This window comes from Jaculus jaculus, chromosome 1, assembly GCF_020740685.1.
Source record: "Jaculus jaculus isolate mJacJac1 chromosome 1, mJacJac1.mat.Y.cur, whole genome shotgun sequence".
NCBI classification, from domain to species: domain Eukaryota; kingdom Metazoa; phylum Chordata; class Mammalia; order Rodentia; family Dipodidae; genus Jaculus; species Jaculus jaculus.
Window position 1 is genome coordinate 187,803,455 of NC_059102.1, and position 72,089 is coordinate 187,875,543.

At 40.4% G+C, this 72,089-nt stretch overlaps 2 protein-coding genes across 5 annotated transcripts in view; both read right to left on the reverse strand.

Moving 5' to 3' along the window:
* Window positions 1–11,354: 11,354 nt before the first annotated feature.
* On the reverse strand, window positions 11,355–52,899 carry Aadat (aminoadipate aminotransferase). Of its 4 annotated transcripts, none has more exons than XM_045130609.1 (13): window positions 52,610–52,899; window positions 51,303–51,502; window positions 50,157–50,289; window positions 47,779–47,853; window positions 40,546–40,755; window positions 38,230–38,295; window positions 36,544–36,626; window positions 35,700–35,796; window positions 34,968–35,029; window positions 34,128–34,192; window positions 31,846–31,952; window positions 13,013–13,114; window positions 11,355–11,703 (listed from the first exon to the last, which is right to left on the reverse strand). In XM_045130609.1, exons 2-13 carry the CDS (start codon window positions 51,482–51,484, stop codon window positions 11,662–11,664), a joined length of 1,224 nt encoding a protein of 407 aa, XP_044986544.1. In that variant the 5' UTR covers window positions 51,485–51,502; window positions 52,610–52,899; the 3' UTR covers window positions 11,355–11,661. The 4 variants fall into 4 exon arrangements, with proteins under 4 accessions (XP_044986544.1, XP_044986546.1, XP_044986542.1 ...); XM_045130607.1 differs by having other exon boundaries at window positions 11,356–11,703; window positions 51,303–51,468; window positions 52,610–52,898; XM_004657139.2 differs by having other exon boundaries at window positions 11,356–11,703; window positions 51,303–51,471; window positions 52,610–52,898.
* A 17,439-nt stretch (window positions 52,900–70,338) lies between these two features.
* The window catches only part of LOC123457746 (SH3 domain-binding protein 5-like), a 2,273-nt gene continuing 522 nt past the window's right edge, over window positions 70,339–72,089 (reverse strand). The window contains exon 1 of the mRNA XM_045142239.1: window positions 70,339–72,089. This exon is cut by the window's right edge and continues 522 nt beyond it. Coding sequence (XP_044998174.1) covers window positions 70,958–72,089 — 1,132 coding nt within the window. The 3' untranslated portion in view covers window positions 70,339–70,957.

Sequence of the window (72,089 nt, forward strand, 5' to 3'; positions counted from 1 at the left end):
CATTTTTTGATTGGCTTGTTTAATTCCTTGTTATTTAACATTTTGAGTTCTTTGGATATCCTAGATATTAATCCTCTATCAGATAGATAGCTGGCAAAGACTTTTTCCCATTCTGTAGGTTGCCTCTTTGCTTTTTTCACTGTGTCCTTTGCAGTGCAAAACCTTTGTCATTTCATGAGGTCCCAGTGATTAATCTGTGGTTTTATTGCCTGAGCAATTGGGGTTGTATTCAGAAAGTCTTTGCCAAGACCAATATGTTGAAGGGTTTCCCCTACTTTTTCCTCTAGCAGTTTTAGAGTTTCAGGTCTGATGTTAAGGTCTTTAATCCATTTGGACTTAATTCTTGTACATGGAGAGAGAGAAGACTCTATTTTCATCCTTCTACAGATATATATTCAGTTTTCCCAACACCATTTGCTGAAGAGGCTGTCTTTTCTCCAATGAGTATTTTTGGCATTTTTATCAAATACCAGGTGGATATAGCTACTTGGGCTTACATCTGGGTCCTCTATTCTGTTCCACTGATCTACATGTCTGTTTTTGTGCCAGTACCACGCTGTTTTTGTTACTATGGCTCTGTAGTATAGGTTAAAAATCAGGTAATGTGATACCAGCAGCCTTATTTTTGTTGCTCAGTATTATTTTAGATATTCTAGTTTTTTTGTGATTCCAAATGAATTTTTGGATTGTTTTTCTATTTCCATGAAGAATGCCTTTGGAATTTTGATAGGGATTGCATTAAATGTGTAGACTGCTTTTGGTAAGATTGCCATTTTCACAATATTGATTCTTTCAATCCAGGAACAGGGAATGTTTCTCCACTTTCTAGTGTCTTCTGCAATTTCTCGCTTGAGTGTTTTAAAGTTCTTATTGTAGAGATTCTTTAGTTCCTTGGTTAGGTATATTCCAAGGTACTTTATTTTTTTTTGGATGCAATTGTGAATGGGAGTGATTCTCTGATTTCATCCTATGTGTGTTTGTTGTTAGCATATATGAAGGCTACTGATTTCTGTGTATTTATTTTGTATCCTGCTACATGGCTGTAGGTTTTGATCAGCTCTAACAGTTTGCTAGTAGAGTTTTTAGGGTCCTTTATGTATAGACTCATGTCATGTGGAGATATTGATAACCTGATCTCTTCCTTTCCAATTTGTATCCCTTTTATCTGTGTCTCTTGCCTTATTGCTATGGCTAAGACTTCCAAAACTGTATTAAATAAAAGTGGGGACAGTGGACACCCTTGTCTTGTTCCTGATTTTAGTGGAAAAGCTTCCAGTTTTTCCCCATTTAGTAATATGTTGGCTGTAGGCCTGTCATAAATAGCTTTTATTGTATTGAGATATGTTCCTTCTATTCCCAGTCTCTGTAGGACTTTTATCATAAAGTGATGTTGGATTTTGTCAAACGCTTTCTCTGCATCTAATGAGATGATCATGTGATTTTTGTCCTTCAACCTATTTATATAATGTATTACATTTATAGATTTGTGTATATTGAAACATCCTTGCATCTCTGGGATAAAGCCTACTTGGTCGGGGTGAATGATCTTTTTGATATATTCTTGTATTCTGTTTGGCCATATTTTGTTGAGAATTTTTACATCTATGTTCATGAGGGAGATTGGTCTGTAATTTTCTTTTTTTTTTGTTATATCTTTGCCTGGTTTTGATATCAGGGTGATGCTGGCTTCATAGAAGGAGTTTGGTAGAATTTCTTCTTTTTCTATTTCCTGGAAAAGCTTAAGAAACAATGGTGTTAGCTCTTCCTTGAAGGTTTGGTAAAATTCAGCAGTGAATCCATCTGGGCCTGGGCTTTTTTTACTTGGGAGATTTTTGATAACTGTTTGGATCTCCATGTTTTATAGATCTATTTAAGTGATTAATCTCACCTTGATTTAATTTAAGTAGGTCATATAAATCAAGGAAATCATCCATTTCTTTCAGATTTTCATACTTTGTGGAGCATATACTTTTATAGTAAGTCCCTATGATTTTTTGAATTTCTCTGGTACCTGTTGTGATGTTACCTTTGCATCTCTGATTTTATTAATTTGTGTCTTTTCCCTCTTTCTTTTGGTCAGATTTGCTAAGGGTTTATCAATCTTGTTTATCCTTTCAAAGAACCAACTCTTTGTTTCATTAATTCTTTGGATTTTTTTTTGTTTCTATTTCATTAATTTCTGCCCTAAACTTTATTATTTCTTCCCATCTACTGATTTTTGGTTTGCTTTGTTCTTCTTTTTCCCACGCTTTAAGGTGAAGCATTAGGTCATTTACTTGCGACCTTTCTAGTTTCTTAATATAGGCACTTAAGGCTATAAATTTACTTCTTATAACTGCCTTCATTGTGTCCCAGAGATTTTGGTATGTTGTTTTCTCATTGTTATTTGAGTCTATAAATTTTTTGATTTCCTTCTTGATTTCTTCATTGACCCATTCATCATTTAGTAATGTATTGTTTAGTTTCCATGATTTTGTGTATGCTCTATAGCCTTTCTTGCTACTGATTTGTAGTTTAATTCCATTGTGGTCAGATAGAATGCAAGGAATTATTTCAATTTTCCTGAATTTGTTAAGATTTGCTTTGTGACCTAATATATGGTCTATTTTAGAGAATGTTCCATGTGCTGCTGAAAAGAATGTATATTCTGCAGCATTTGAATGAAATGTCCTGTATATATTTGTTAGGTCCATTCCTTCTATGACGTCATTTAGTCCAGATGCCTTTCTGTTTATTTTTTCTCGGGATGACCTGTCCATTGAAGAGAGTGGGGTGTTAAAGTCACCCACTACCCCTGTGTTTCGTGCTATCTGTGACCTTAGTTTTAATAGTGTTTGTTTGATGAATTTGGGAGCCCCCATGTTAGGTGCATATATGTTTAGGATTGTAATGTCCTCCTGTTGGAGTGAGCCCTTAATCAATATAAAGTGACCTTCCTTATCTTTTTTGACTAATGTTGGACTGAAGTCTACCTTGTCAGATATTAGGATAGCAACCTCTGCTTGCTTTGTAAGCCCATTTTCTTGAAACACCTTTTCCCAACCTTTCACCGTAAGATAATGTCCATCCTTTGTAGAAAGGTGAGGTTCTTGGTGACAACAAATTGTAGGATCCTGCTTTTTAACCCAGTCTGCAAATCTATGTCTTTTTGTTGGGGCATTGAGGCCATTGATATTAAGAGATATTATTGAAAGGTGTGTATTTTTGTTTGCCTTTTTTTTTTTTTTTTTTTTTTGTGGTTCTGGTTCTACCTTTGCTCTCTTGTGTTAACTAGTATTTGGGTATTGCTTGTTTTTTCCAGGTTCCTTATATGTGTGCTTTCCCTTTTCTTCAGCATGGAGGATTCTATGAAGTATTTTCTGTAGAATTGGTTTTGTCTTCAAATACTCCTTTAACCTGCTTTTGTCATGGAATGTCCTTATTTCTCTGTCTATTTGAATGGATAGCTTTGCAGGATAAAGTAACCTTGGTTGACAGTTGTTATCTTTCAGAACTTGGAATACATCACTCCAATCCCTTCTGGCTTTTAAAGTTTGTGTTGAATAATCTGCTGTAATCCTGATGGGCTTGCTTTTGTAGGTAACTTGATTTTTCTCTCTAACTGCTTTCAATATTTTTTCCTTGGTTTGCGTGTTTGGTAGTTTGATTATAATATGACTAGGACAGGTTCTTTGCAGGTTTTGTCTGGCTAGTGTTCTAAAGGCTTCCTGTATCTGCATTGGCACCTCTTTCCCAGTGTGGTGGAAGTTTTCTTCTATGATTTTGTTGAAGATGCCTACTATGCCTTTGGAGTGGAATTCTCCTTCTACTATGCCCTGAATTCTTATATTTGATCTTTTCATAGTGTCCCGAATATCTTGAAATTCCCACTCATACTTTTCTATAAGTTTGTCTTTCTCTTTGTTGGACTGTATTAGATCTGCCACCTGGTCTTCTAGCTTAGATATTCCGCCCTCTCCTTCATCCATTCTACTGGTGAGATTTTCTACAGTGTTTTTTATTTCATTAACTATGTTCTTCATTGCTAGTAAATCTGACTGGTTTTTCTTTATTATTTCTATTTGCTTATTTACGTCTTGTATTGCCTTCTTTATTTCATTAAATTGGTGTCCTGCATCTTCTTTAATTCCTTTGATTTCCTCTTTGACTCCTTTGATTTGTTCTCTGACTTCTTTGAACATATTTATAATCATTCTTTTGAACTCTTTCTCAGGCATTTCCTCTAACTCGTTCTCACTGGAGGTTATTTCTGATACATTAATATTGTTAGGTGGATTTTTATTGTCTTGCTTTTTAGTGTTTCTTGTGTTATAACGTATATATATTTGCATCTTGGATTAAGGTAATGCTTGGATTTTCTAGCTAGCTAGGTATTCTTAGCTGTATCAATTGATTTGATGTTATATATCTTCAGGATAGGAGCTTAAGGTGTTAGGTGTGGCTCTTAAGACTCTCAGAGTATCTACAAAGGTGTTCCTAGGGGTTGAGTTTCCCTGATAGGTGAGTATTCAAGTAGGCTGAGTAGAATAAAATACAGGTAGATTCTAAAATTGAACTAAACACTGTACACATTCAATCAAAATCAGCACTGAATATTTATGCAAGAGTAGTTATTATAACAACCAGATCCTCTATCAACAAAGAAGTTAAGATTTCTTGTCTGTTGAGGGATCCAAGTCAGCTTGTGACCAAGTGAGACCTTTTCCTGGTGCAATCAATCCCAGTTACCTTTTTGGATGATTTTGGTCTCAGTCAAGTTGCTGGCTGGGTTGTTGGGCTGCTGTCCTGATTTCTGGAGCTGGGCACTGGCTTTTCCTGCAGGGAAAACTGAGGTTGGCAATTATGGCCCTGCAGATCTGTACCCCTGCTGCTGGAACTGCTACTGCTGCTGTTGAAGCTGCTGTTGCTGCTGCTGCTGCTGCTGTAGGTGCCACTGCTGGTTCTGCCCCTGCTGCCTCTGAAACTGCTGCTGCTGGATTTGCTGATGCTGCCTCTGTTGAAGCTGCTGCTGCTGGATCTGCTGCTGCTGCCTCTAAAGCTGCCGCTACTGGATCCGTCACTGCTGGGGATGCTATTGCCGGTGCTGGAGCCATTTATGTTGCTGCCAGACCCTGCTCCTGCTTGGGTCCTGCTGTTGGCTCAAGTTAGCGTGGCTGGTTCTGGGACTGCTGCTCTGTTTGCTGGGGCTGGGCTCAGGCGGTGAGGGAGGGGAGGGAGCCACAGCTGCTCTAGTTCTCTTGCTGCTCCACGTGTTCTACCTTGTGGTCTGCTCCTCTGTTGTTCACTGCCGCTCTCCCTTCACGTTTCTTGAGTTGTGGAGAGCTCGGGTGTGAGTGGAAGCTCCCCTCACCTGGCTTTTCCTGTGGCTCAAGCTGAGCCTGGCGGCTTTCTGGTGCACTGCCGCCATGATTGGTGGACCTGCCGGGAGAGCCTGTCTTTTTTTAGTTGGGAGATTTTTGATAACTGCTTGGATGTCCATACTTGTTATAGGGCTATTTACGTGATTAATTTCATCTTGATTTAATTTAGGTAGGTCATATACATCAAGGAAATCAACCATTTCTTTCAGATTTTCATACTTAGTGGAGTACATGTTTTTATAGTATTTCCCTGTGATTTTTTAATTTCTCTGGTATCTGTTGTGATGTTACCTTTTTCATCTCTAATTTTATTAATTTTTATCTCTTCTCTTTCTTTTGGTCAGAATTGCTAAGGGTTTATCAATCTTGTTTATCCTTTCAAATAACCAGCTCTTTGTTTTATTGATTCTTTGGATTTTTTTTTTGGGGGGGGGTTTCTATTTCATTAATTTCTGCCCTAATCTTTATTATTTCTTCTTGTCTACTGATATTTGGTTTGCCTTGTTCTTTTTACAAGGCTTTAAGGTGAAGCATTAGGTTGTTTACTTGCAGTTAAAGGTATAAATTTCCCACTTAGGACTGCCTTCATTGTGTCCCAGAGTTTTTGGTATGTTGTGTTCTCATTATCATTTGACTCTATGAATTTTTTAACTTCCTTCTTCATTTCTTCATTGACCCATTCATCATATAGTTATTGTTTAGTTTCCTTTATTTTGTGTATGCCCTATAGCCTTTCTTTCTGTTGATTTATAGTTTTATTCCATTGTGGCCAGAGAGAATGCAAGGAATTATTTCAATTTTCCTGTATTTGTTAAGATTTGTTTTGTGTCCTAATACATGGTCTGTTTAAAGAATGTTCCATGTGCTGCTGAAAAGCATGTATATTCTTCAGCATTTAGAGGAAATATCCCTTATATATCTGTTAGGTCCATTTCTTCTATGACCTCATATAATCCAGATGCCTCTCTGTTTATTTTCCACTGGGATATCCTGTCCATTGATGAGTGTGGGGTATTGAAGTCCCCCATTACCACTGTGTTTGGTGTTATCTGTGACCTTCGTTCTAATAGTGTTTATTTGATGAAGTTGGGAGCCCCCATGTTAGATGTATATATGTTTAGGATTATAATGTCCTCCTGTTGGAGTGTGCCTTTAATCAATACAAAATGACCTTTCTTATGTTTCCTAACTAATGTTGGACTGAAGTTTACCTTGTCAGATATTAGGATAGCAACCTCTGCTTGTTTTCTAGGCCCATTTTCTTGAAACACCTTTTCCCAAACTTTCACCCTAAGATAGTGTCCATCCTTTGTGGAAAGGTGAGTGTCATGGACGAAACAAATTGAAGGATCCTGATTTTTAATCCAGTCTGAAAACCTATGTCTTTTTGTTGGGGCATTGAGTCTGTTGATATTAAGAGATATTATTGAAAGGTGTGTATTTATTTTTGCCATTTTTTTGTAGTTCTTCTGGTTTTACCTGCTATTTCTTGTATTAACTAGTATTTGAGTATGGCTTGCTTTTTCCATGTTCCTTTTATGTGTGCTTTTCTTTCCCTTCAGCATGGAGGATTCTTTCAAGTATTTTCTGTTGAGCTGGTTTGTCTTCAAATATTTCTTTAGCCTGCTTTTGTTGTGGAGTGTCCTTATTTCTCTGTCTATTTGACTGGATAGCTTTGCAGGATAAAGTAACCTTGGTTGACAGTTGTTGTCTCTCAGAACTTGGAATACATCACTCTAAGCCTTTCTGGCTTTTAAAGTTTGTGTTGATGAATCTGCTGTAATCCTGATGGGCTTGCCTTTATATGTGACTTGATTTTTCTCTCTAACTGCTTTCAATATTTTTTCTTTGGTTTTTGTGTTTGGTAGTTTAATTTTAGTATGATGAGGAGAGGTTCTTTCTGGGTTTTGTCTGTGTGGTGTTCTAAAGGATTCCTATATCTGCATTGGCACCTCTTTCTCAATTTGGGGGAAGTTTCTTGATTGATGATTTTGTTGAAAATGCCTATTATGCCTTTGGAGTGAAATTATTCTTCTACTATACCCTGACTTTTCATAGTGTTCTGAATATCTTGAAATTCCCATTCATACTTTCCTATTAGTTTGTTTTTCTCTTGTTGGACTGTATTAGATCTGCCACCTGGTCTTCTAGTTTAGATATTCTGTCCTCTTCTTCCTCCATCTTACTGGTGAGATTTTCTATAGAGTTTTTTATTTCATTAACTGTGTTCTTCATTGCTAGTAATTCTGACTGGTTTTTCTTTATTATTTCTATTTCTTTATTTATGTCTAGTATTGTCCTCTTAATTTCATTAAATTGGTGTCCTGCATCTTTGATTTCTTCTTTCATTCCTTTGATTTCCTTTTTGGCTTCTTTGAGCATATTTATAATCATTCTTTGGAAATCTTTCTCAACCATTTCCTCTAACTCATTCTCACTGGAGGTTATTTCTGATGCATTAATACTTTTTGGTGGATTTGTATTTTCTTGATTTTTGGTGTTTCTTGTGTTATAATGTATATATTTTTGTATCTTACATTAATTTAATGCTTGGATTTTATAGTAAGCTGCAGTATTATTAGATGTATCAATCAAACTGATGTTATATATCTTCAGGGTAGGAGCTTAAGGTGCTAGGTGTGGCTCTCAAGACTCTCAGGGTATCTACAAAAGTGACCCTAGGTGTTGGGTTTGCCTGATATGAGAGTGTTCAAGTAGGCTGAGTGGAACAAAATATAGGCAGATTCTAAAATTTAATTAAACAATGTAGACTTTCAATGAAAAACAGCATAGAATATTTTATGCAAGAATAGATATTATGACAACCAGATCCTCTAACAATATCACTGTCCCTTAGGGGCCTAATCCTCTCAACAAGGAGGTTAAGATTTCTGGTCTTTTGAGGGTTCCAAGTCAGCGTGTAACCAAGTGAGACTCTCCCTTAATATAATAAAGATGAGGAAGCAAAGCCACTGTAAATCAAGAAGCAACAAATAACAAGCCAAAATATAGCTTATTTAAGAATGGCAAATCTTACCGTCCATCAGAATGAACATATAATTTATCCTGATATGGAAGGTGCAATTAGTACTTCCAGTTCAGGCCTATATACCAGGCTTAATTGGTGGGTACTGACATGGTGCAATCCCAGTTACCTTTGGGGATGATTTTGTTCTCATTTATGCTGTTCTCCTGCATTGGTCCCTCTTTGGTTCACTGGGGGTTCAATTAGGCTTGCTAGGTCATTGGATCGCTGCTCTGGTCATTGGTGCTGGGTGCTGTGATCTCCCTTTCCCTGGTCTGTGGTGCTTTCTGGGTCTTGCACTGCAGTGGGGGAGGGGAGCCTGTGGATGGTGGCTCCAGTTCTCCAGCTGGTCCATGTTAGTGATCCTCTACCTCATGATCTGCTCCTGCATTGTTCACTGCCCTTCTCCCTTCACGTTTCTTGAGTTTATGAAAAGCTCTAGTGTGAGTGTAAAATCCCCTCACCTGACTTTTTCTGCTTCTTAAGCCGAGCCTTGCAGCTGTGGCACTGCGGACCTGGTGCCGCTGCTGCTGGAGCCACTTCTGCCGGCCTCTGTGGGCTCTGGATGCTCTGGGTCTCTCCTGCTTCTCTGCTGCCATTGGTAATTTCTTATACACCTCACTTTTTAGTAGAAGAATGTATTTTGCTGAGGTTTATTTTATTTTATTTTATTTTATTTTTTTGGCTTTTTCTCCCCTAGGCTGCTTTACCATGGTTCCTGTGCCACCATCTTAACTGGAAGTCTCAATCACCTGTTCCATTTTCAATAGCAACAACAACAACAACAACAAAAATACCTCGGTGTAATACTAACTAAGGATGTGAAAGACTTATACAATAAAAAACATAAAAACACTCAAGAAAGAAATTGAGAAGGACTTGAGAAGAAGGAAAGACCTCCCATGCTCCTGGATAGGCAGAATTAACATTGTGAAAATGGCAATCCTAACAAAAGCAATATACAGATTTAATGCAATACCAATAAAAATCCCAGCATTATTCTTCACAGAGAGAAAAAAATGATCTCAAAATTCATATGGAATGACAGGAGGCCTTGGATTTCCAAGCATATCCTCAGCAAAAGAAATACCACTGGAAGCCTCGCCATGCCTGACCTCAAGCTATATTACAAAGCCATAGTAACAAAAACAGCCTGGTACTGGCATAAAAACAGGAATATAGACCAATGGAACAGAATTGATGATCCAGACTTTAGGTCAAGTAACTACAGCTACTTGATCTTCAACAAACACCCTAATAATGTAGACTGGAGAAAAGACAGCATCTTCAACAAATGTTGCTGGACAAGCTGGATAACCATATGCAAAAAAATGAAACTATACCCATACATCTTGCCATGCACAAAATCAAGCCCAAATAGATCAAAGACCTCAATATAAGACTAGTGGAATTAAAAATAGGAGGAACAAAGGAGACATAAAGGGAAGAGAAAGGAAGGGAGGAGGATACTTAATAGGTTGATATTGCATATATGTAAGTACAATGATTGTAATGGGAAGGTAATATGATGGAGAATGGAATTTCAAAGGAGAAAGTGTGGGGGTGGGGAGGGAGGGAATTACCATGGGATTTTTTTTTATAATCATGGACAATGTTAATAAAAATTTAAAAATTTAAAAAAATAAAAATAAAAATAAATAGGAGGAACTTTCCATGAGCTGTGCATCATACTTACATGGGTTCTGAGTAATCAAACTGAGGTCCTTTGGCTTTGTGGGCAAGCACCTTAACTACTTAGCCATCTTTCCAGCCCCAGTTATATAACTTTTGTAAATTATGTGACATTATGGAAATACAATGTGGCAAATTTTTCTGATCCCATAATCTCCCCTCTTTAGTTATAGTTAACAGGTCTGATGCATTTTCATATGTTTAGTTTCAGAATTTTATTTGAATTTTATTTTTAAGTGTATTATTTTATTGACATCTGTATATATAGACAATATAACATCATCAACTCCCCCCCAACCATCCCTTTTCCCATTTCCTAATTCCCCTACACTGAATTCCTTCTTTCCAACAAGTCTCTCTTCTATTGAATATCATCATTTTCCCCCTCCTATTATGCAGGTCTTATGTAGGTAGTGCCAGTGACTGTGAGGTCATGAATACCATGGCCTCTTTGTATATGGAAAATAGTACTGCAGAGCTCTCCTCCCCTTCCTTTGGCTCTTACATTCTTTCTGCCACTTCTTCCACAGTGGTCCCTGAGCCTTGAATGGTATGATAGAGATGTTTCCTTTAATGTGAATACTTAGGTTAAGAATTTTATGTTATTTTTATTTATTTAGCTGGGAGAGGGGGGGGATATAAATATGGGTGTGCCACTGCAAATGAACTCCATATGCATGTGCTGCCACCTTGTGCATCTGGCTTATGTGGGTCCTGGAGAATCAAACCTGAGTACTTTGGCTTTTCAGGCAAATGCCTTAACCACTAAGCAATCTCTTTAGCCTAGTTTCAAAATTTTAATTTTAAAGGGATTTCTTCAGTAAAGTCTTTGATACTTTGATTAAAAATCATTTGCAATGATCAAATTATAATATCTGTGCAATAAGCTTTCATTAAATTTTCCTAAAAGTAAAAAGATACATGTATGTCACATTGAATAAAATTATTTCCTTAAAAATTGAAAATTTCTTAGTATATCAGATTCAAAGAAAATTTATGGTACAATATAAAGCAATCACAAAGTTCTTCACAATGAAACCCAAGAAAAAAATATTTTTGTGGGTTAAAAATTAATCAAAAGGCATAAATGGGTTATAAAAATATTTTTGTTTCACTGGGTGTGGTGTTACATGCCTTTAATACCAGCACTCAGGAGGCAGAGATAGGAGGATCACTATGTGTTTGAGGCCAGCCTGAGACTACATAGTGAATTCCAGGTCATCCTGGACTAGAGCAAGACCCTACCTCAACAAACCAATATTTACATACATACACACACACACACACACACACACACACGCACACACACACACACACACACACACACACACATATATATGTAATATTATAGATTTATGGGCACTTTAAAGTTATATACTTAACCTACTACATGTGTATAGATATGCCATATGTGATAAAATATATTTTGTCTGGTCAGTTGTCAATAACCTTTTCCACAGCAAAACAGAGAAATAATATATCTGAAAAATGGCTGGGCACGGAACCCCAGCACTGAGAAGGCAGCAGTAGGAAGGTTGCTGTGAGTTTGAGGCCAGCTGAGACTTCATGTTTATTATGGTTTCTTCATAATGATTCTTTTATAAGTTGTGCTAGTTTCTGGAATGCCTAAAACAGAAAAGAGATAAGAATTGATGCAATTAGCTGCTATGGCACAGTCCATCATAACTTTAAAAATTCAAGTAGAAGATTCATCTGAGGTTGAAATGAGGTAATGAAAAGTCAACTTTGGGGGCTGGAGTGATGGCTTAGCAGTTAAGGTACCCAAGTTTGATTCCTTAGTACCCATGTAATGCCAAATGTACAAGGTGGTACATGTGTCTGGAGTTTGTTTGCAGTGGCTGGAGGCCTTGGAATGTCTCTTTCTGCCTCTTTCCCTCTCTTAAATAAATAATAAATGTCAAATTTGACATCAGCTTTGTGTGAGCAGAATGCCATCAATACCTTCTAAAATACATGGATGAGTGCATTGGGATTACAAAATTTCCAGTTTTTTTGTCTTCTTATAACTTTCATTATCATCATATTATATTTTACCAATAATATTAATCATTTTTAGGTTCATATAATCTCTCACCTGCTCACCTGTGAATACATTCAATGTAGTTTGAGCTGCCAAATTCTATTCTTTAAAAAAAAATTGTATTTATTTGTTTGAGAGATAAAGAGGCCCACAGAGAGAAAGAGAAGGAGAGAATGGGCATGCCAGGCCCTCCAGCTATTACAAATGAACTCCAGATGCACACACCCCCTTGTGCATCTGGCTTACATGGGTCCTGGGGAGTCGAGCCAGGATCCTCTGGCTTTGCAGGAAAATGCCTTAACCACTAAGCCATCTCTCCAGTCCCAATTCTATTCTTAAGTAAAAGCACTGAGAACTTATGAAAAACATATTAACATGGGAATGCAAGTAGAGAGAACACACCAAAAAAGCTCATCTCCTAGGGTAAGTATAACACATCTGATGGCTGATGACACTGTTCAATGGTGGCTCTTCCTATATAGATTTCCAGAGAAGCAAGCAGTTCTTAGGCTGTATCTGACCCTTCCTGATGCTTTTTTCTTCAGAGAAAGCTGGATAGCTTATGAGTTTGTACTTTTCACTCATGTTAATGTCAGGACTGAAGGAAAGGGGTTTTCCATATAAATGTATTGGAACTCTCCACATACTGTTCAGTGTTCTGACAACTTGTTCATGAGGACAACCAATTTTAACTCCAACTTAATCTCATTTGCCTACAGAAGTCTAGCCAAAAAATAAAACGTGATGTTTAGCAGGAATTCATGACTGGTTGACTAATATCTGGTCTTTCGACATGCAAGAAGACATTCAATAATATTCTAACTTATAGGGTGAGTACATGCACTGAATCCCAGCATGAAGAGTCTGTCTGTAACACTCTGGGAGAATACTTACTATATCCATCTCTTCAGGAGAAACGAAGGAGAAGGATGCTCTAATGTATGAGGTAGGAACTGAGTTGTCAATGAAGAAATATTCTCCAGGAATCAGTAAAACCTAGGAGAATTGGGAGAATATTTCAAGGCAGAAGATGGGTTTCTTTGTCCTGATTAATGAAATACAAAAATCATCAGTTCTCCCAGTATAGTGGAAATATCTGGGGATGGACTAGAAGTGAAGTGAAGACTAATATTTTTGTCATTGAAGAAAACCTAAAATAAAATGTAATATAATCTAATATCACCTTGAGAAGGATGTTTTAAGTATAAAGGCAGGGAAAAACAGCACAGTAGAGAAAAAAATATGTTAAAAATATATATGTCATACAATAAACAAATCAGCACATAAAAACTAGAAGGGTTTTAACCACAAATATGGACAATGCTATTTCTTCTCCACATATAAAGAAAGCACAGTAACTAAGAAGAGAAAGGCCAAGTTTTACTTATTTACTTATTTATTTGAGAGAGAGAGAAAATAGGCACATAGGCACACCAGGGCCTCCGGCCATTGAAAACAAACTCCAGATGCATGCACCATTTTGTGCATCTGTCTTACATGTATTAGGTACATTTAAAGAAACAGAACAGGGCTGGAGAGATGGCTTAGCGGTTAAGCGCTTGCCTGTGAAGCCTAAGGACCCCAGTTCGAGGCTCGGTTCCCCAGGTCCCATGTTAGCCAGATGCACAAGGGGGCGCATGCGTCTGGAGTTCGTTTGCAGAGGCTGGAGGCCCTGGCGTGCCCATTCTCTCTCTCTCCCTCTATCTGTCTTTCTCTCTATGTCTGTCGCTCTCAAATAAATAAATAAATAAAAATGAACAAAAAAAATTAACAAAAAAAGAAACAGAACAGTTGTAAAATATTTAATACGTGAAGAGAAGAAATGAATGTTAGTGTGTCAACATGGATTACTGAGAACAACTAGCTCCTCTTGGGTGGCTTGCTTGACTGAGTTCTCCACTTTCCCTGCGTCCTGGGCACCCTAGCCCCTTCCTTTCTTTTTTATCCCCTCCCTTCCTTCCTCACTTCTTACCTCTAGTTATTTTTCTTCTTTAGTGCTGAGGATTAAACCCAAGACTTCTAACATGCTAAGCATACACTCTGCTACTGAGTGACACATCTCATACTCTAACCTCTTTCTAGCTAGGTGTGGCCATATTAGCAAATCTTAACTAATATATGTGAGGCAAATTCCTGGATACGATTTCTATTCTTGGCCCCTAGTAACATTCCCATGTCTGGTCTACCATGCCCTTTCCATCTCATAGCAATCATGCAAACCACATGAAGACTGGAGAGGAACAATATGAAAGGAAGCAAGGGCTTTGAAATACTGTGGGAGCATGGTTGTTGCAGATCATAATCTTGAATTTTGTGTGAGTTCAGAAATGAACTTCTATTTTAAGTCTTTGAGCTTTTGGAGCTTTTCTTTTCTAGCAATTTGCAGTAACTTTGAAAAACATGAATTGCTTGTTGTTATATGGTATAAATCTGGGTACTGTTTGCTAAAGTGAGTTGAATTGGGAGTAAAATGATTTGAGAACACTCTTGGGAGAATATTTCAAGGCAGAAGATGGGTTTCTTTGTCCTGATTAATGAAATACAAAAGTCTTCAGTTCTCATAGTATAGTGGAAATATCTGGGGATGGACTAGAAGTGAAGCCTGGTAAGAGGAGGAAGTGGCCCAAAATCTGGGCTAAAGTAGTTGTGGTGAGCTTGGAGATTACTTAGAAACTGTAAAGTAAAAGCAGGGCATAAGAAATAAATGAAGAAAATAGAAAAATAGATAATATATCAAGTCAGTGTCCTTAGCACTTAGCTCAACAATACATACGATTTATTATTTACCAAGGGTGTTTGTTGACAACAGAATTTTAAAAACAAAGAGAAGATCAAGTTAAGTTATATTGAAATACATTTATCTGAAATGAGTCATATACATATAAAATCTCCTAATATATGCTGAAATAAGTCAGCTACATACTTTAAATACCTATTATGCACTGCTTCCAGGGTTATAATGATGAACAAAGAATGCCCTCCATCAGGCGACAAGGTTAGAGAGGATAATTACCTTGTCCAGTTTCTCTTTAAATCTAACCTGTGGAGCAGCTTATGAAGTAGCATGGAATATTGCCTGTTAACCCAATCCATTCATTTATACTACAATCAAGACTAAAGTGGTTCTATAAACAGATATCAGTGTTTACAAAGATTGATAAACATGCTAAATGGGGATTAAATGGGGAAAGGATGATTTATTTGGTCAACTGGAAAACTGCACATAAAATATTCATTTAGAATTTTGTTTATTCTGTACTTATAAGTAAAATCTTAGGAGACTTATGCATTAAGTATAGGAGGAGAAAATAAAGTCTAACATGATCTCATTTGAAGTAAAAGAATCAAGAACTTCCAGTTAAGATTGTGGCATAGGAGCCATGCCAGAGCACCCCAGGGGGAAAAAAGCCAAAATAAATAAATAAAATAAAATAAAATCAGAAAAATACACTGTTCTACTATAAAGTGAGGTGTGTAAGAAAGTGTCAACTCTAGCAGACTAGTAGGAGAGAATCAGAGCATCTAGAGCTCACAGAAGCAGGCAGAAGCAGTTCCAGCAGCGGTAGAAACAGGTCTCTGTAGCCACAGCTACAATGCTTGGCCTGAGCCACAGGAAGAACAAGATGAACAGATTCTCCACTCACACAGGCCTCCTCTCAAACTCAAGAAATGTCAAAGGAGGACAGCAGGGATGAACAGAGTGAGGACCAGCAGAGAACTTCAGCCACCATCTACAGCCTTCCCTCCCTCACTGCCAGTGCAATGACCAGCAAGCACCAGAGACCTGGGTAAGGGAGCGCACCTACACAGTGCCCAGCATCCAGCACAGGTGACCAGAGCAGCGATCCAGCGACCCAGCCAGCCTATGTGAGCCCACCGTGCAGTGAAGAGGGTTCCAAGCAGGAACACAGCATAACTGAGACCACAACTATCCCCAAAGGTGACTGGGATTACACCAGTTCAGTACCTACCAAATAAACCTGGTATATGGGTTTGAATTAGAAGTGCTGATTGCACTTTCCATGTCAGGGAAATTATATGTTAAATCTGATGGATAATCAAATTTGCCATTCTTAAATAAGGTATATTTTGGGCTTGTCATTTGTTACTTCCTGATTTATAGTGCCTTTATTTCCTCTTCTGTCATTTATTAGGGAAAGGTCTTACTTGGTCACAAGCTGACTTGAAACCCTCTAGAGACCAGAAATCTTAGCCTCCTAGCTGACAGGATTAAGGGTGTGGGGCAACATGTATCTTTAGGGACTGTGATTTTGTTAGAGGATCTGGTTGTCATAATACCTAGTCTTGCATAAATACTCTGTGCTGTTTTTCACTGAATGTATATATTGTTTAGTTAAGTTTCAGAGTTTGCTGTATTTTGTTCCACTCAGCCTAATTAAATACTCTCATAACAAGCAAACACAACACCTCAGATCACAATGTGTTTACTCTGAGAGTCTTAAGAGCCACACCTATCACCTTAAGCTCCTACCCTTAAGATATATAACATCAGATTGATTTATATATCTAGTAATACTGCTGATAATTAGAAAATCCAAGCATTAAATTAATCCACAATTCAAAAATGGCTACATTATAATACAAGAAACACAAAAAAATCAAGACATTATAAATCCATCAAAAAGTATTAATGTATCAGAAATGACCTCCAGTGAGACCGATTTAGAGGAAATGCCTGAGAAATATTTCAAAAGAATGATTATATACATGTTCAAAGAAATCAAGGAAGAAATCAGAAGAATGAAAGAGAAAATCCAAGGAATTGAAGAAGACACAGGAAACCAATTTAATTACATAAGGAGGTCAATATAAGGCATAAATAAGGAAATAGAAAAAAATAAAGAAAAAACAGTCAGAAATACTATCAATGAATAACACAGTGAAATGAAAAACTCTGTAGAAAATCTCCATGATGCTGAGAAGAAGTGAAAGAGGAGTGCTCAGCACTGAAATACCTCAATCACACCTTCCAAGGCTCAGGGTCTAATGTGGAAGAGGTGGAAGAAAGAATGTAAGAGCCAAAGGAAGGGTAAGACTCCTTACAATGTGCTCCCTCCAGGCAGAAAATGGCCCAGATAGCCATGACCTCACAGTATCTGACATTACCTACACAAGACCATCATAATAGGAAGAAAAGATCATGACATGAAAATAAAAGAGAGACTGAGAGGGCGAGGGGATATGACAGAGAGTGAAGTTTCAAAGGGGAAAGTGGGGGGAGGCAGGGAATTACCATGGGATACTGTTTATATTTGTGGACATTGTTAATAAAAAATTGAATAAAAACTTAAAAGATAAAAAAAAATTACCACTAGAATGGAAAGACAGAATGTCTAATCTAGAAGACCAGGTGGCAGATCTAATACAGTCCAACAAAGAGAAAGACAAACTAATAGGAAAGTATGAATGGGAATTTCAAGATATTTCAGATACTATAAAAAGATCAAACATAAGAATTCAGGGTATAGTAGAAGCATTTCAATCCAAAGGCATATTAGGTGTTCTTAACAAAATCATAGAAGAAAACTTCCCCCAAATTGGGGAAGAGATGCCAATGTAGATACAGGATGCCTTTAGAACATCAAACAGACAAAACCTGGAAAGAACCTCTCCTCACCATATTATAATTAACCTACCAAACATAGAAACCAAAGAAAAGAAAATATATTGAAAGCAGTTAGAGAGAAAAATCAAGTCACATAAAAAGGCAAGCCCATAAGGATCACAGCAGATTACCAACACAAACTTTTAAAAGCCAAAAGGATCTGGAATGATGTATTCCAAGTTCTGCAAGACAGCAACAGTCAACGAAGGTTATTTTATCCTACAAAGCTATCAATTCAGACAGATGGAGAAATAAGGACATTCTACAACAAAATCAGTCTAAAGGAACATTTGGAGACAAAACCAGCCCCACAGAAAATACTTCACAGGATCCTCCATGTTGAAGAGAAAGAAAAGCATATATATAAGATATCTGGAAAAGACTTCCGGTTAAGATGGCGGCGTAGTTACCACGCCAAAGCAGCCTAGGGGGGAAAAAGGCCAAAAAAACTCAGCAAAATACACACTTTTACTAAAAAGTGAGGCGTATAGGAAATTGAAGCGGCAGCGGAGAAGTAGAAGAGTTCCAGAGCATCCAGAGACTGCACAGGCGGGAAAAGTGGTTCCAGCAGCTCGGCCAACTGCTGCGGCCGCGGCGCACCAGAAAGCTGCCAGGCTCAGCTCCAGTCGCAGGAAAAGCCAGGTGCGGGAGCTTTCCCTCACACCGGCGCTATCCGCAACTCGGGAAACGTGAGGGGAGAGCGGCAGCGAGCAACGGAGGAGCAGACTGCGAGGTAGAAGAACGCTTGGAGCAGCGAGAGAACCAGAGCAGCTGCGGCTCCCTCTCCTCCCCCAACGCCTAAGCCTAGCTCTGCGAACAGAGCAACGGCTTGGAACCCGGCCACGCCAACTTGGGCTGACAGTGGGACCCAAGCAGGAGCAGAGTTTGGCAGCAACATCAGCGGCTCCAGCACCGGTAACAGCGGCCCCAGCAGCAGCAGACCCAGGAGTGGCAGCAGCGGCAGACTCGGCAGCAGCAGCTTCACGGGGAGCAGCGGCAGTGGACACAGCAGCAGAAGCTTCAGCAGCAGTGGAGGCTCCAGCAGTGGCAGATACAGCAGCAGCAGAGGCAGCAGCAGCGGTGGGTACAGCAGCAACACCTTCAGCAGCAGTGGCTACAGACCCAGCAGGGGCAGCTTGAGCAGCAGCAGTTCCAGCAGCAGGGGTGCTGATCTGCAGGGACACACTTGCCAGGCTCGGTTTGCCCTGCAGGAACAGCAAGTTCTCAGCTCCAGAAATTGGAACAGCAGCCCGACGAACCAGGCAGCAACTTGACTGAGACCAAAATCATCCAAGGTAACTGGGATTGCACCAGGGAAGGGTCTCACTTGGTCGCAAGCTGACTTGGATCCCTCAACAGCCCAGAAATCTTAACCTCTTTCTTGATCGAGGATCTGGTCATTATAATAACTACTCTTGCATACATACTCGGGGCTGTTTTTGATTGAATATGTACAGTGTTTAGTTAAATTTTAGAATCTACCTGTATTTTATTCCACTCAGCCTGCTTGAATACTCCTATAGCAGGGAAACTCAACCCCTAAGAACATCTTTGTAGATACTCTGAGAGTCTTAAGAGCCACACCTAACACCTCTTAAGGTCCTACTCTGAAAATATATTACATCAAATCAATGATACAGCTAAGAATACACAGCTAGCTAGAAAATCCAAGCATTAACTTAATCCAAGATGCAAAAATATATACATTATAACACAAGAAACACTAAAAAGCAAGGCGATATAAATCCACCTAAAAGTATTACTACATCAGAAATGTCCTCCAGTGAGAAAGAGTTAGAGGAAATGCCTGAGAAAGAGTTCAAAAGAATGATTATAAATATGTTCAAAGAGGTCAAAGAACACATGAAAACAATCAAAGAAGAAATCAAAGAGGAAATCAAAGGAATCAAAGAAGATGCAGGACACCAATTTAATGAAATAAAGAAGGCAATACAAGACATAAATAAGGAAATAGAAATAATAAAGATAAACCAGTCAGAATTACTAGCAATGAAGAACACAGTTAATGAAATAAAAAACTCTGTAGAAAATCTCACCAGTAGGATGGATGAGGGAGAGGACAGAATATCTAAGCTAGAAGACCAGGTGGCAGACCTAATGCAGTCCAACAAAGAGAAAGACAAACTTATAGAAAAGTATGAGTGGGAATTTCAAGATATTCGGGACACTATGTAAAGATCAAATATAAGAATTCAGGGCATAGTAGAAGGAGAAGAACTCCACTCCAGAGGCATAGTAGGCGTCTTCAACAAAATCATAGAAGAAAATTTCCTCCAAATTGGGAAAGAGGTGCCAATGCAGATACAGGAAGCCATTAGAACCCCAGCCAGACAAAACCCAGAAAGAACCTCTCCTCGCCATATTATAATCAAACTTCCAAACACACACACCAAAGAAAAAATATTGAAAGCAGTTAGAGAGAAAAATCAAGTTACCTACAAAAGCAAGCCCATCAGGATTACAGCAGATTATTCAACACAAACTTTTAAAGCCAGAAGGGCTTGGAGTGATATATTCCAAGTTCTGAAAGATAACAACTGTCAACCAAGGTTACTTTATCCTGCAAAGTTATCCATTCAAATAGATGGAGAAATAAAGACATTCCATGACAAAAGCGGGTTAAAGGAGTATTTGAAGACAAAACCAGCTCTACAGAAAATACTTGATAGAATCCTCCATGCTGAAGAAAAGGAAAAGCACACATATAAGGAACCTAGAAAAAACAAGCAATACTCAAATACTAGTTAACAGAAGAGAGTGCAGGTAGAACCAGAAACACACACACACACACACACACACACACACACACACACAAATGGCAAACAAAAATACACACCTTTCAATAATATCTCTTAATATCAACAGCCTCAATGCCCCAACGAAAAGACATAGATTTGCAGACTGGGTTAAAAAGCAGGATCCTACAATTTGTTGTCTCCAAGAAACTCACCTTTCTACAAAGGATAGACATTATCTTAGGGTGAAAGGTTGGAAGACGATGTTTCAAGCAAATGGGCCTAGAAAACAAGCAGGGGTTGCTATCCTAATATCAGACAGGGTAGACTTTAGTCCGACGTTAGTCAAGAAAGATAAGGAAGGTCACTTTATATTGATTAAGGGCACACTCCAACAGGAGGACATTACAATCCTAAACATATATGCACCTAACATGGGGGCTCCCAAATTCGTCAAACAAACACTATTAGAACTAAGGTCACAGATAACACCAAACACAGTGGTGGTGGGTGACTTTAACACCCCACTCTCTTCAATTGACAGGTCATCCCGAGAAAAAATAAACAGAAATGCATCTGGACTAAATGACGTCATAGAAGGAATGGACCTAACAAATATATACAGGACATTTCATTCAAATGCTGCAGAATATGCATTCTTTTCAGCAGCACATGGAACATTCTCTAAAATAGACCATATATTAGGTCACAAAGCAAATCTTAACAAATTCAGGAAAATTGAAATAATTCCTTGCATTCTATCTGACCACAATGGAATTAAACTACAAATCAGTAGCAAGAAAGGCTATAGATCATACACAAAATTATGGAAACTAAACAATACACTACTAAATGATGAATGGGTCAATGAAGAAATCAAGAAGGAAATTAAAAAATTTATAGAGTCAAATGATAATGAGAACACAACATACCAAAATCTCTGGGACACAATGAGGGCAGTTATAAGAAGTAAATTTATAGCCTTGAGTGCCTATATTAAGAAATTAGAAAGGTCGCAAGTAAACGACCTAATGCTTCGCCTTAAAGCCTTGGAAAAAGAAGAACAAGGCAAACCAAAAATCAGTAGATGGGAAGAAATAGTAAAGATTAGGGCAGAAATTAATGAAATAGAAACAAAAAGAACAATCCAAAGAATTAATGAAACAAAGAGTTGGTTCTTTGAAAGGATAAACAAGATTGATAAACCCTTAGCAAATCTGACCAAAAGAAAGAGAGAAGGGACACAAATTAATAAAATCAGAGATGAACAAGGTAACATCACAACAGATTCCAGAGAAATTCAAAAAATCATAGGGACATACTATAAAAGCATATACTCCACAAAGTATGAAAATCTGAAGGAAATGGATGATTTCCTTGATCTATATGACCCACCTAAATTAAATCAAAATGAGATTAATCACTTAAATAGACCTATAACAAGCATGGAAATCTGAACAGTTATCAATAATCGCCCACCTAAAAAAAGCCCAGGCCCGGACGGATTCACTGCTGAATTTTACCAGACATTCAAGGAAGAGCTAATACCATTGCTTCTTAAGCTTTTCCAGGAAATAGAAAAATAAGGAATTCTACCAAACTCCTTCTATGAGGCCAGCATCACCCTGATACCAAAACCAGGCAAAGATATAACAAAAAAAAGAAAATTACAGACCAATCTCCCTCATGAACATAGATGCAAAAATTCTCAACAAAATATTGGCAAACAGCTGGGCGTGGTGGCGCACGCCTTTAATCCCAGCACTCGAGAGGCAGAGTTAGGAGGATCGCCGTGAGTTCAAGGCCACCCTGAGACTACAGAGTTAATTCCAGGTCAGCCTGGACCAGAGTGAGACCCTACCTCGAAAAACCAAAAAAAAAAAAAAAAAAAAAAAAAAATATATATATATATATATATATTGGCAAACAGAATACAAGAGAATATCAAAAAGATCATCCACCTGACCAAGTAGGCTTTATCCCAGAGATTCAGGGATGATTCAACATATGCAAATCTATAAATGTAATACATTACATAAACGGATTGAAGGACAAAAATCACATGATCATCTCATTAGACGCAGAGAAAGCATTTGACAAAATCCAACATCCCTTCATAATAAAAGTCCTACAGAGACTGGGAGTAGAAGGATCATATCTCAATATAATAAAGGCTATTTATGACAAGCCTACAGCCAACATATTACTAAATGGGGAAAAACTGGAAGCTTTTCCACTAAAATCAGGAACAAGACAAGGGTGTCCACTGTCCCCACTTTCATTTAATACAGTTTTGGAAGTCTTAGCCATAGCAATAAGGCAAGAGACACACATAAAAGGGATACAAATTGGAAAGGAAGAGATCAAGTTATCATTATTTGCAGATGACATGATTCTATACATAAAGGACCCTAAAGACTCTACCAGCAAGCTGTTAGAGCTGATCAAAACCTACAGCAATGTAGCAGGATACAAAAGAAATACACAGAAATCAGTAGCCTTCATATATGCTAACAACAAACACACAGAGGATGAAATCAGAGAATCACTCCCATTCACAATTGCATCAAAAAAAATAAAGTACCTTGGAATAAACCTAGCCAAGGAAGTAAAGAATCTATACAATGAGAACTTTAAAACACTGAAGCGAGAAATTGCAGAAGACACTTGAATGTGGAGAAACATCCCTTGTTCCTGGATTGGAAGAATCAATATTGTGAAAATGGCAATCTTACCTAAAGCAATCTACACATTTAATGCAACCCTATCAAAATTCCAAAGGCTTTCTTCATGGAAATAGAAAAAACAATCCAAAAATTCATTTGCAATCACAAAAAACCTCGTATATCTAAAATAATACTGAGCAACAAAAAAGAGGCTGGTGGTATCACCATACCTGATTTTAACCTATACTACAGAGCCATAGTAACAAAAACAGCATGGTACTGGCACAAAAACAGACATGTAGATCAGTGGAACAGAATAGAGGACCCAGATGTAAGCCCAAGTTGCTATAGCCACCTGATATTCGATAAAAATGCCAAAAATTCTCATTGGAGAAGAGACAGCCTCTTCAGCAAATGGTGTTTTGAAAACTGGATATATATCTGCAGAAGGATGAAAAGAGATTCTTTTCTCTCACCATGCACAAGAATTAAGTCCAAATGGATTAAAGACCTTAACAGGTCAGACCAGAAACTCTGAAACTGCTAGAGGAAAAAGTAGGGGAAACCCTTCAACATATTGGTCTTGGCAAAGACTTTCTGAATACAACCCCAATTGCTCAGGCAATAAAACCACAGATTAACCACTGGGACCTAATGAAATTACAAAGATTTTGCACAGCAAAGGACACAGTGAAAAAAGCAAAGAGGCAACCTACAGAATGGGAAAAAATCTTCACCAGGTATATATCTGATAAAGGATTAATATCTAGGATATACAAAGGACTCAAAAAGTTAAATAATAAGGAATCAAACAAGCCAATCAAAAAATGGACTATGGAGCTAAATAGAGAGTTCTCAAAGGAAGAAATACGAATGGCATATAAGCATCTAAAAAAATGTTCTACGTCACTAGTCATCAGGGAAATGCAGATTAAAACTACATTGAGATTCCATCTCACTCCTGTCAGATTGGCCACTATCATGAAAACAAATGATCATAAATGTTGGCGGGGATGTGGAAAAAAAGGAACCCTTCTGCACTGCTGGTGGGAATGCAATCTGGTCCAGCCATTGTGGAAAACAGTTGGAGGTTCCTAAAACAGCTAGAGATTGATCTACCATATGACCTAGCTATAGCACTCCTAGGCATATATCCAAAGGACTAATCTCATTTCCTTAGAAGTACATGCTCTACCATGTTTATTGCTGCTCAATTTATAATAGCTGGGAAATGGAACCAGCCTAGATGTCCCTCAACTGATGAGTGGATAATGAAGATGTGGCACATTTATACAATGGAGTTCTACTCAGCGGTAAGGAAAAATGAAGTTATGAAATTTGCAGAAAAATGGATGGACCTGAAAGTATTATACTAAGTGAGGTAACCCAGACCCAGAAAGCCAAGTGCCACATGTTCTCTCTCATATGTGGATCCTAGCTACAGATGACTGGGCTTCTGCATGACAATGAAAATACTTAGTAGCAGAGGCCAGTAATTTAAAAAGGAGACATAAAGGGTAGAGAAAGGAAGGGAGGAGGATACTTAATAGGTTGATATTGTATATATGTAATTACAATGATTGTAATGGGGAGGTAATATGATGGAGAATGGAATTTCAAATGGGAAAATGTGGGGAGGGAGGGAATTACCATGGGATATTTTTTTATAATCATGGAAAATGTTAATAAAAATTTAAAACTTAAGAAAAAAGAAATAAAAGTAAGTAATGTGAAATATATGGTCTCAAAATTCAACCAAAAAAAATTCACTAAAAAGAAAACTCCAAGACCTGATGGGTTCTTAGCTGAATTCTGTAAGACCTTAATTGAAAACGTGAAACCAAATTTTCTCAAACTATTCTGCAAAATCAGAGACCATGGAATCTTCCCTGACTCCTTTTATGAAGCAAACATGACATTAATACCAAAACCAGACAGACATGCAACAAGGAAAGAAAACCCTAAGCCTATATCCCTAATGAACTTAGATGCAAATATCCTGAGCAAAATCCTTAGAAACCAAATCCAACAACACATCAAAATCATTTTGCATCTTGATCAAGTAGGCTCCATCCCTGGGATGCAGGGATGGTTTAACATACAGAAATTGACCAATATAATACACCACATAAATAAACTTAGCCATAAGAACCACATGATCACCTCAATTGATACAGAGAAGGCTTTTGACAAAATACAACACCACTTCATGATCAAAAACTCTTGAAATACTAGGCATGGAGGGTTTATATCACAACCCAATAAAGGCTATACATAAAGCCCCCAAAGCCCACATAATACTTAGTGGGGAAAAACTCAAAGAGTTCCCACTGATATCAGGAACAAGACAGGGGTGCCCATTCTCACCACTTCTCTTCAACATTAGAAGTACAAGCCCAAGCAATAAGACAGGAGAATGAAATAAAAGGGATTCAAATTGGAAACAAAGTCAAGTTAGCCCTATTTGTAGATGATATGATGCTATATATAAGTGATTCAAAAGACTCCATCTCAAAATTTCTAAAAGTGACAAATTCCTTCAGCAAAGTGGCAAGATACAAAATCAATCACAATAATCAGTAGCTTTTCTATTTGCAATAGAAAATCACACAGAGAAAGAAAACAGAAAGGCTGTTTCATCTTAAATAGCAACAACAACAACAAAAAAAAAGATTAAATACTTTGGAATAATACTAACCAAGGATGTGAAATACCTTTATAATGAAAACATTTTTTAAAAACTCAAAAAAGAAATTAAGGGGGATTTGAGAAAATGGAAAAGCTTCCCATGCTCCTGGATAGGTAAATTAATATTATGAAAATAGCAATTCTACCAAAAGCAATATACAGATTTAATACAATACCAATAAAAATACCAGCACCATTCTTCACAGATTTTGGAAAAATGATCTTAAATTTCATATAAAATGGCAGAAGGCCCCAGATATACAAACAAATCTTCAGGGAAAAAACAAAAAACACCTCTGACAGTATCACCATACCTGATTTAAAGCTCTATTACAAAGCCAGAGTGGGGTGGGGAGGACAGCCTGGTAATGGAATAAGAACATAAGCATAGACCAATGGAACAGAATTGAAGACCCAGGCCCTCGGTCAAGTAACTACAGCTACTTTATCTTTGACAAAGGTGCCAATAATGTAGGCTGGAGAAAGAATTTTCAACAATGTTGGACAAATTGGATGGCAATATGTAGCAAAAAAGAAATTAGACCCATTCATTTTACCACAAATAAAAATAAAAATAAAAACCCTGATACCAAAACCAGGCAAAGATATAACAAAAAAAAAAAAAAAAAAAGAAAATTACAGACCAATCTCCCTCAGGAACATAGATGCAAAAATTCTCAACAAAATATTGGCAAACAGAATACAAGAGTATATCAAAAAGATCATCCACCTGACCAAGTAGGCTTTATCCCAGAGATGCAGGGTTGATTCAACATACGCAAATCTATAAATGTAATACATTACATAAACGGGTTGAAGGACAAAAATCACATGATCATCTCATTAGACGCAGAGAAAGCATTTGACAAAATCCAACATCCCTTCATGATAAAAGTCCTACAGAGACTGGGAATAGAAGGATCATATCTCAATATAATAAAGGCTACTTATGACAAGCCTACAGCCAACATATTACTAAATGGGGGAAGACTGGAAGCTTTTCCACTAAAATCAGGAACAAGACAAGGGTGTCCACTGTCCCCACTTTTATTTAATACAGGTTTGGAAGTCTTAGCCATAGCAATAAGGCAAGAGACACACATAAAAGGGATACAAGTTGGAAAGGAAGAGATCAAGTTATCATAATTTGCAGATGACATGATTTTATACAGAAAGGACCCTGAAGACTGTATCAGCAAACTGTTAGAGCTGATAAACACCTATAGCCATGTAGCAAGATACAAAATAAATACACAGAAATCAGTAACCTTCCTGGATGTTAACAACAAACACACAGAGGATGAAATCAAGAATCACTCCCATTCAAAATTGCATCAAGAAAAATAAAGTATCTTAAAATAAACCTGACCAAGGAAATGAGGGATCTCTACAATGAAAACTTTAAAACATTCAAACAAGAAATTGGAGAAGACACTAGGACATAGAAAGACTCCCTTTGTTCTTTGATCAGAAGACTCAATATTGTGAAAATGGTAATGTTACTGAAAGCAATCTACACATTTAATGAAATCCCCATCAAAATTTCAATAGTATTCTTCATGGAAATAGAAAAAAAACCCCAAAATTTCCTGTGGATGCCAAAAACCCCTCTAATATTTAAAACAATTTTGAGCTACAAAAATAAGGCTGGTGGTCTCATCATACCTGATTTTAGCCTATATTACAGAGCCATAGTAACAAAAACAGCATGATATTGGCACAAAAACAGATATGTTGATCAATGGAACACAATAGAGGACCCAGGTATAAGTCTAGGTAGCTATAACCACCTGATATTCGACAAAAATTCCAAAAATACTCACTGAAGGAAAGATAGCCTCTTTAGCAAATGGTGCTGGGAAAACTGGATATGTACCTGTATAAAGATAAAGATGGATCCTTATCTCCCTCCATGCACAAAATTAAAGACCTTAATATCAGACCTGAAACTCTGAAACTACTACAGGAAAAAGTAGGGGAAACCCTTCAACATATAGGAATTGGCAAAGACTTTCTGAATATAACATCAATTGCTCAGGAGATAAAACCCACAGCTTTTGTACAGCAAAGGACACTGTGAGTAGAGCAAAGAGGTAACCTACAGAATGGGAGAAAATCTTTGCCAGCTATACATCTGATAGAGGATTAATATCTAGGATATACAAAGAACTAAAATTAAATAATAAGAAATCAAACAACCCAATTAAGAATGGGCTATGGAACTAAATAGTTATCAAAAATAGAAACACAGATGACATAGAAAACATTTAAAAAATGTCTACATCTCTAGTCATCAGGAAAATACAAGTTAAAACTATGTTGAGATTCCATTCTTACTCTTGTCAGATTGGCTACCATCATAAAAACAAATGACCATAAATGCTGGCGAGGATGCAGAAAAAGAGGAACCCTTCTCCACTCTTGGTGTGAATGCAACCTGGTCCAGCCATTGTGGAAATCTGTGTGGAGGGTCCTGAGACAGCTAAAAATAGATCTACCATGTGACCCAGCTATACCATTCCGAGGCATATATCCTAAGGACTCGTCTCACCACCTTAGAGATACTTACTCAACCATGTTTATTGATGCTCTATTCACAATAGCTAGGAAATGGAACTACTCTGGATGTCCCTCAACTAAGGAGTCAATAATGAAGATGTGGCACCTTTACACAATGGAGTTCTACTCAGCAGTAAAGAAAAATGAAGTTATGAAATTTGTAGGAAAATGGATGGATCTGGAAAATATTGTACTTAGTGAGTTAGCCCATGCCCAGAGAGCCAAGCATTACATGTTGTCTCTCATATGGATCCTAGCTACAAATGATTGGACTTCTATGTGAGTAGGAAAAAAATTCAAAAGCAGAGGCCAGTAAGCTAGAAAGGAGATATAAAGGGAATGGAAAGGGAGGGAGAGGGGATTTAATAGAATGGTATTGTGTATTTGAAAGTAGAACAGATTAATGGTGGTGAAAAGGCTTAAGTGAGGTCAGTGGACGAGATTGAGTAAAGGAAAGATGGAGGGAGGGCTAATCAAAATCTATGAGGATATAAATAAGTCATATGGAAACCCACTTTTTTGGACAATGGAACCCTCAGAAGCCATAGATTGTTACTAGAAAATTTTCAGTACCAGAGATGAGATACCTTCCAGTGAGTTGTTGGCCAGGCAGGTCCCTGATGCCCCCAACACATTACAGGCCATTGCTGATGTCCTTAGCTTCCCACCACGAATAGATGGTAAGACCCTTTGGCTGAAGACTCCACCTACTTGGGTAGCGAGGTCACTGAGAAATCTTGCTGGAGCTGAGCTGAAAACCTCCTCCATGTAATTGAGCTGACAGAAAGCTATAAAAAGTCACACTATGCAGTTCAATGGGAGAGAGAAAATTTACCAGTGAAGATACTCACCATGGACACTGCTAGCCTTATATTTGGCCAGCCAGGCCAAATGAGACAATGAGTGCAACAGTGGCATGTCTGTAATAGGGGAAAACAACCACCCTCTAATATGACTGGAGGCCTGCTCCATGGGAAGAAATACATGACTGATACTGAAAACCTACAACAGGGGTAGTCATGAGCCCTAGGAGTGTAATGTCTGTTGCTCTCTGGTTAAATGTGTATACTATGCTCATCAAACTGTCCAGTAAGCACCTCTCTTAATGTTCATACCCATATATTAATGCCGCTCTCACTTTTGGTTAGAGAAGCTTCTCTTTTCATATGACAGTGACATTGGGATGAATCAGAAAGCCCCATAGTGCTTAGAAGAAGTGATATAGGAGTGCTCAGCACTGACATCTCTATCACTACTTCCAAGGATTGGGGTCTATTGCAGAAGAGGTGGTGGAAAGAATGTAAGATCCAAAGGAAGGATAGGACACCTTACAACATGCTCCTCCACACAAAATAGCCTGGATATCCATGACCTCACAGTGCCTGACACTATCTACACGAGACCATCACAATAGGATGAAAAGATCACGACATCAAAAATAAAAGAAAGACTGATTAAGAGGGGAAGCGGGATATGATGGAGAATGGAGCTTCAAAGGGGAAAGTTGTGGGATGGAGGGAATTACCATGGGATATTGTTTACAATTATGGAAGTTGTCAATATAAAAATTAAACAATAAAAAAGAATTAATAAAAAAACAGAAACCAAAAAAATAATGAAGACAAACTTTTTTCTGCATAATGTTAGCCCTGTAAAATAACTGCACAACTGGAAAACTAGAAATGTATGTAAGTTCATCAGGAAATGATTACAAAATCTGTGTATTAAAATGATGAACCTCCTGTTTCTCTCTCTCTGTCTCTCTCTCTCTCCCTCTTTTCTCTCATCTCTCTATCTCTATCATATTACCTATGTTTTTCTTCCTTCTTTTCTTTGGCACTGACCTGTAACTCCCAGTACCAGCATGTGGGTAACATCTACAATGAGCTCTTGATCAGAAAGACCTACAAGCTTTCCCAAAAGAAGACAAATTTCTGTCAGAGTACTTGATGACCCACCAAAGGTTAGTGGTAAGAACCTATTGCTGAAGATACCATATGCTGATGGTACAGAACATGGAGTGACCTGGCTGGAACCTGGAAGAGAGTCAGTTCACAGACAGTTAGCTTGTCTAATGCCAGAAGATGCTACATGAGAGGCTGGGGGAAAATGACCAACATCTGTTGAAGCAACTCATGGTCTAAGCTATTCAGCAGCAAACAACCTGATGTGATGCTCACACAAGTGCAATAGTGGCACACAGACATGGTGGAAAACTAACTGCTCTTGTTCTGCTCAGTGAAAAGGAACCCATAGCTAGAGCTTGGAAACAAGTCAGAACCATACTCAAAAATGAGCCCTCTCTCCATTATCAAGCTTCCACCAATTGTGGGCTACAAGAGGGCCTACACCTATTAAATTCTCTCTAAAAAAAAATATGGTTATCCCATTTATCTGGAAGTAACTTTATGTTGGAGAATTTGCTTCTCTTTTTCAGATGGACACAGAGGCTAGGGACAGAACCTGCCCATCACACCACAAAAGGGCCTCAGCTAACACTAAGAGTAATTGGGGAAATGAACAACAGTGCTGCTTTCTTGGTGAAAAAGATAGACACAGAGAATACTCAACTCCTACCAAACCAGATATCCAGAGACATAGAGGCTCCCAAGACCTCATCACTGAAGCAGACCTAAAATGACCCCAACATGGCTCACAGAAATTTGCAAAAGAGGGAGTGGAAAGAATGTCAGAGCCATACATTGGGTCATTATGCAGAGAGACATTGCCTCTTACCCGTAACTGATGGCTAACCCCAGAATGCATGACCCATACTACCCATTGAGGAGGGTTCCTGTGGAGGGGGGAGGACAGGGAGGAGGCTAATGATGGTACCAACATGACTGTATACACTGTTTACATAACTAATAAAAAATGATGAGCTATTAAATTTCCATGCATTTTACAATTTCCTCACTATGGGTTATACTTCATTTTCATAATCAAGAAAAATTTGCCTTCATTTCATGTACTAATGGCTAAAGCTCATTGAGCATTTACTGTGTTTCAGGTAGCTAGGTATTCATTTAAGCTCTCTACACACATTAAGATGGCATCAACCACCATAGCACCCTATTCAGGACAGAGTCTTACTGTCTCTATCTTACAGATAAAACACAGGGAAGGGAAGGTACCCAAAACTACACGTGTGGTAAGATGAGAAGCTGAATTCAATCACAAGGAAGGTGGCTACAGTTAGCCACTATTCTAAAAATTATATGATGGACTATAATTTCATTAATTTAGATCAACTGAGAAGTTATATAAACTCAAAAATTATCATAACTTTAATGATGATGCAACTGATATTCCAACATTATGAGTTGCTGGGCAATCAAAATATCTCTTTCCATCTTTTTCAAAGAAAAATTACTTTAAAGAAAAAGCATAACTTTTCTTAGGCCACCCTTTCCACCCATCTCTCAGTTTTACCTCTTGCTTAATAGCTTTTTCTTCAATCAGTTGTTTTGTATCTGGAATGCCTTTAACTTTAATCCATAAAAACATGCCTGCTTTGGGGACATGCCATTCTGCCAAACCTATAAAGAAAAGGTAGTATCTTCTAAAGGCATTTCTGGTGATATCAACTATATCATTCTATGATATAGGTGCAGTGTTTATAAACAAGCATTTCTGTAACAGTTCCTTTAGTGAAAACATTTTAAAAACTATAATTATATGAGACTTAAAAATGATGCCCTGTGTTTACTTCAAAGAGTCAGAGGTTGGCAGGGAGAGAATAGCTCCTGTGGGTACAATTATGAGTTTAATCAATCAGTGGAGAGCAAGAAATATAGTCTGTTCCTCTTTTACATAGTTAGGCTCACATTTAAGACAAATATGACTGTTTCATGTTTATAAGAGAAAATTTAAAGTCTTTTTGGAATCTGCTGGTGTTTCATAAATCCTGTTATTTATGTAATGGTTTGGAAGTCCAATGGATTAGTTTCTATAAGAATTTAATTAAGAAAAAATTGTGGGCTGGAGACATGGCTCAGCAGTTAAGGCACTTGTCTATAAGCCTAATGTCCCAGATTCATTTTACCAGTACCCACATAAAACCAGAAGCACAAAGTGTTAAAAGCATCTGCAGTTTGTTTGCAGAGACTAGAGGCCCTGGCATACTCATCATCATCTCTCTCTCTTTCTGCATATAAATAAATAAAATATTTTGGAAAAAAAAGTGTTAAGCTGTGGTTTCCTGCACAAAACTGAGCCCAACATTGCAACATGGATGGAGGACGGGCTTGCATGATCCTACTCCTCCCAGAGTAGTTTTTGTACTTAATGGTTGCTAGGGAAGGGAAAAGTTTGTTCTACAGTGGTATAATTGCTGCTAAGTTGCCTAAACTACAGTAAATAATTCCCCACCATGCTCATACAAGCAATCCCAATTTAACTCAGTGGATCACCAAAAAAGCCGCATGAAAGTCGAAAAGGGATTTGTGGTGAAAAAGAAGGGGTTTGGTGGCAGGGAGATAAAAAAAAAAAGGGTAATGGAGGGTGAATATAGTCAAAATATATTATATATGTACATGAAATTGTCAACAAAAAAATAAAATAATAAAAAGTGCTTAAAATCCAAGAGTTCCAGATGCATTTGTTGGGTTTATGTTTCATTGAGTATCAGGAGAAACTAAGTAGAAATGATAACTATTTTGATTTTAATTAACTAAAAATAACTTAGGGCTAGAGGGATGGCTTAGGGATACGAAGCCTAAGGACCCACATTCAATTCCCCAGTACCCACGTAAGCCAGATGCACAGGTGGTACATGTGTCTGGAGTTTGTAGTGGTTTGAGGCCCTGGCATGCCCATTCTCTCTCTCTCTTTCTAATAAATAAATTAAAATTAAAAAAATTCTAAAAAACGTGCTGTTAAGACTTGTTAACACTGTTACACAAAGTGGTAAGTAAGTATTCCTATCAAGTAAATAATATTTATGTTTTTAAAATCGACTATAGGAAATGAGATATGACATAAATAAGGCATTCTCTGATGCTCTATGGGTTCATTAATCGTCATATAAAGATACTTTTAATGGTATAATTAAAACCGGGCAATTCATCTGACTTTCTTTTATAATAGAACATGTCTAAATTATCTTATATTCAATTTAGTAGCAGATAATATTTAATATTAGACAGATAAATGAGGTTAATGAGTAGAAGGCACAGAGTTTGCAATGAGAGATCTACTTGATGTGGTTTATACTGTTTTGTTAGAAACAGAGTGTACTGTTTGGGGCAAAATTGTAAAATAACTAGAAGATCACTGTTTTTTACTTTCAAGTAACTTACTGCTGGTTGATTTTTTGTTTAATTTTTTTGTTTTTTTTAGACTCCTGCAAGCAGATAGTAGTTATGGTAGAACTCTACTGAGGTTATGTGTGAGATTCCTTCAGGGCCATATTTTCTTCACAAGATGGTTTCTACACTCTTTTTTCTTTCTTTTTTTTTTTTTTTCTCGAGGTTGGGTGTCACTGTAGCCCAGGCTGACCTGGAATTCACTATGGAGTCTCAGGGTGGCCTCAAACTCATGGCAATCCTCCCACCTCTGCCACCTGAGTGCTGGGATTAAAGGCGTGAGCCACCACGCCTGGCTGGTTTCTACACTCTTGTTTCTTGTTCACCCAGGTTGTTGGTCCTATGCAGAGTTTGTCATCCACTCTAAAGGGACTATTGTTTATCTTCAGGTCAGATACCCTCACTCACCACTTAACCACTTGTCTGCAGCTGCCAGTATTGCATCCCTCTGGTTTCTGTAGAAATCAATGACTCTGGAAAACAGTGGAAGGATATATTCAGTGCATGGACCACCAGGTAGGGAAGGTGGTCTCGAGTCCAGCTTATAAGAATTTTTCTATTTTGACTAAAATATTGAATACTTAGTAAGAGAACAGAGTGGAGTTCTGTGACTTTTCCAGTAACAAATTGTTTAATTGTAGTTTTACCTTTACCATAGAGTAAAGAGCAAGAAAACCCATTTCTATATAAAATTTGGGACTTACATATAGCAAAAGTGGCAACAGGATCAGCCTTTGTGTTTAGTTGTCTTAAATAATGATGGTTATTTGCAAGGTAGGAGAATGCAAGATTAAAGAAAACACTATTGAAATGATGAACCACTGGTATGGGAAGGAAGAGACCCTTTATTTTATTTAAATGGGCTATGAGGCACATTTACATAACCAAAGTAATTTATAACTTGTTCCATTATACTGACTAAGCAAATTAAGTTTTTACTCATCCACACTTGAGCCAATTCTCATGCCCATGTGTCCTTTTGAGTTACAGATTATATGCATGGATAGTTTATCCTCTAAACTGCTGAGAAGTTCGGATTATTTTGGGAATGGGCGGGTGCTAATTTCAGGCTGTACCTTGCACACAAAAGACTTTCTATGTTAGACACTCCTAAAAAAAATAAGACTCTGGATTTCTAAAAGAATATTCCTCTGTCTTTGGATGCTTAGGAAGGAAGAATAATAAGTCAGGAATTTGGGTATTCTTGGGAGATTTTGCTCGCAAACATGGTAATAAATGACTCCATACTTGTGAATATGAGCCAGGAAGCCATTTTCTCCCCACTGGTGTAGAAGCTGTGATATCATGAACTGAAAGAGATAAAACAGTAATTATGTCCTGGTTCAGTCCTTAAACAGGTTCACATTTTCCAAACACAGATGCAAATCACTTCTGATTACATGTAAGAACATCAGATAATGCCTTATTTCTGTCATATCTCATTCCCTATAGTCTTGATTAAAGAAAGATAGAACATGGCTGGGCGTGGTGGCGCACGCCTTTAATCCCAGCACTCGGGAGGCAGAGGTAGGAGGATCGCCGTGAGTTTGAGGCCACCCTGAGACTACATAGTCAATTCCAGGTCAGCCTGGACCAGAGTGAGACCCCACCTCAAGAAACAAACAAAAAAAAAAGGTTGGAGGGATGGCTTAGTGGTTAAGGTGTTTGTTTGCACAGCCAAAGGACCCTGGTTTGGTGTTCTCCTAGGGATGTAAGATGAGCATAAGATGCTGGTTCTCAAGGTGTTTGGGTGAGGCTACAGGATAACACTAGGCAAATTCATTTTTCTCTCTCTCATTTTTTTTTTTTTTTTTTTTTTTTAGAATAAGCATCTATAGAATCGGGCCTAATTCAGCCTGTTTTGGAAATGGAGATTCATCACTGCTTTCTTCCCTGGCATGTTAAATTAATCTTACCTGCCAACATCCACTTTCTTCTCTGATCTGATTTTTAAAATCCTATTTCATAAATTGTGCTTACCTGTGAGAAAGTGCAAGGCTGCAGTGTTGAAACTTCTGTGTGTAAAACAATTCTCTGTATCAAGGATTTTGGACCAGTCATAAACCCTACTCTTAGCCTACACAAAAAGAGAAAGAATATCAATCTCATATCAAAAATTAATTTGTACACTTTGCTTATTTCATTAGAATGAGAAGTGACCTGAGGACAAATGGATCTGGGTAACTAAAATATTCTAAAACTCGATTTATTTCAAATAAAAATTTACATCTACATGTTTATTCATGAAATAATACAAGTATGATTCAGTATTTCTAAGTATAGTCTTTTAATATAAAACATCAAAATTTTGATGGTGGTCTACAACTTTAGACTAATGACCAAGCATCAAGGACTACTGGAGTAAAGAGAGTAAAGGCTGGGCTGGAGAGATGGCTTGGTGATTAAAGGTGCTCGCTTGCAAAGCTTGACAGTCCTGGATTGATTACCCAGTACCTATGTAAAGGCAGGTACATAATGTGGCATATGCATCCGAGTTTCTTTGCGGTGGCAAGAGGCCCTGGCACACCCACTCTCTCCTTCTCTTTTTTCTGTTCTGTTTTTTCCCTCCCTCCGCTCTTCTTCCTTCCTTCCTTCCTTCCTTCCTTCCTTCCTTCCTTCCTTCCTTCCTTCCTTCCTTCCTTCCTTCCTTCCTCTCTCTCTCTCCTTGCAAATAAATAATAAATGAATGAGAGTAAAGGTTTATATGCCCATTAACAATCAGTATGTTTTCAGACAAGTGAATCACAAGCATTTTAAATGAGAAAAATTGCTTGGACTGAAAGACTCAGAGGCTAGCTTCAAGGAAGAGAACGTGGGGCCTTACCCAGAGGAGAGGACTTTTGAAAAGGAGTCAGCTCTGATGACACGCCCATCAACATCCATGGAAAGGAAGCTTGGTATCCAAGGCTTAAAATGTGAGGAAAATTACTGTTGGTTTGAAATTTTCTGAGTCCCTGTACGGCTATTTTGTAGACAGTGGAAAAGGTATACATGCATAGACTTGGAATCCAACAGCACAAGTATCCCTTAACATGTCTCATCCCCTGAAGTATGTGTGTTTTTTACTAGCATCTACCTGTCTTCAGGGCTTTTCTGCAAAACACACTCACAAGAACTTTCTTATTTGCTCAGGATGGCAGAGCTATGAATTTAGAGAAACTTCAAACAGGCCCTCTGGCTCTAGGGGCTAAAATCTGGGAGTTTTAGATTCAGATAGAGAACTCAAGAGAAACAAGCTCAGACAAGATCAAAAGAAAGAAGGTATAGAGACACAGTACTGATCCTTTGAGCCAACTCAGAAAGCTAAAAACAGATGAGAATACAGGTGAGAAATTTGGTCAATATGACATACTGAATTCAAGGTTTTCTTCAAAAGCAGGGCCAGATGAGAAAGGGGTTCACAGTTATTCTAAGGGTGGAAGGACAGGACAGAATCATGCTCAGCAAAACCATACAGACAAATCAAGAACTTCAGTGTCTTCTCAGTGGGTTTAAAGGGAAGGGCAAAATATATGTTCCCGATTTTTCTGAAAGCAGCAGTGTTGGATTCTGAGGTGTTCCTAGTCTGCACTGGCAATAAGTCCATTAGAATAAAAATCCTGAGAAGTAGCATAACAGAGTGAGGGTAAATCTAAAATAAGATATAGAACACAGGGCTGGGGAGATAGATCAGTCAACCAAGTGCCTGCCTCACAGGCGTAAGGGCCTGAGTTTGATCCTTAGTACTCACATAAAATGCTGAGAATGGTGGTGCATGCTTATAATCCCAGTGTTAAGAGGTAGACAGGCAGATACCTGGAGCTCACTACCCAGGTAGTCTCGCTTTATAGGTAAGCTCCAGGCTAACTGGAGATCCTGCCTCAAAAAGAGGTAGATGGTGCACAACATCCTAGGCTGTCCTCTGGCCTCCACATGCACAGGCACCATACGCACAAACACATACATGTGCTCCCACATACATATGTGCCCGCATACTCACATACCCCCCACACACAAATAAATGAAAAGGATTCAGAGAACCAGAGACAAGGAAGGCGGATGTGGGGCTGTGGCACCTTCTATGTTCTGTGAAGAGCTTTAACTGAGAGTAGCCTCTTCCCCTTCAGCTTTCAAGCTGCTCCCAATCCTCCTTACCCACCCTGAGACTGAAGCTGGTATCCAAAATGAAGCGCACTTCACGTCTCTGGTATGATGCCCAAGGAGCTATGGGCTAGGATTTGAAGTTTAACATCATCTGCTTGTCTAAATGTATGGTATAAGAGAACTAGCTACTATTTCCAAGGTAACTCATTCTAGAAGAATTGACACCAAAAATGAAAAAACAAGCAGAACAAAACCCTGATAAAGCCGGAAGACTTAAACACTAAAATGATGGTAAATTAATAAAAATTCATTCAATTTTAGTGTGAGAGTGGGTGGCTCTGACCTAACAGCCATGTTATTTTCAAATGCAGATGAGTAACTCACAATAACTAATCTGATAGTGACACATACTCACACCATCACTTACCTTGCTGAACTGAATAAAATAGTAAGGATCGTCTTCTATTATGAGGAAATCATATTTTCTTGCAAGCTAAAAGATTCAAGCACATATTTACTTAAGAGCTGACTAAAAATAAAATTATTTGGAACTATAATTCTATGCACTCATTTGATTATTCATTCAAAAAACTTTTGGGTTCCTGTTATCCTAGGCAATGAGGAGAGAGATGGGGTTTCAATGACTTTTTTTCTCATGGAACTTATATTCTTTGGGGAAAGAACGTACACCAGACAGTGGATAATGGAGACAGGGGTTAAATTTTTGGCAGACGGGCTTGAGAAATGGCTTAGCAGTTAAGACATTTGCCTGAAAAGCCAAAGGACCCAGGTTCCATTCCCCAGGACCCATGTAAGCCAGATGCATAAGGTGGTACATGTGTCTGGAGTTCATTTGTAGTAGCTGGAAGCCTTGAAGTGCCCATTCTCTCCCCGTCCTCTCCCTCCCCCCTCTCTCTTTTATAAATAGACAGTAATAAAATATTTAAAAAACTTAGGTAGAACATTAAACAAGATTACATTTGAGAAAGAGAAGAAGAAAGCTTGCTATTCAGGACCAATTACTGGGAAGCCCTTCCTGTCAAGGTAACATTAAAACTCAGAGTGACAGAATAAGTTAGTTAAGTAAATATTAGGGAAGAATATTCTAGACTGAGAGATGAATGAAAATAAGGATCCTAGGGCAAAGAAGAAAACTTGACATGTTTAAGGGACAGAAAGGAGGACAGTGTGGGATGCAGGTTGGATTATGAGGGTGGAGGCATGAGTGCAGAAGTGATGGTGTCACACAGCCTTGAGAGGTTGACAGAGCAATATGTACATTAGCTGAAAGAGGAAGCCACTGGAAACTATAATCAGGAGAACCATCTGGCTAGCTTTTCTTTTACTCTGCAGCAGGGCTATCATTGGCTTCCATGTAAACTGTGACTGGTTGGAGACTAACAGTGAAATTGAACAGGGTGAGAGAAGATGTCATGTTGTCCTATAGGGAGGACAGATGGTGGGTTGGAAGACAGGGCTAGCAAGGGTGGTAGAGAAAAGGGATGGGCCTGGGTGAGCTTGGTGGGGTCAACAGGATGGTCTGGATGTAGGGAAAGTGAAGAGGGGATAGAAAGAAATGAAGGGATCAGGGACACTCCTTACAAAGGTGGAGAGCATGGAGGGCTTGTTCATCAGAGGCTGGGGTGGTGCCGGGGAAAACAGTGAGTTCTACTTTGGCCAAGTTCAGTCTGAAATGTTACTGGACATCTATGGAGATATCATTCACAGAAAGGTGGCTGCAAAAGTTGGCTTAGTGAAGAGAGAAGGCTAGACAGCTGGCGGCTCATCATATGCAAAATGGGACTTATAATCATGGAACTGGGTGAGACTGTCTCAGGGCCATATGTACATAGAACAGAGAACTCAAGGGGGAGCCCAGGGGAGCATAAAAGAGCATAAAAATGACAAAACAGTATCTATCTATCTATCTATCTATCTATCTATCTATCTATCTATCTATCTATCTATCTTTTTGGTTTTTCAAGGTAGAGTCTCATTCTAGCCCACACTGACCTAAAATTCACTATGAAGTTTCAGGGTGGCCTTGAACTTACGGTGATCCTCCTACCTCTGCCTTCTGAATGCTGGCATTAAAGGTGTGCACCACCACACCCAGCTACCAAGCAGTTTCTTGAGCCTTCACATTTTCCAGATAAAAGGAACAGGCTAAAATCTAGCTTATGATTCTACTCCACACAATTCAATTCCATATGGTAGATCATGGGCTTGGTACTTTATTTAAAAAGTTATTTGTCAGAGCACAGCCAGGTAAGAAGGAAGACTTTATAAGAGGTCTATTTAACTTATTTTTTGAAGATTTATGTATAGCTTAGTGTATATTTAATGTTTTAAAACAACGTTTATAGTGAAGCTGAAACATAGGTTCCTAAAGGAGATTTTATGAGAAAGGAGTGTCCTTCTTGGCTTTAATTCTTTGTAACCTGAAATGACAAAGTATAGGAAGCAGGCATGAAAAGTCTAAAACACAACCCAAAACAAAATGATGAAAACCAATTCCCATAACAACATGTCAAGGATACCATTTATGTTGAATTAAAATATGAAGTAAGGGAGGAAATTTCAGAAACAAAGGATATAGTAACTTATTGTGCCTAAGTTGAATAGGGCCCTTGGCATAGATAAGCTCCTTTCATTACGTATCTTGAAAAAGGAGGGTAATAAGGAAACGAACTTGCACAAGAGTCTTCTACAAAGTCAAAAAGAAATAGGAACATAGAAATACCTCATAGATTTCCTTCTTGCGCTCAATTGTTAATGAGTTGCCTGTAGGGTTGTTGCCATTTGGAACAGTATAAAGAAACTTGGGGGTCTTTTTACTGGGGTCCTTGGAATCTTCTGGTTTCCAGTTAGAAAGAATTTTTTTGAGGCAATTTGGAATAATCCCATGTTCATCACTGGGAACACTGATAATGTTGCTGCCTAGTGGTTGAATCTGGGAGGCAAAGAGAAAGTCCAAGAATCAGGCATAATTACAAAACAAGAGCATAGGCTGGAGAGATGGCTTATTGGTTAAGGCACTTGCCTGCAAAGCCAAAGGACCCAGGTTTGATTCTCCATGACTCATGTAGCCAGATGCACAAGGTGGCACATACATCTGAGAGTTCATTTGCAGTAGCTGAAAGCCCTGACATGCCCATTCTCAATCTCTTTCTCTCTCTCTCTCCCTCTTTCTTTCTCTCTCTCAAATAAGTAAAATAAATAAAAAGCCAAAACAAAATAACAGCACTTTCTTTTTTAATATTTTATTTATTTATTTAATCTTGAGACAGAGACAGGGAGAGAGAGAGAGAGAGAGAGAGAGAGAGAGAGAGAGAGAGAGAGAGGCAGAAAGAGAGAGAGAATGGGTATGCCAGGACCTCCAGCCACTGCAAATGAACTCCAGATGCATGTGCCATGTTGTGCATCTGGCTTATGTGGGTGCTAGGGAATGGAACCTGGGTCCTTAGGCTTCTCAGGCAAGCACCTCAACCACTAAGCCATCTCTCCAGTCCCAAATTTTCTTTCTTAAAAAATATTTTATTTTATTTATTTGAATGAGAGATAAAGAAAGAGACAAGAGAGCATGGGTGTGCCAGGGCCTCTAGAGGGTGCAACTGAACTCCAGCTCATGGACTACCATGTGCATCTGGCTTTACATAGATTCTAGGGAATTGAACCTGGGTCTTTTGGCTTTGTAGGCAAACAACTTAACTGCTAAGCCATCTTTACAGCTCCATTTTCTTTCCTTCTTTCTTTCTTTTTTTTTTTTTAAGTTTTATTGATTTATTTATTTGAGAGCAACAGACACAGAGAGAAAGACAGATAGAGGGAGAGAGAGAGAATGGGCGTGCCAGGGCTTCCAGCCTCTGCAAACGAACTCCAGACGCATGCGCCCCCTTGTGCATCTGGCTAACATGGGACCTGGGGAACCGAGCCTCGAACCGGGGTCCTTAGGCTTCACAGGCAAGCGCTTAACCGCTAAGCCATCTCTCCAGCCCTCCTTCTTTCTTTCTTATTTTCTTCTTCTTTTCTTTTTCGAGGTAGGGTCTCACTGTAGCCCAGGCTGACCTGGAATTAACTATGTAGTCTCAGGGTAGCCTCAAACTCATGACAATCCTCCTACCTCTGCCTCCCAAGTGCTGGGATTAAAGGCATGTAGCACCATGCCTGGCTCCATTTTCTTTTTTTTTTTAAATTTAATTTATTTATGAGAGAGAGAGAGAGAAGATGGGTGTACCAGCTGCTGCACACAAACTCCATACACATGCACCGCCTTGTGCATCTGGTTTTATGTGGACACTGGGAAATCAAACCTGGGTCCTCAGGCTTTGCAAGCAGACACCTGAACCACTAAGTTATCTCTCCAGCTCCTATCATTGGCTTTTGCATAGTTACCAAAGAACTTTACATATACCCTTAAGCACAGAAACCTGTTCTCAGCTCCAAGGTCCAGAGGGCTGTGGTTGTCTGTTACAATTCTCGGCCCCCTGATAGGCTCTATTTCCAAGGGAAGGGTTACATTCTCTTGCCCCATTTATGTTCACCTTGGGTTTTGCTTTGGTTCTTAAAGTGATGTGCATGTGTTCCCAGCAGAAGCTGTGAAAACTTAGCTTGTGATTTACTCTACACCTTTTCAACTTGTCTTAAGACTGGCAGTGTTTCAGACAGGCTCCTTCTGTCAAGGGGTTATGGGAGGAGGAATCCATGGAGCAGGGTCCTAGAGTGGACATGTAGTGTGAGACAAATAAAGCTTTGAGCTGCAAGCCACTGAAATATTGTCAACATTTCTGGACTACAATAATGACCTAGGATCTGACTCAATCATCTTAATAGAATTAGAACAGGTTTGTCAAAAAGGTAACTGCGGGGCGGGCAGAGTTGGTAATGTGCTTACTTGGAAGCATGAGGATATTATTTCTATCCCCAAACCCCAAAAACTATGTAAAAATTCCACACATGGTGGCACACACTTACAGCCCAGTGCTGAAGACAGGAGGAACCTGGAGCTTGTTGGTCAGTCAGTCTAGTCTCCTTGGTACACTCCAGGCCAAAGGGTCAGAAAACGTTGAAGGTGTTCCTCAGGATGAAATCTGAGGGGGGGGTCTGTTGACCCGGCACGTATGTACACACATGCCCATGTACACTCATGCATACATGTGCACCCCTTCACACACAAATACACACATGCATGCACTTAACAAAGTGCAACATTGCACACCTGCAATCATAGGCAATGTCTTACCCCTTGTATTCATTCACTTTACATAGCTGTGACAAAATGTGTGGGCAGAGCAACTTAAGGGAGGAAAGATTTATTTTGGTGTATGGTTTCAGAGATTTCGGTCCATCTTGGCAGGGAGAGCATTGAGAGGTAGATCAGCTGAAGTCCTGGTGGTTAGAAAATACAGAGAGGAGGGGTGGACAGAAAAAGGAGGGAGGGAGAGGGCAAACAAGCTAGCACTGTAGGTTTTCTCCTTTTTTAACGGCTATTCCACCTTTTTTCCTGACCTATGTAAGATGGTGCTAACCACATTCAAGTTAAGTCTACTAGCTAATCCTATTTGGAAACATCCACAATGATGCCCCAAGAAGCACGTTTAGCTAATATCCCAGGGGTTTCTCATGCCAATCAAGATGACAATCAACATTAACCATCATACCCCTGCAGGCAGGTTGGTAAGTAAGTCAATAGGTAGGAAGTTGTTGAAATTCTTTCCTGTAGTTTCCTAGCCTGCAGTTCTTCCACTCTAAGGGCATGGATAAATTCCTGTACCTGAGGAGAATTTTCATGCTCTCGCTGAGTCTCCCCTGCAGTTCCTGTAACCGTTCATTGCATTACTGAGCGGCTTCTAACTCTGCTCATCCTGCTGCGGTTGCCGGCACATGGTCCAGCTTATGGTCACAGCTGACCTAAAGTAGAGTGCCCCCAAATAAACCTCATCCTCTGCAGCAAGGCTGATGACTGGCCTGTCATTGTGACCAAACACTGCAGTGGAGACTCTGCATTAGTGTAGAGTTAAAGCAAAATGACATACAACATGGTTATACTTAGGAACATTATAATGAAAACATGTTTATATAAATTAAGCCATATTTCAAGTAAAATTTTAAGAAACTGGACATGCTATACTTTTGTCATTTTTAGCACATGTATGCATCCGTGTGTGAGTGTAGAATATCTGTGGCCTGAGATGTGATCTGTGTGCAGTGTGTGCCCCGTGCACACCAGTGCAGGGGGTAGAGGACCACACCACATCTGGTGTCCTCCCCTTTTGCTCATCCATTTCCTTGGGTTGGAGTCTCTCATTCAACCCAGAGCTGCCTTTTTTTTTTTCTTTTGCCATTTTTCCAGTCAGCAAGCCCCAGCTATTTGCCAGTCTGCTCCCCTCCACTCCTCTAGACTGACAGAACTAGGGTTACAAATGTGTGCGGCCATGCCCAGCTATTTACTTGGGTGTTGAGGAATAGAGCTCAGTGGTCTCCAGGGCTTCTTAGGTACTGATGCATGTGCATGTGTGGCAAGTGCTATGATCCACTCTTCTCAGCCCCATGAACAGATTCAATTACTTTGTATAGAAGAACTACATGAGGCAGAAGGTGCTTTTCATATAGCTTGCATACATAATATAAGATTCTCCTGTTTACAGATGAAAGATGCTATCCTGTTTTTCAGTGGACAGATATTACTTTTGTTTATTTTTCATTCTTATAATGCTGTTAATTTGGATGGGGAGGGTATACAGAGGGCATAAAATCCAATCTATTCTAGACATATAAGTGTCATTTCTAGTATATAACATTCAACATACCTCCCATGTACAGTGCAGTACAGTACATCAAACAATGAAGTCAGCCCCTAAAGCAATGCAGGCATACAATTCACAATGCTTTCCTACTAGCTTATCAACACTGACCCAAAGAATTTGATCTCACTGAATAACCTGGTTGTGGTGGCACTTGGGAGGCAGAGGTAGGAATATCACCATGAGCTTGAGGCTACCCTAAGACTACAAAGTGGATTCCACGTCAGCCTAGGTTAGACAGAGATCCTACCTAAAAACACACACACACAAAAAACTATCTCAATGATATGATAAAATACTCAGATCAATTAGAAAAATTAATTAGGATAATTTTCTGTACTCAAACATTTTTTCTAAACTAAAACTTTCATCTACACCTCACTTCATTTCCTTTCCCCATAACTACACTCCTAAGTGTTTCAACATGTGCTATGGTAATTTATTTATTTATTTTAAAATATATTTTTGAACTGAGCCAGGTATGATAGCACACACCTTTAATTCCAGTATTCAGGAGGCAGATATAGGAGGATCACCTTAAGTTTGAGGCCATCCTGAAACTACATGGTAAATTCCAGGTCAGCCTGGCCTAGAGTAAGACCCTAATTGGAAAAACAAAAAAAACCCTATTATTTACTTGAGAAAAAGAAACATATAAAAAGTGTGTGTGTGTGGAGAGAGAATGGGCATTCCAGGGCCTCCTAACACTGAAAATGAACTCCAGAGGCACAGTGCCACTTTGTGTATCTGGCTTTATGTGGTTTCTGGGGCAAGTGCCTTAAGCTGGTAAGCTATTTCTCCAGCCCAGTAATTTAATTTTTTTTGTTTATTTTTCTTTATTTATTTCAAGTGACAGACACACAGAGAGAAACAGGGAGAGAGAGAGAGAGAGAGAGAGAGAGAGAGAGAGAGAGAGAGAGAGAGAGAGAGAGGGAGAGAGAGAGAATGGGTGTGCTAGGGCCTTCAGCCACTGCAAACGAACTCCAGACATGTGCGCCCTCTTATGCATCTGGCTAATGTGGGTCCTGGGGAATCGAGCCTCGAACAGAGGTCCTTAGGCCTCACAGGCAAGTGTTTAATGACTAAGCTTTCTCTCCAGCCCCCAGCCCATAATTTAAATATAAATGTATTACATTATTTTATGAAGCATTAACCTAAGCTTTTAAAAAAGAAGTTCTTATATTTATTTATTTATTACAGAGAGAGAGAGAAAGAGAGAGAGAGAGAGAAAGAATGGGTGCACCAGCGTCTCTAGCCACTGCAAACAAACTTTAGAAGCATGCCCTACTATGTGCATCTGGCTTTACTTGGGTTCTGGGGAATTGATTCTGGGTCCCTAGGTTTCACAGGTAAGCACCTTAACTGCTAAGCCGTCTCTCCATCCCTAAGCTGCTGCTGCTTCTTCTTTCTTCTTTTTTTTTTTTTTTTTGGTATTTTCTTTAGTCTAGCAAAGTTAGGACTCTGAACCCAAGCCAAATATTTAACTTACTCTGCTGCATGCCAACATTATTCCCCACAGCAAAAATCAATCATTTCTGCTCATACTTAGGATGGGAAAGACAAACCCCTTAATCCTTAAATTTATGGTCATTCAATCATAGCTGTTCACTGCTGTTGAGAATAGCAGTCATAAAAAATACATTCAGGTTTCCAGATAACCTCACTGCATGTTAGTAAACCAAAATTTACCTAGAAGCAAGTAAATACATAGACTGATTTCTTTGAAACACAACAAAAATAACAGGATTGAACTTAGTGACATAACACTGATATTATTAATACCATCTCAACATCCTCAGAATGTAGACTTCCTGTTATAATCAAGCATAATGCTAAATAGTCAGTTATAAAATGGCTGGGGTGATACCTGGTAAAGTAGCTGGTTTGTAAGCATGAGGACCTCAGTTTGGTTCCCAGAATACACATAAAAGAATAAAAAACAGTTAGACATCCTTTCATCCTTTCATAATCTTGGTGCTTGGGAGGCAGAGACAGGTGGATCATTATGGCTTGCTGGCCAGCAAGTCTAGACTAGTTGGCAAGCTCCAGGCCAATGAGAGACCCTGCCTAAAAAAAAAAAAAAAAAAGGCTAGAGACATGGCTTAGTGGTTTAGGCACTTGCCTGTGAAACCTAAGGACCCAGGTTCAGTTTCACAGTACTCTTGGAAGCCAGATACACACATGGTGGTAGATGTGTATGGAGTTCATTTGCAGTGACTGGAGGCCCTAGCATATCCATTCTTTCTTTTTATCTACCTCTTTCTCTCTCTCTCTCTCAAAATATAATAAATTATATATATATTTAAAATATATATAATATATATGTATATATATATTATATATATGTATGTATATAATATATGTGTGTGTGTGTGTGTGTGTGTGTGTATATATATATATATATTTTTTTTAAAGATTCTGAGGAAAAAGTGATAGAGGAGTGCTCGACACTGAAACATCTCTATCACACCTTCCAAGGCTTAGGGTCCTTTGTGGAAGAGGTGGCAGAAAGAATATAAGAGCCAAAAGAAGGGTTGGACTGCTTACAATGCACTCTTCCAGACACAAAATGGCCTGAATATCCATGACCTCACAGCACCTATACTATCTACACAAGACCATCATAATAAAAGGGTATGGTGACAACAAAAATAAAAGAGAGACTGATTGAGAGGGCGAGGGTATATGATGGAGAGTGGAGTTGTGAAGGGGAATGTGGCGGAAGTGAAGGAATTACCATAGTTTATTGCCTATAATTATGGAAATTGTCAATAAAAAATAAAATTTAAAAAAGAGATGGATGGCGTTCCTGAGAAATGATACCTGAGGTTGTACTCTGGCCTCTACATGCATGTGCACACACATGCACATGTGTATACTTGTATACTGTACACATTTGAACATGTATGCATGCACACATAAACAAATGAATAGAAAGGGCGAGTTCACAATGAGAGACCGATTAGGGAACAAATACCTGATGTTTGTTGAAACCTTTGTTCAGAGTACAGTCAGCCACACACACTGAAACAACATGACATTGTTCAGAGTTTGTATAGCAAAAGAAGAAATCTTTCCTCAAGCAGAGACTTTGCAATGACATATTCTAAAGGTAGAATGTTTTCCTCTGTTCTCTGTAAGAGAGTTACTGGGTTATAGAACTGTGTACTTACAGCTTGAAGGGTTCCTGGATAAGCAGGTTCACTTAAGAGTATGTTATCTCCTGGATTAATGAGCATTTCAAATACCTAACAAAAGAAGCATAGGTTAGCTTGGGCAGTGCTCTTCCCTTGCTCAGAGCCCCTTCCTTTAGTTTGAGCTCACAGGATTCTAGAGTGAGAATATTCCATAAAGTGCCACACAGTAACTATTTTGTGCCCCATGCTGTTTCAGTTGCAGCTTCCCATCACTGCCTTTATGAGAAAATAGTCACAGGCAATATGTATGTAAGTGGCTGAGTTCCAATCAAACTTTATTTACAAACTTAGACAATGGTCTGAATTTGTCATTCAAGCCACAGATTGTCAACCTATGTCCTAGGGTAAATGAAAAAGAACATAATTTGCATGGCTCCTAATATTTACTTGTTCCTTTTACTAAAGTTTCTTTGAAAATATGTGTTAGATGTCTACTATAAGCCAGGTCAGTAAAAAGTACTGAAGTTATAATCATGGGGAAAATGAGATGTTCTAATGGATTTACTATTTCCCTGGGAGAGCTAGATACTAATCAAATAACTACTCAAATAGAATGATGAAATCAGTGGCAAGTGCTGTTATTTTTAAAAAATATTTTATGTATATATTTATGAGAGAGAGAAAGACACACACACACACACACACACACACACACACACACACACACAAAGAGACAGAGACACAGAGAGAAAAAGAGAATGAATGCATTAGAGCCTCTTGCCACTACAAATTTCAGACATATGTGCCCTTTTGTGCATCTGGATTTATGTGGGTACTGGGGGTTGAGCCCAGGCCAGCAGTTTCTGCATTTTTGAATTCTTATAGAAAACAGTGTGCTGCTCTAAACTGTTCCAAATTCACTCTGCCTTTACAACCAAAAAAAATAATCACTTGGATAGCATTGGTGTTACCAACACATCAAATGAAAACCTAACTATGTAATTTTCCATGTCAGTTAGAGGACATATACATGCCAAGTATGCTAAATTAAAAGAGAAGTGGACTCTTGTCTGGCAGTAATGTTTAAAGAATACAAACACAGACTCTGTATGGTAGTGCATACCTTTGTTTCCAGTGCTCAGGAGGCAGAGATAGAAGGATCACTGTGAGTGTGAGCCCAGCCTGAGTGTGAGGCCAGCCTGGGAACTCCAGGCAATCATGGCCAAGGAGAGGAGGACAACGTGCAGAAGGCCACACAGGTTAGAGTGAGATCCTACCTTCAATTAAAATTCATTAAAGTGAACTCTACTGTAGTTTTCACAAAATCAAAGACAAGAACAGATCCACTCTGATTTAAGGTAAATAAGACTCTTATTTTAATTTAGACATGAAGACTGAATATAGAGAATCTTTATTTAAGACTAATTATTCACAGAAAAAAACCAAGTAGGGAGAGAAGGGAGAGAGAACGAAGCCATAGCAGTCATAGATCCATGGATACTGTGGGTGGCATCATTCTATGGGCTGAGTTATGCATTCACCATTCTTCACTTCTTAACTGCAGATTGAATGTGACCAAATGCCTCATGCCTCTGCCACTGTGCCTTCTAAGCCATCACCAACTGCACCTTCAAACCAAAAGCTTTCTCTTTTAAGATGCTTTCTGTTAGTTTGTTTTTCTTTTGCCACAGCAACAAGGAAAGCAACAAGTGCATTAAGCTATGATATGCATTGTATTAAATACCTTCCTGACAGCATACTTACAATGGACTTGTCAGTATGGGTCATGTAAGTACAGGAACACCTGTGTATAAACTTAGAGAACTTTGGCCAAGAAGGAGACCAAATGCCAGCATAGATAAGCACAGAGAGTCTATGAGAAAGCATGTCAAGGAATATGATTTTCATCTCAGGAATATGAGGGTATAACCTTTAAAAATTTAAACATCATATTGAAATTTCATAACTACAGGCAGAAATAAAATTGAATCTTTGAGCTGGATGATATTGAGTAGTGTTCACAAAGGTTTTGGTATCAGCTGTATACTCCCTTGGTGAGAATTTGGTTTAAGGACTCACAGTTTCATGTTATGGGTCATGTGTTTTGTATTTAAGAAAAATTGGGCTAGTGAATAGAGTAGATAATTTTTTGGGCATCTTCATGCCACAATAAAAGAAACTAGAAGAAAGTGTCAATGGATTAACCTAGTGTTCTTACCTTGCTTTGGCTTACAGTGAACCGTACCCATAATCCTCTGCTCCCATGATATGTTTGTCTTTTTGAGTTCCCTATTTGTAATTCCAGGTGAATGAGAGATCACCAGTAGTGCACACAACACTGCCCTCTTGTGGTTATGTATGAGAATTCTATATTTAGGAATATACAGGAGAACTCCTTTCCTCTTCAATCCTACCTTATTCAGTCCATCTTGGGAGCCTGATGTGATACAGATATCCAATTGTCCTTCACTGGTTGGGTGGTAGGCAGTGGGGGGATTATGAAATTTTATCTGTAACTCTCTTAACCAGGATATCAGTTCTGGAATGCTAATATAGAAAATGTAGTTTTAAATTTATAGTAGTAACAATTGCAGAAATAGTAGAGGGCAAAATAAAGCTAGCTTAATACCATACTCATTACACATTCAATTGGAAAGCTCTCAACTGCGTTTTTTTCTACTGTCAATATGCTCATTAAAACAATAAGGTAACAGTTTTAGAGTTAAAAATCCACATAAATTCAGTTAGCTGGAAAGATCAAATAGTCAGTCATTTAATCAGTGAGCTGAAATTTGAATCTATATATTACTTATTCCAAATCCTGGAAGTTTTCTTTCACACCAGAATTTTATTACATAGTATATCCCTTATCCCACTGAGAAGATTTCTATAGGGCACTTAGAAGTTTATCAGCTTAGACTTAATAAATATTCACAGTAATGGCATATATCTTGATGGACTCTTCAATGCCAGAACAAAGAATTTTTTAAAAAGTGATTTGTGTAGCTCAAGCTGGCCTTGAACTGGCTGTATACCCCATACTAGCCTTAAAGTACCAATCCTCCAAACCCAGGTTCCCAAAGGCTGGGATTATAGGCATGAGCCACTACACCTGACTACAAAGCATACTTTTAATAAAATATAATTTACAAATGTTATAAATTAGCATTGATCATTGGAAGAAGACCTCTGAACCTATGAAGATAATATGGCTGTATAGTTGCCTGTTCAACAAGAGACATAATTATAGAAAATCACCCAGGTCTGGGTCCTGCACCTGCTTCTTTCTCCAGTGCACGTCCTCACCTAGCCAATCTTAAAAGTGTCACACTTAGTGCCAATGGAACTTCCTTTACATTCTTCTCTTGCTTCTCCACTTCCTTAAGGTTGAAAGGCAGTCACTGAGAAGTGCTAGCATTTAATATTCATTTTCCTCTTAGTATTGGAAAGTTTCCCTTAATCTTTCTAATCAGTAAACACCCCATTAAAAAAGATACAAGGAAATTGATCAATGACATGAAAATGAGCCAGTAAGATGACATTATCTGTTGAGACATTACCCATAGCTTGGAGAGTACTGAAGTGCTCTGCCCATCAGTTCGTTTTCAATTTTGATGAGTTTTCCGTTTTCTAAAGTGATGGTAGCAGTCTTAAAGGGGAATGTGTTTGGATTTGGACACCCAGGTGCCAAGGAGATGAGGGATTTTGGTGCCTTGCTTATTATATCTGCTATGATCAACATGGAAGAGAAGAAAGGCTCCTATTGAAACATAAGCAATTCAATATACATTGTATTCTACTATTTCTAGTAACAGAATGTACCTTTGTATGAATGTAGGTGTCTCCCACCAAACTTTTATGTTGGAACTTAACAAATATGTCACTGAAGGACCTCATTGATCATGAGGGAATGGCATTAGTGTCCTTCAAAAAGAGGCCCCAGGGGCTGGAGAGATGGCTTAGCCATTAAAGGTGCTTGCTTGCAAAGTCTGATGGCCCAGGTTCAATTCTCCAGTACCCACATAAAGCCAGAGGATGCATGTTGTCTGGAGTTGTTTGTGGTGGCAGGAGACCCTGGTGTGCCCATACTCATTTTCTCCCTGTGTCTGCCTTTCTTTCTGTGTCTCTCATAAATAAATAAATAATAAAAATTAAAAACAAAAACCCAAGGCCCCAGGGAGTGCCCTTTCTCCTTCCACCATGTGAAGACCCAGCAACAAGGCCCATCTCTGAGGAATGGACTTCACTGGCATGGACTCTCCAGGCACCTTGTGTTGGACTTCCCAGCCTCACGGGTGTGAGAAATGAATTTCCATCATTTCTACATTGCCAGCTTATACTGTTGGATACTGCAGACCCATGGGATAAGACAGAATTTTAGCCCAAAGTAAATACAGGCTAACTCTGGGCGTTCTCACTAGTGGAGAGACAGGAAAGAGAGGATATGGCCAAGGGGAAGTCAGGGGGTTCTGGAATTAAGCAAAGGGCCACAGTAGCAGAAGGTCTCTCTCTCTCCAGTGGGGCTTTTGTCTGTCTGTGCCCTTCTCAGCTCAGCCTGGCTTCCCACTGCCTAGGCTGGCCCCAATGCAGCCTTGTTCTAACAGCTGCGCTTTCCAGGGATTTGCCCCTGGGCAGGCAGTTGAGCTCTTCTCAGGCTGCTGCTCCAAGCTAGCAAAAAACTCCCGGCTCGCCTTGGGGCACACGGTGGCCCGCTACAGCTGAGCTAGGGCTGCAACCCAGCCTTGACCTGACAGGTCCCCATCGCAGCCCACCGCGGACCTTTGACCTTGCAGCTGTGCCATACAGCTGTCAGGGCTCTGCGTGGGCAGTTCCACCCTGGCCAGGCAGGGACGGCCCGGTTTCTCACCCGTGAGTCTGATGGGAGAAGTCTTTCTGGCCATGCTGGTTGCAGTGAGGAACCGCGAGTAATTCATGCCTCTGCTAGCTACGCGGCACGCTCTGCAGCGGCCACCGGCTAGGGAAAAACAAACAACCCAGAACCAGGTCGAGAACCGCTTGCTCCTCACTCTGACAGCAGCACCTGCTGTCTGACTCCGTCGTGCTGGGGAAGCGTCTCCGAAGTCCCCAAGCAACAGGCTGCGTTTGGGCGCTGGGTCTTAAACGGTCCGGCGGTGGGTGGCCGCAGGGGGCGAAAGTCCACGGGTGGATGGGGCCCGCGCCGCCGAGGCCCGGATCCGCCGCGCCAGCCACGCCCTCTCCCGCCCCGCGCCTCGGCCTATGGCAGCCGCCCCGGCGGGCGCCTCCTGCCCTGGTCAGTGCGCTCGCTCGCTCGCTGCTCGCGGCTCGCTCCTGCGGAAAGCAAGTGACGCCTTGCGATGCAAACCTGGGACCAGAGCCGCACACTATGCAAAGTCCGCAGGACGCCACTTTGCACGTGGGAGGGCCAGGGCTTTTGGGAAGGGGCTGGTGGAAGGGGTAGCTGAAGATCACATGGATCCTAATACTGCAGTACCATCTTGTGGTCGCGATGGTCTGTTGCACTGGACTTTCCCGGACACTAGAATGAACATTTTATAAGCTCAGACCATGGCTGTGCTAAATTCTCATTTTTCTCTTTTAATGTATTTTAGTTATTTATTTGAGAGAGAGTGAGTGAGTGAAAGAGAGAGAGACAAAGAGAGAGAGAGAGAGAGAGAGAGAGAGAGAGACAGACAGACAGACAGACAGACAGATATTGGGAGAAGAGGGGCTTGCCAGGGCTCCAGCCACTGCAAACGAACTCCAAATGCATGTGCCCCCTTAAGCATCTGGCTTATGTGGGTTCTGGAGAATCGAACCTGGATCCTTTGGCTTTGCAGGCAAATGCCTTAAATGCTAAGCCATCTCTCCAGATCCTCATTTTTCATTAATAAAACTTTTGGCACCTTCCCGGGCAGGGAACACATATTATAATTGGATAAATCCCAATAACATCCTTTCCAAGATCAGAACACGGAGTGTTGAAAACATTTTTGGAGGTTCACTCTGAGCGTCTCCTCAATTTTAGGGTTCCCTGTGCCTCTGAATTTCCCTACTTTTCCTTATATGAGAATTGGATTGACACTGTGTTGGATATGGCTGAAATGAGATGACCAGGTGGATTTCATGAATTACCTGGTTAATTACTAAAGACCTTCTAGTACTTTAAACTAGAGACCAAGTGTTTAAACATAGAGCCTGTGGGAGGCGTTTTACATTCAAACCATAATAGACCAGCAATGGTTAAGTGGGGAAGAGCTTACTGTCAATCTGAAGCAGAAAGTTGAAGGTAGCATTGTCAGGAAGGCCACACTGTGACCTTGTCCACAGCAGCCATGCTCTTGAGAAAGTAAGATGAATGAATTTGGCTCATCCATCAGGTGTAGCAAGCACTCTGAGGATAAAGCCAAAGTGGCCAGATTCTTCTCTAAACAAGTATTGAACCCTTGCTCTGTGTAAAGAAGTGTTAGGAACTTAAAAGATAATGGAGATAAGTCACCGCTCTGGAAGAGCAAACAGCTTTAGAGATTTCACGGAAGGCAGGGTCTGGCAGACATAGATGCAAGCTGCTTTAAAAAGTGACAGACAGGAGTGAGTGTAAGCCAGGTGTGCTGGCACACGCCTTTAATCCCAGCTCTTGGGAGGCAGGTGGAGGTAGGAAAACTGCTGTGAGTTTGAGGCCAGCCTGAGACTATAGTGAATTCCAGGTCAAACTGAGCTAGAGTGAGACCCTACCTCGAAAAATTGACCCCCCCCCAAAAAGGCCCCAGTAATATTATAATAGGTCCCATTCTTCTTATGACTTTTTAACTTTACTTCACATCTTTAAGGTCTCTATTTGCAAAGCCTCCGTCAAGATAATAGGGTGGACTGGTCACCACCTGAAGGCTAGGCTGCTACTGGAAGTATTGCTTCCAAAGAGGTTCATTCAAGCCATGTGTCAGCTTCTCACAGTCACTGTGACAAAACAGCCCAAACTCTGTGGTTTTGCATAGTAAATATTCATGTGTCCTGGTTTTGAAAGCTAGATGTGCAAAATAACAGCATTAGCAGAGTTGGGATTTTTTTTTTCTTTTCTGAGAACCATGAGGAAGTGTCGGTTCTGTTTGTCTTCTAGACTTTGGTGGCTATCTTACAAACTTTTGGGTTTTTTTTTGGCTTATGTGTGTGTGTCTGAACTCCATGTTCATCCTCACACGCTATCTTTCCTGTGTGCATATTTATGTTCAAATTTCTTTTCCTTATTTGACACTAGCCATGTTGGGTTGGAGCTCAATTTAATAATTTTTTAAAATTTTATTTATTTATTTATTTATTTGAGAGCGACAGACACAGAGAGAAAGACAGATAGAGGGAGAGAGAGAGAATGGGCGCGTCAGGGCTTCCAGCCTCTGCAAATGAACTCCAGACGCGTGCGCCCCCTTGTGCATCTGTCTAACCCGGGACCTGGGGAACCGAGCCTCGAACCGGGGTCCTTAGGCTTCACAGGCAAGCGCTTAACTGCTAAGCCATCTCTCCAGCCCAATAATTTTTTTTTTACTCATTATCTTTGTTGAAATCCTCATTGTCTCTGTTCAAATAAGGTTGTGTTCTAAGATAATAAGAGTTATGATCACAACCTAGTTTTGAGGGTTGTGAAGCCCACTTGTGATGTGGGCAGCTTGTTTTCCTCAGAGTGATCTAAAAGATAGAGAAGGCCTCAGTGTCTCTTAAAATTTTCGAAAGTTTTATTATTCATTTGTGTGTGTGTGTGTGTGTGTGTGTGTGTGTGTGTGCATGTTTGGTGTAAGCATGGCTCATGTGTGCTGGTGCATGTGCAGAGGGCAGAGGACAACTTTTGGGTTCGTCTTGCCTGCCCACCTCATTTGAGACAGGGTTTCTCTCTCTGCACTCTAGCTCTGCTCTTCTTGGCTGTGCTCCTGCCTCTGCCTTCCATCCCGCTCAGTGTCAGCATGCTGGGATGGCAGGAATCTGCCACAGCTCTCAGCTTCTGGTGTGGGGTCTGGGACTTGACCTTGGGTACTCCAGGTTAAGCTGTACCTCTACTCACTGAGCCATCTTCATAGCCTGGGCCTCAGTGTCTTTTATGGCAGCTCTCAAAAGCCACGTGTCCCCACTTCTGTCATGTTCTTTTCATTAGAAATGAGTTGCTACGTCTAGCCCACACTTGTGGGAATGCAAAGGATTGTGGGCTCTACATTTTGAATGAAAGAATGATATGTAATTTGTGGAAATATGTGGTAGTTTGAATGTAAAGTATAGTTTCATGTGTTTGTGATTAAGCCTCATTCCCAGTCCCCTGCTGGTGGCAATTTAGGGTGTGTCACTGAGGGGTGGACCTTGAGGGTTGTTAGTGCCGCTCAGCTGGGCAGTTAGAGTGCATATGAACCGGCTTCCTGCTTGGCCCTGCTCGGCTTTTCCCTGCCATGATGACGTGTCCCCTTTGCTGCTGTAAGAGGAAATAAACCCTTTCTTTCCACAAGCTGCTTTAGGTCGGGTGTTTCGTCCCAGCAATGAGAAGATCACTGCTACAACATATTTTTAAAGTCATGACTGAAGGGAACTGGGTCAGAACACACTAAAGAGGGGTTTTGGTCATGGCAGTGGAATGAAATTCAGGTAGGAATTAGGCCAGGGAGCTCTCACTTGTCAAAAATGATTCAGACATTGAAACACTCAGACAAGAAGGAAGTGAATACTTGGATGTCTGCAGTGGGTTGGCGGTGACCCTAAACAAAAGAAAAGTTACTGTGTCTAAAACAAGAAGAATCTTGGGACTGGAGAGATGGCTTAATGATTAAAGGTATTTACTTGCAAAGCCTTATGTGTTGGGTTCAATTCCCCAGTGCCCATGTAAAACCAGATGCACAAAATGGTGGGTGCATGAATCTGATTTTAATTTGCACTGATAGGAGACTCTGGTGCATCCATTCTCTCTCCTTTGCATTCTCTCCTTGTCTAATAAATAAATTATATACATACACACACATATATATAAAAATATATATATTTATATATTATATAAACAGTAGTATATATTATATATTATTAATTATTAATAATAATTATTAATATAATATATTATATATACTATTATATTTATTATTATATATAATATATAATATATATATATATTATACCTATCTATCTATCTATCTGTGTATATATATATACATATATATATATATATATACACAGATAGATAGATAGAGAGAGAGGGGGTGGGGGAGAGAGAGAGAAATCTGAAATCTTCTGAGGAAGAAAATTGCACCAGTAAGGCCACTTTTTTTTTGTTTGTTTGTTTTTTGTTTTTCAAGGTAGGGTCTCACTTTAGCTCAGGCTGATTTGGAATTCACTATGTAGTCTCAGGGTGGCCTTGAGCTCACAGCAATCCTACCTCTGCCTACTAAGTGCTGGGATTAAAGGCATGCACAACCATGCCCAGCTAAGGCTGCCTTTTTAATTTCAGATATTTTGTTAGTGCTATACTTTCCACTTATTCCTTCATAAAGTTTCCTTTTTTGTTGAGAATATCTTTTTCATTCATTGTGAATATGATTTTTTTTTTTTTTTTTTCGAGGTAGGGTCTTACTCTGGTCCAGGCTGACCTGAAATTAACTCTGTAGTCTCAGGGTGGCCTTGAACTCACAGGGATCCTCCTACCTCTGCCTCCTGAGTGCTGGGATTAAAGGCGTGCACCACCATGCCTGGCTTGTGAATATGATTTTTAATGAATTTAGCAGTTTTGTTTAACATTATTGTAGCTGGTGCTATCAAATCCCTGCCTGCTAATGCAAACATTGGAGTCATCACATTTATTTCCCTCATTTCTTGCGGCTATATGGTATGTTTTCTGTTTTTCTATATGCTGAGTAATTTTGAATTTACCACGAAAGGAGATTATTATGCTGTAGGGACTCAATCCCTTAGAGTGCTGAGGTTTATGTTTCACTTGGATGGCATCCAGGTGTCATTTCTCTGCTTACTCAGCAGCCCAAGTCTGAGTCCAGCTCTTTCATCTTCAGCTGGGCTGAGCTGAGTCTTTCCTGTGAATACATGGTTCAAGAGGAGCCAAGAAGAGCCAGGTCTTGGCTCAGGCCCTTTATTCCAGCCAGTCGGCATTATGAGGCCACAGGATCACAAGTTCAAGCACAAGCAACTAAGTGAAACCTTGCCTCAAAATTAAAAATAAGTAAATAAATAAATAAAAGAGGGCTGGGAATCTAAGCGGAAGAGTGCTTGCCCAGCATGGCCATGAGGTCCTAGGTTCAATCTCAGTAACAAACATGCATGGATGTCCTGTGCCTGTGCTCAGGCTCACGTGGGTGCCTGCATGCCCCACTCCAGTCAGCCAGGGTGGCTTTTTGCTTGCTTGCCTTTTGTTTTTCAAGGTAGGGTCTCACTCTAGCCCAGGATGACCTGGAATTCTGTACATAGTCTCAGGCTGGCCTAAAACTCACAGCTTTATATGTAGAATTTGGGATGTCTTCCCTCAAACTTTATCCTTTTCAGGATTTCCCCCTCCACTTACTAATAACTGTTGTTTCCCTGAGCTCTGCCCTTCTGTTAGGCCATGGAGACTGCAGGCTTTCTGATATAGTCAGGTTCCCCTGCACTGTGGACTTGGGCCTGCTCACAAGCTAGAAGTAGCAGAACAAAAATGTCTTTTTCCAAGAATGACTATCAGATTTCTGTGGGCTTTTGTTCACTTTCCAGTGAACTCTCCAAGTTTCTCATTTTCTCTCCCCTTCCTTTCCCCTCCCCTCTTCTTTTCTCTTTCCTCCTTCATTTTTTTCCCCCTCTTTCCCTTTGAGGCACATGGGCACAGGGAAATGCTTAGAAACCTGGAACTCTACTTGCCCTGGGCAGCAAATACACTTATTTCCGAAAGTGCAGGAACCTGGGGTCCTCATGTGCACCATGCTGCATGTACACCTACTTAAAACAATAGAATAAGTTACCCCCTTCAGAAATCTTTTTGTAACATCGAGGTTTTACTTAAACATGTTCTGGGATATATCCTGGATCCAGAGACTGGTGGCCAATCCAGCATGTACTAGTTTTGGTTGCATGCACAGAAAGGTAAACTTTTAAGGTTGACCCCCCAATTTACCATCTTATGCCTATGCAGGATTTGGTGAATATGATTAAAATCATATGGCTCATGGGAAGAGACATGTGAAGTAGAAAAAATCTGATATAACCTAAGCCTGTCAATTAAAATAGAAAACCACCCAAACTATACCCCTGAACAGCCAACTTTTTCTCCTGGCCTATGTATAAAGAAGCCCTGTGAATTGATCCATTGCTCTTGAGTGCCTCTCAGGTGGCATGCTGTCTCTCTTAGAAGTATAGCCACAACCTGTACATGTACTTTGCTCTTAATAAAGCTTGATAATGCTTTAATTTCTGTATTGACAACTTCCATAATTATAGACAATAACCCATGGTAATTCTCTCCCCACCCCACTTTCCCCCTTGTAACTTCATTCTCCATCATACCCCTTCCCCCTCTCAATCAGTTTCTCTTTTATTTTTATGGCATCATCTTTTCCTCCTACTATGATGGTGTCATGCAGGTAGTGTCAGGCACTGTGAGGTCATGGATATCCAGGCCATTTTGTGTTTGGAGGAGTGTGTTGTAAGAGACCCTATCCTTCCTTTGGCTCTTGCATTCTTCCTGCCATCTCTTCTGCAATGGATCCTGAACTGTGGAAGGTGTGATAGAGACATTGCAGTGCTGAGCACTCCTCTGTCACTTTTTCTCAGCCCCGTTGTGTCTTTTGAGTCATCCCAAGGTCACTGCCATCTGAAAAAAGAAGCTTCTCTAAACAAAAGTGAGAGTAGCATTAATATATGAGTGTGACCATTAAGATAAGTATTGTGGTGGTTTGAATAGAATAGGTGGTCCCCAATATATTCAGTTGTTTGTTTGTAGTTTGCATCTGCTGGCTACCTGGCTGGAGGCAATGTCACTGGGTGATCTTAAGTTGTTGTGGTGGGTTTCAGATTTCAATCTAAAGATATGCAAAGTGTGCCTAGCTGGAGTTCCTGAAGTGTGCTGTGGCTTTTGACCTTTAGGCTTGTATTTCTTTCTGCTTGGGCCTGTGAAGGCAGGCCAGCTTCTTCTGCCATTATGGAACTTCCCCTGGATCTGTAAGCTTCAATAAAGATCCCTTCCTCCATAACTGTGCCTGGTCTGGAAGTTCATCTCAGCAAACCTGAAGCTGTCTGCTACAAGTATTTACAAGTTTGGTGAGCATAGTGTCCACATTTAGCTAGTCACCAGTGGACATTACAACCTAGGGCTCATAAATACTCCTGATGTAGGATTTCAGTATCAGGCCTCCTGTGGGGCAGGCCTCCAGTCCAATTAGAGAGTGATTGGTTTCCCCCATAACAGACATGCCACTGTTGCACTTGTTGACCCATTTGGCCTGGCTGGCCAAATTAAAGGCATGAAGTATCCACTGTTGAGTATCGCTACTGGTGATTTATCTCTCTCCCACTAAACTGCATGCAGCATAGCTTTTTCCATCTTTCTGTCAGCTGGTCTACATGGAAGAAGTTTTCAGCAGGATTTCTCAGTGACCTTGCAGCCCAAGTATGTGGAGTTGTTAGCAATAGGGTCTCACCATCAATTCCTGTGGGAGACCAACACCCTTGGCAATGGCCTGTGATGTTTGGGGGCATCAGTGACCTCCCTGGCCAACAACTCACTGGCACTGAAAATTTTCTAGTAACAATCTGTGGCTTCTGCATGTTCCATTGTCCAAAAAATAGGTTTTCATATGACTTACTCATATTCTCTTAGATATTTTTAAAATTTATATATTTTTTATTAATTAGTTTGGTACTCAGTGAATATAGTCAAGTTAGTACCATTGTTAGGCTCATCCATGTCCTACCCCCTCCCCCTGTCCCCTCCTTGTTGAGGTATATGGGTCATGCTTTGTGGAGTTAACCCACAGTTAGGGGTAGGAGAAATGTCTATGCATATCCATGAACCAATGTGTGGCTCTTACATCTTTCTTCCCCCTCTTCCACAAAATTTCCCTGAGTCATGTTGGGTTCATTTTTGGTCTGCTTCAGTGATGAGGTGTTGGGAGCCTCTGTAAATCTGGATATCTGATTTGGTAGGGGTTGATTGTTCTCTGTGTGGATATCCTTCATCCTTATGCTGGTACCCAACTCACCAAGAAAATAGCACCCTTGCTTGTTTTGCAAATTATTCTTAGTTTCATCTGGGGCCCATTTGAGGTATGATGGGCTGTTTCTCTCCTTAGGATCAGCGTCTATCTGAAAAAGAGAAGCAGATTCTCCAAAGGAGAGTAAAGTTAACACCAGACAAATGGGATAACCCTTATGTTTTTATAGAGAATTTAATAGGTGGAGGTCCTCTTGTAGCCCACAATTGGTGGTAGCTTGATAATGGAGAGTGGTCTTATGTTTGGATATGGTTCTGACTTGTTTCCCAGCTCCAGTTATGGGTCCCGTTCCTCTGAGCAGATCAGTTAGCCAAATCAAGAGCAGTTGGTTTCCCACCAAGTCTGTGTGCCACTATTGCACTCGTGTGAGCATCACAACAGGTTATTTGTTGCTAAGAAGGTTAGACCATGAGTTGTTTGGACAGATATTAGTCATTTTCCCCCAGTTGCCCATGTAGCACCTTCTGGCACTAGACATGCTGACTGTCAGGGAACTGATTCTCTTCCAGCTTCCAGCCATGCCAATTCCATTTTACATGTCAACCACATATGGTGTCTTCAGCACTAGGATCTTTCTGTTAACCTTTGGTGGGTCATCAAGTACTCTGACACAAATCTCTCTTTCTTTTAGGAAACCTTGTAGGTCTCTGATGACAAGCTCATTGTGGATGATAGCCACATGCTGGTACTGGGAGTTACAGGTCAGTGCCCACTAAGAAAAGGAAGAAAAAGTTAACTAATATAAAAGAGTTAGAGAAGAGAGAGAGAGAGAGAGAGAGAGAGAGAGGGAGAGAGAGAGAGAGAGAGATTGAGATTGAGAGGCTGTAGAAGATTAAGGGCAGTCTTCATTGTACCCTTTCCTGTGCCTTGTGGCTCAGAAGTTCCCTCTAAAGGCCTAGTGAAGATTCAATCATTTGGTCTGTCTTTTAGGAAGTAGAATTTTATGGTACCATTGCCATTTGGGTCTAGATTTGTGTCCCCCACAACCTTCTTTATCCTCCTGTCCCTCCCAATCTACCCTATTGTCTAGTCCTTGAGATGCTTGCTGGGTATGTCTGCATCTTGGGTAGATTCAGGTTAGGTGCTGTAGATGAGTGAGACTATGTGGTGATTATCTTTCTGTGATTGGGTAAGTTCACTGAGAATGATCTGTTCCAGGTTCATACATTTTTCTTCAAATTTCATTGTGTCATTTTTTCTTACTGTTGTGTAGAAGTCCAGTGTGTAGATATACCACATGTTAGTTATCCGTTCTTCTAGTGACAGACATCTGGGTTGATTCCAGCTCTTAGATATTATGAACTGAGCAGCTATAAACATGGTTGAGCAAATATCTCTGGACTGAGGTTTAAAGGTTTTAAGATAAATGCCCAGTAAGGGAATAACTGTGTCTGTTGTAACTCTATAGTCAGTTTTTTTAGGAGTCTCCTTATTGCTTTCCAAAGTGGTTGTACCATCCTACATTCCCACCAACAGTGGATGAGGGTTCCTATTTCTCCACATCCTCTTCAGCATTTATTTTCATTTGATTTTTTGATGTTTGCTATCTGAATGTTAATTCTTCCTATCCAGGAGCAGGGAAGGTCTCCATTTTCTCAAGTCTTCCTCAATTTCCTTTTTGAGTGTTTTTATGTTTTCATTGTATAGATCTTTCACTTCCTTGGTTAACATTATTCCACAGTTTTTGTTGCTGTTGTTGCTACTAAAAATGGGGCCATGTCCCTTATTTCTTTCTCTGTATCATTGTCATTTGCATATAGAAAGGCTATGGATTTTTGTGCATTGATTTTGTATCCTGCTACTTTGCTATAGGAGTTAATCACCTTCAGGTATTTTGGGATGAAGTCTCTTGGGTCTCTTACATATACAATCATGTCATCAGTGAATAGAACTAACTTAACTTCTTCCTTTCCAAATTGTATCACTTTTATTTCTTTCTCCTGTCTTATTGCTTGAGCTAGGACTTCCAGTATTATATGGAAGAGCAGAGGTGAGAGTGGACAACTCTGTCTTGTTACTGATCTCTATGGGAATTCCTCCAGTCTCTCTCCATTAAGTATTATTTAGGCCTTAAGAGCTTTGTATACTGCCTCTATTATGTTAAGATATGAACCAACCAATTCTCTCAAATGTTTTCTTTTTTTATTAGTTTTGTATTCAGCAATACAGGCAGTTTGGTACATTATTAGGGTCATCCGTGACCTACCTCCTCCCCACTGGCGCCTCCTTGTTGAGGTATATGGGTCATGCATTGTGGAGTTAGCCCACAGTTATTGGTATGATAAATGTCTCTGCATATCATGACCCAACATATGGCTCTGACATTCTTTCCGCCCCATCTTCCACAAGATTCCCCTGAGCAATGTTGGGTTCATTTTTGGTCTGCTTCAGTGATAAGGTGTTGGGGGCCTCTGGGGCTCTGGCTCTCTGATTTGGTAGGAGTTGATTTTTCTGTTTGTCTCCTTCCCCCTTGTGCTGGTATCCAGTTCATCAGGAAAACAGCACCCTGGCTTGTTTCGCCAATTTTTCTTAGTTTCAGCTGGGGCCCTTTTGAGGTGTGATGGGGTGGCTCTCTCCTTAGAATCTATATCTATCTGAAAAAGAGAAGCAGATTTTCCAACGGAGAGTAAGTTAGCACCAGGAGAAATGAGATAACCCTTACTTTTTTTTATAGAGAGTTTAATAGGTGTAGGCCCTTTTGTAGCCCACAATTGATGGTAGCTTGATACCATAGGGTGGTCTTATGTTTGGATATGGTTCTGACTTGTTTCCCAGCTCCAGCAATGGGTCCCGTACCACTGAGGGGATCAGTTAGCCAACTCAAGAGCTGTTGGTTCCCCATCATGGCTGTGTGCCACTATTACACTTGTGTGGGCATCAAAAAATGTTATTTGATGCTCAGTAGGTTAGACCATGAGTTGCTTGGACAGATATTGGTCATTTCCCCCAGTTGCCCATGTAGCACCTTCTGACACTAGACATGCTGACTGTCTGGGGACTGACTCTCTCCTAGCTTCCAACCATGCCATTCCATTTTATGTGTCCACTACATATGGTGTCTTCAGCAGTAGGTCTTACTACTAACCTTTGGTGGGTCAAGTACTGTGAGAGAAATCTGTCATTCTTTTAGAGAACCTTTTATGTCTCTCTGATCAAAAGCTAATTGTGGATGATAGCCCCATGCTGGTACTGGGAGTTACAGGTCAGTGCCCACTAAGCAAATGAGGAAAAAGTTAACTAATATACAAGAGTTATAGAGAAGAGAGAGAGACGGAGAGGGAGAGGGAGGGAGGGAAGATGTAGAAGATTTAGCTTAGACATGATCCTACCCTCTCCAGTGTCTTGTGGTTCATGTGTTTCCTGTAAGGGCCTGGTGAAAGTTCAGCCATTTGGTCTGTCTTTTAGGAAGTAGAATTTTATGGTACCATTGCCATTTGGGTGTAGATTAGTGTTTCCCACCCCTTCGATGCCCTCCCCTCCCTCCGCATCCATTCTAGTGTCTAGTCCATGAGATGCTTGCTGGGTATGTAAGGTATCTTGGGTAGATTCAGGTTAGGTGCTGTAGATGAGTGAGACTATGTGGCGACTTTTTTTCTGTGATTGGGTAAGTTCACTGAGAATGATCTGTTCCAGGTTCAACCATTTTTCCTCAAATTTCATTGTGTTATTTTTTGTTACTGTTGCATAGAATTCCATTGTGTAGATGTAACACATCTTAGTTATCCATTCTTCTAGTGATGGACATCTGGATTGATTCCAGCTCTTAGCTATTACTAATTGAGCAGCTACAAACATGGTTGAGCAAATCTCTCTGGCCTGAGGTTTGAAGGTTTTAGGGTAGATGCCCAGTAAGGGAATAACTGGGTCTGTTGGTATCTCTATAGTCAGCTTTTTCAGGAGTCTCCATATTGCTTTCCAAAGTGGTTGTACCATCCTACATTCCCACCAACAGTGGATGAGTGTTCCTGCTTCTCCACATCCTCGCCAGCATTTATTTTCATTTGATTTTTTGATGTTTGCTATCCTTATTGGGGTAAGGTGGAATCTTATAGTTGTTTTAATTTGCATTTCTCTGATGATTAGGGATTTTGAACATTTACTTAAGTGTGTGATTGCCATTTGTATTTCTTCCTCTGTGTACTGCCTGTTCAGTTCTTTGCCCCATTTTGTGAGTGGGGTGTTTGACTTCTTACTGTTTAGATTTTTGAGTTCTTTGTAGATTCTAGAGATTAGGCCTCTATCAGTTGGATAGCCCGCAAATATTTCCTCCCATTTTGTGGGCAATCTATTGGCTTTGCTTAATGGTATGCTTGTCTGTAAAGAAACTCTTCAGCTTCATGTGGTCCCAGTACTTGAGTGACTGTTTAAGATTGTGAGCTACTGGGGTTTTGTTCAGGAAGTCTTTTTCCATTCCTATATCATGGAAAGTACTTCCTAAATTTTCTTCCAGTAGTATTCGTGTTTCTTGTCTTATATTGAGGTCTTTGATCCACCTGTATTTGAGTGTAGTGCATGGTGAAATGTGGGGATCAAGTTTCAGTTTTTTTGCATGTGGTTATCCAGTTTGTCCAGAACCATTTGTTGAAGATGCTGTCTTTTTTCCAGGCTATATTGTTCGGGCCTTTGTCAAATATCAAGTAGCTACCATTGCTTGACCCAAAATCTGTTTCCTCAAGTCTATTCCATTGGTCTATACTCCTGTTTTTACACCAGTACCATGCTGTTTTTATTACTATGGCTTTGTAATATAGCTTTAGATCATGTATGGTGATACCTCTAGAGGTATTTCTTTTGCTGAGAATATGTTTGGATATGCATGGCCTTCTTCCTTCCCATATGAAATTTGAGATCATAATTGAATTTCAAAGGAGAAAGTGTGGGAGGGGGAAGGAGGGAATTAACATGGGATTTTTTTTTTGTTTTTTTGAGGTAGGGTCTCACTGTAGCCCAGGCTGATGGGATTTTTTTTTATAATCATGGAAAATGCTAATAAAAATTAAAAAAAAAAGAGATTTGAGATCATTTTTTCTATGTCTGCAAAGAACACTGTAGGGATTTTAATTGGAATTGCATTAAATCTGTATTGCCTTTGGATGATTGTATTTTTCACAATGTTAATTCTGCCTATCCAGGAGCATGGGAGGTCTTTCCATTTTCTTAAGTCCTCCTCAATTTCTTTTTGAGTCTTTTTATGTTTTCATTGTATAAATCTTTCACTTCCTTTGTTAACGTTATTCCAAAATATTTTTTTTTGCTATTGAAAATGGGACTATGTCCCTTATTTTTTTCTCTGTGTCTTTGTTATTTGCATATAGAAACTCTACTGATTTTTGTGCATTGATTTTGTATCCTGCTACTTTGCTATAGGAGTTATTCACCTTCAGGAGTTTGGGGATGGAGTCTCTCGGGTCTCTTACATATACAATCATGTCATCAGCAAATAGAGCTAACTTAACTTCTTCCTTTCCAAATTGTATCTCTTTTGTTTCCTTCTCCTCTCTTATTGCTTGAGATAGGACTTCCAGTACTATATTGAAAAGCAGAGGTGAGAGAGGACAACCCTGTGTTGTTCCTGATCTCAATGGGCATTCCTCCAGTCTCTCTCCATTAAGTATTATTTGGGCCTTTGGAGCTTTGTATATTGCCTTTATTATGTTAAGATATGAACCAACCATACCAATTCTCTCCAGTGTTTTGATCATGAAGTGATGTTGTATCTTGTCCATGGGCTGCTGAGAAGAATGTGTAGTCTGTGGATTTGGGATGGAAAGTTCTGTAGATGTCCATTAAATGTAAGTGATCTATGGTTTTGTTTAGCTTTCTTAATTTCCTGTTCAGTTTCTGTTTGTATGATCTGTCTATTACTGATAATGGTGTGTTGAAGTCCCCAGCTATGATGGTGTTGCTGGTTATTTCTGTTTTATTGTCAAGTAGGTTTTGTTTTATGAACTGTGGTGTCATTTGTGTTTGGTGCATACAGATTTATGATTGTAATATCCTCTTGATGGATTGTTCCCTTGATAAGTAGGAAGTGGCCTTCTTTGTCTTTTTTGATTATTTTTGGTTTGAAGTCTATTTTATCCAGTATTAATATAGCTACACCTGCTTGTTTCTTATTCCAATTTCCTTGGAATATTATCATCCACCCCTTTACCCTGAGGAGGTGTCTGTCTTTAGTGGTGAGGTGTGTTTCTTGAAGACAACAGATTGAGGGGTCTAATTTTTGATCCATCCTGTTAGCTTGTGTCTTTTGATGGGTGAATTAAGGCCATTAATATTTAGGGTAATGACTATGAGATTTGATTTGATCCCTGCCATACTGTGATGGTAGATGTGTGTTGGTTTTTTCATGGGCTTTGAAGTTTTTTGTGCCTACTCTGAGTTTGGTTATTGTGATCTGCTTCTTGTAGGCATTTTAGTTTAATTATTCATTTCTTCTCTGTGAAAAATTTCCTGAAATATTCTCTGTTGGTTTGGTTTTGTGTTCATATAATCGTAAAGCTGAGTTTTGTCATGGAAAGTTTTTCTTTCACCATTTATTATGAGAGACACTTTTGCTGCGTAGAGTAGTTTGGTTTGGAAGCCATAGGTTCTTAGACTTTGGAGTGTTTCTTTCCCGGCCCTTCTAGCTTTCAGGGTTTCCATTGAGAAGTCTGGACTAATTCTGATGGGGTTACCATTGACAGTGGTGTGCTGTTTTTCCCTAACTGCTTTTAGGATTTTCTCTTTGGTGTCAATGTTTAGAGTGTTAATGACAATATGTCTTGGAGAGTTTTTCCTTTGGTCGAGTCTGTTTGGAGTTCTGTTGGCTTCTTGTATCTTGATGGACCTTTCTTTTAAGAGATTGGGGAAGGTTTATTCAATTATTTTGTTAAATAAGTTTCCATGCCTTTGGTCTGTATTTCTTCTCTTTCTGATATTCCAATGATTCTGATATTAGGACGTTTAAGTGTATCCCACAATTTCCTCATGTTCTGTTCACAGGAACTTTTGAACTTACTAAAATTTTTGAACTCTCAAACTATTTCTTTCATCTTGTCTTCCAGATCAGAGTTTCTATCCTCCACTTCACTGACTCTATTCTTGAGAGCTTCTAGAGAGTTTTCAACTTGTTCAATTAAGTTTGCATTTCCTACTACTTTTCTATATATAATTTCCACCCCTCTGTCAAGTTCCCTTTTCACATCACTTTCTGATTTTCTTGATGGTTCTTGGAGTTCATCCTTACATTTCTTTATGTCTTCATTTAGCATGGCCAGCTGATTTTTAAGGTCTTTTTATTTTTCACTCTCCCTCAAATCTATTAACTCTCTTTGAACTCCTTCCAGTTTCTTATCTATTAATTCTAGTTTAGTGATGGCAGCATCCACATGATTATTGGTCCTTTGTTGCTTTCCTGCAAGTTCTACCAGTAGGTTGGTCAGGGTTGCATTGCTCATAGCTTCAATTTGATGTTCTGATACTAATGACTCTTCTATGTTTTGGTTAGATGTATTCATAGTAGGACTGGGTGATCTAACCAGATTTCTTACATTTGGTTTTTCATGTTATCTCTTTTGCACTGTGGTCTGCCCATGACATTGTATGGGCATGTAGGTGGGTGGATCAGCCTGGGCTCTAGCGCAATGGGAATCTAAGGCAGCCTGAGGCAGTTGCCAAGCAGCCTGAGCTTTGGCTCTTACTTGCCAAAGCCACCTATCTACTGCTTGGCAGGGGCACCAAAGTTGCCTGAATTCTCAAGTGGAAATGCGCCAAAGCTGCCTGCATTTGAGCTTTGAGGGGGACTGAGGTGCCAAGCACTGAAGCAGCCCAAACTCTGGCTGGAAACACTGGGACCTGGAAACAATCTGGGCTCCCCCACCACAGGACAATATGGCGTGGCAGACAGGTAGGGGATAGCACCTGAGCTGGTGCAAGCGAGAGACACAGTCTGGGCTTGTGTGGCAGTTGCTGTGGGACTGGGCTTGCTGACTGTGCAGCGGCAGGATCAGTAATTGAGTGAGTGGACAGAGCAATGTAAACTTCCACATGCAGGGATCAATCTGCATGCAGCTGTGCTGTAGATACGGGGTGGGGTGGCCTGCCCACTCCTGAGGGACTGAGGTTTTCCCTATTATTGGGAGTCACTGATTGCTGATTGGCCAGAGCAGTAATGTGGATGTGTGTGCAGAGAGTCTAGGCTTCCCCATGCAGAGATCAATAGGTGAGGGATCAGCACATGATCAGCACACGGTCGCAGCAGCAGTGGATGCGGTGGCTATTTGGTGGGAGGGGTGGGCTACCCACCTGCAAGGGGATCTGCAATTGCCTGTTTTTCCCCCCTCTCTGCCCTCCCACTGACAAGAAGACCCAGTAAACACTTAATGTCTTGCCTTTCTTTACCCGGGATTTGCAGCGAAGCTCTGCGGTTGCCATCTTGGCCGGAATTCCCCACTTCCAAAGTTTTGATCATGAAGTGATGTTATATTTTGTCAAAGGCCTTTTCTTTTCTTTCTTTTTTTTTTTTTTTTTTTTGAGGTAGGGTCTCACTCTAGCGCAGGCTGACCTGGAATTCACTATGGAGTCTCAGGGTGGCCTCGAACTCATGGCGATCCTCCTACCTCTGCCTCCCAAGTGCTGGGATTAAAGGCATGAACCACCACGCCCGGCTCAAAGGCCTTTTCTGCATCTATCAAAATGATCATGTGTTTTTTTTTTTTTTTATTGTTACATAAACTACTTTATTTAAATAAAGCCAGTGCTGGTCCTTTCCCACACACACCAACACATGCACACTCACACTCACGTCCTCTCTCCACTTCTCTCCACCTATGGCCACTTCAAACCCCACAGGTTCTCATTGTGGCCATCCTCCAGGTCGACGTTTGGGAGACGCAGAGGTGCACTGCTCCCAGACCTTGCAAGAGCTCTGCATCCTCCCGGAGCAGGAGAGCAAGCTCAGCTCTCCCAAGACACCCAGGCCTGCTTCCCACGCACACTCCAGGAGCACCACCAGCACCTGGAGCAGCTCTGAGGGCTGAGCCCTCACCTCCACCAGTTCTTCCTCTGCACAGGGGCTCTGTGGCCATGCTTGAGTGATTCCCAAGGGGTCCTGGAGTAGGTAGCTTGGTGTGGGGAAGAACAAGGAGAGCAATTGAGCACCAAATTCCCTAATGCCACCCGTAGGAGGGTGCTGAGCCAGTCCAAGTCCACCCAGAAAAAGCAAGCCTAGCTGCACAAGAGGGGGCAGGAATGGCAAGGTCCCAGCCTTCAGGGTCTTACTAAGCTCCAATACAATCCCTGTCGGACTCACTAGCACCTTGGCAATGTAAGGGCTCAGCCCGTCTGGGACACTGCACACTCAGGGCCATCTGGAGTTGGCCATACTCCCCATGTGGGTGGAGTCGGGCTCCCCACCCTGACACTGGCAGGACCCAAGTTCTGCTGAAGGGCGCAGAGGCTCTGGTCACAAGGGGGAGCATTTACAAAGGTGGTGTCTTCCAGAGGCACGTAGTACTTCTTACACTGCACTCACAGGCAGGCTGGGACAGAAGGACAAGGGCACAGGGCCACAGGACTTAGCAGGATACCTAGGGCACCCTGGGGAGCTGCCTTCAGGGATGGGCAGGGCCAGGGATCAACAGGTGAGGAACCATCCAATCATTCAGACCAGGGCACTCATTTCCTCGGATGAGCCTCCTGTGTCTTCCACAAGTTCCCTGAGGGGGAAAGCCAGACAGAAGTCGGGTAGAAAAGAGCAAAGTAGAGGGGATCAGAACCTGTGAAGAGCCAATAGGACGAGAGAGAAAGAGAGGGCAGGGAGCAAGCCTTCAAAGTGGGTAAGGCAAAGAGAGAGCTGCCTCCTGAGGGGACAGGCGAGGGAGGGAGGAAGCAGGACAGACAGGACTGGGACGCAGCGGACCCCTCCCCGGAAAGCACTGGAGACCAAGACCCTTGCAGCAGACAGGACCCCAGAGCAGAGGGAAGGAGAGGCCTGTGGGGCCCTAACTGCCCGCGGTGGAGGTCAAGCCCGCACCCTTGCCACAGAGCTACAAGCTGACACTGCGCTGGTGGCGACTGCCTCGGACTCCACCATCACTGCCCCGCCGACCCCGACTCTGGGGTCCCAGCTCTTGGCCATCCAGACTGGCATGGTCGGAGAGGCCCCGCAGGTGCTCCACCGAGTCACACTTCTGGAGGTCAGAGGCCACGGTGCGCAGGCTGAGCAGGCTCAGCGTGTCGGTGTCGGGACCGGGGCCCGGCCCCAGGCTGCCGCCCTCCTCCAGGGCCCCTCCTTCAGCCCCCTCAATCCCGCTGTCCCCATCTTCCATGCTCTCGGGGCCAGCTTCAGCCCCCACAGGGGAGGAACGCCGCGGGCCCAGCGGGTGGGGCGGCAGGCCCCGGCGCCGGGCGTGAATCTGCTCGCTGATCTGCTCCAGGTTGCGCAAGGCGACTGAGTAGCGGGTCTTGGCCTGCGCCACTTGCTGCTCCAGCTCTGTCACCTTGGCCTTGTGTTCCTCCAGGATTTGGCTGAACTGGGCCTTGAGCTCAAAGTAGGGACGGCTCTTGCCAATGGCTCGCCGGAGGGTCTTCTGCAGGGCTTGGACCCGAGCCTCCGCCTGCTGGCACAGCCGTGTCACTCGCTGATGCTCCCGCTCTCCTCGAAGCCGCTCCTCCTCGGCCTCGTTCACCTTACAGGTAGCATGGTTGAGCATCTCCTGCCAGGTTGGGTCCAGGCGGTTCTTGTCAGCCATGACTCCCTGTTCAGCCACGAACACCATCTCGCGGGCGGCGTTGTGCATGCTCACGGCCCGCTCGTACCTCAGCGCTGCCTTCTGTGTTTCTTGCTGGGCCTCCTTAGCCAGTCGTCGGGCTTCGTAGTAGGGCCGGGCCTTCTCAATACAACTCCCCAGGTGGGAGCCCTGCGTGTTGAGCTTCCTTGCTGACTCCTGAAGGATCCTCCGATAGGTAGTCCTGGCCTCGTCTAGCTGCAGCTCCACCTGGTTGATCTCCGCACTGGCCTGGTTCAGGTGCTCCAGCTCCTCCTGTATTCTAGGATCCAGTTCTTCCTCCTCCCTTGGAGACAATTTGGACTCACTGCTGCCACCTCCACCTCCTCCAGGCTCCTCTGCGACTGGGCTCCTAGGGACTTCATCCTCTACCACCTCTGGCCGCAGTTCC

What these genes read in the sequence shown, in the direction of transcription:
- Aadat (XM_004657139.2), bottom strand. Translation starts at nt 52,676, where the DNA reads ATGAATTACTCGCGGTTCCTCACTGCAACCAGCATGGCCAGAAAGACT. An exon ending in CAGTACTCTCCAAGCTATGG is followed by an intron (nt 50,290 to 51,302) that starts GTAATGTCTCAA and finishes TTTCTATATTAG; the next exon opens with CATTCCAGAACTGATATCCT. An exon ending in TTCCTGGCTCATATTCACAA is followed by an intron (nt 34,193 to 34,967) that starts GTATGGAGTCAT and finishes ACTGTTTTCCAG; the next exon opens with AGTCATTGATTTCTACAGAA.